The 72,089-nt window shown below is 38.0% G+C and overlaps 1 protein-coding gene across 1 annotated transcript; it reads right to left on the reverse strand.

Annotated features, from left to right (window-relative positions):
• Window positions 1-21,239: 21,239 nt before the first annotated feature.
• LOC149258307 (uncharacterized) lies at window positions 21,240-21,839 on the reverse strand. The gene has a single exon (XM_089410040.1). It carries the CDS (start codon window positions 21,837-21,839, stop codon window positions 21,240-21,242), a length of 600 nt encoding a protein of 199 aa, XP_089266166.1.
• Window positions 21,840-72,089: the final 50,250 nt, after the last annotated feature.

The raw sequence follows: 72,089 nt of genomic DNA on the forward strand, positions 1-72,089 counted from the left end.
AAAGAAAATGATTGATTTTTGTCACAAGTATTATATAACACTTGGTCATTCGACAACTTAATATCCTCAAGGGAATGGACTTGCAGAATCTTCCAATAAAAGTATAATAAATATTATCAAAAAACTATTGGAAGATAATAAGAAAACTTGGAACAAGAAATTAACCAATGCTTTGTGGGCGGATAGGCTTACTACTAAGAAGTCCATTGGAACTAGTCCCTATGAGCTAGTGTATGGAATGGAGGCAGTTTTCCCCTCATCTTTAGGAGTTCCAGTCATGAAGTTACTTCAGGAAGCCCAAGTGGAACCAAATGATATACAGAGGAGAATTAACCAGACTATCCATTTACAACAAACTAGGGAGGAAGTATACAACAGAGCCCAAGTACTGCAAGAAAAACTTAAGAAAATCTTTGACAAAAGGACCAAAGCAGAAGACTTTTATCTGGGAGACAAAGTGTTGAAATGGGATTCCAGAAGAGAGGACAAAGGGAAACATGGGAAGTTTGACTTCCTGTGGAAAGGGCCATACATTATATATGCCTTTAGAGGAAATAATGCATATTTTCTTAAAGAATTGAATGGTGCAGAGATTGAAGGAGGACCAGTCAATGGTCGAATGTTAAAGCACTACATTGACCCAATTTACTAACTTTACAAGTTCAGTTGTACATACTGTATCCTTCATAATGTTCAGTTTTGATTGGATGGTAAAAGTTTTGAAGTTGAAGCTCGAAGAGAAGGCCCTAAGCTTCAGAAATATTACTGTCATACATACCAATAAAGCAGCAGGGAAAAGGAAATTGCAGAGTAAAATCACAGTCTTTTAGAAGGCCATTGATCTATTGTTCTTGACTTTCCACCAGGAAAAGCCATCCCCAAGTGGAGCCACTATTATGTTCCTATACCAATAAGTGTCATATATCATGATTGACTTGTTGTAGCTCTAAAATATGTACATACCTTTGCTTGTTGCAAATGTTTCCCATATTTGTAAAAAATCAAAAAATTAAAAAATGTAAAGAGGGTATGTCCTAAAAGAAAAATCAAAGGGCAAAAATAATAAATAAAAGGTCAAAAAATGAAAGAAAATGAACTCCAAGAAAGGAAAAAGACCATGAAAGTGTGCAAGTCCAAATGCCACTGCTATTTCACTTTTTGTATAAAGATTGTGTGCAACTTGTTACTTATGCCACAATCCATGGTAACCAAATAGTTTAATCTTGGTTATTCCATGTCTATAGATATAGAGAATAAAATCTAACCAAACTGTTTAATCTTGGCAGATAAGTAGATAGATAGAGTGAATAAAAGGAGCTCAACAGTTTAACCTGAGCCCTTGGATGCAATAAGGTTAGACTTAGATAAATTTCCATTGTAAAAGAAAAAGAAAAGTTTGATAAGGGTTTTCCAGTTTAAGTGCACCCTAATAAAGGAAGTAAAAATGGTAGGATGTGTAGGTGGGTAAGTAGATGATTGGTTGTAGAATTATGTATGATGAATGGTTAAGTTAAAAGCTCAAATCTTTTGCTTTCATCACTTTGACAAATTATGGATGACAATGAAGACATTTACACTAGAGACAAAAGTCAAACTAATTAACCTCCTCACTCATTTTTCCCTAAATTTTACTAATTTCCCATAAGTACTAAAGGCACCAACAACTTGAAAGTTAAAGGGTCTCAGAGCATTTCTCTGACTTCTGGAGGGACTGGACCCTCGGCCCAATAACTTGCAAGGCCTAAGTGCTAAAGCCCGTTCATCAAAATTCACTCCTTCCATAAATCACTCATCTCCTTCAAATGCTTTTCCTAAGTAAAATCACTATTTTACTTAGGAAAAATAAAGGTTCTTTATAAAAACCCCCCAAACACATTTTAGCCTAAGTTATAATGTTGGATGATGAATATATTTTCGGAGACATTTACTTAGCGCATTTTTTCCATAAATCATATTAACTCCTAATTTTTGTTATTATTTAACTCCCAAAACATTTTTACCCTTTCCCGTATTATTAATAAAACCCCATAATAAATAAATATCCTACCCCATGGTTTGCAAAATAAACCATAATAAAAGTTAATTGAGTCGGATTAATTAATCGAACCGCGATTAGTTAAGAACCAAACCCCCGTCGTGTTAAAGAGGGATTAATTAATCACTTGGATTAGTTAAAAGCCTCTTCGCCAATCATATCACCCCCGATGCAATTAAAGTCATTTTAATTATAATCGGGCCCCTCCATTAACTCCCCGCCACTTCCCGCTGCCAACTATCGTCCGATCGACCTCCCCACATCCAACGGTTCTAACCCATATAGCAAAGACCTTTGCGCTGAATGTTAACCACGTGATAGGAGTGGTTTTGACTTTCCACCGGTGCTACATGTCACTTGATCTATGGCATCGCGTGACCCTTCACCAAAACCACCAACTTCCGAAAGGCAGTCCGATGAAAACCATTATCGCCTCCACTAAACAACAAAGTGTCCCATCAATCAGTTTCCGCCAAGTGTCATTTTCATTCACCAGCCAAAAATCATTGACTTTGTGCATAAAAACAAAAATGTTCATTGTTTTCCCTTTTTTCCCAAGAAAGTGATTTCTGCCTTCCATGCACGCACAGAGTACGTCCAGTCTAGCAACTAACTTCCAACCGTCAACCGCCATCAGTTGCTGAAACTCTAGACCACTATGGACTACTGTGCACACCCATCAGAACATCCACTATAGCCATTTGTCCCAACGATCAACAAAAAACAGGTATTTACCACATTTCCTTCTCAGAAACCCTGTTTTTATATTGAAGCCTCCACCAAATTGCTCCAAATTCAAGTAATTTAGTAATAATTAAGTTGTTTCTTAGCCCCAAAGCTTTCCCAAACACCTGTTTCATTTGAATTCCTTGAAAACCCCAAATTTCTTCTTGAATACACAAGAACTAAGGATGGAAACTCCTGACGCCCTGAATGTTGCACCAATCACTACTCCCCACAGGGATTTGGACCACCTTCCCTTGGCCGATAAAGATTTTCAAATTAAGGACCTGAATTTTGATGAAACCCCTTTGAAGCTATACTACAGGTATCGAGACAATTATCTGAACAATGCTGATAAAATAGGTCTTTGGGAGTCCAACCTCCCCAAATATCAGTTCCCCATTGTCCATATCTTCCCAGACATTGTCCACCAATGCCATGCAAATTACAACCCCAATCTGAGAGCTATAATGTCCCCTAACCAGGAAGTTCTTTTCACCATTACAGCTGAATCTATAAACAAAATGTTGCAATTATAGCCTGGCCAGAACCTCACTCCCCTTTCAGTTGTTGAGTTGCTTGATAAATCTTCAAGGTTGTCTAGTGTTGAAATCAACCAAGTCAGTCAAACTTTCATTGAAGAGCAATACAAATCAAAAGACCCCCCTCCTTACATGACAAGTGCCTTTACCAGTCTGGGCAGGGATATTGTCACCATGTTTGCTTGCATTATGTGTTTCACCACTAGTGAGTATGTAGATGAAATGACCTTTGCCTACATGACTATTTTTACCCCAGGCCAACTTCCTGCATGCAAATATGACTATGCTGCATTCATTGCTGACAAAATGCATGACCAGTTCATGATACTAGAGAATGATAGGGTATTCAAATATTCTTCAATCCTGTATCACCTTTTCCTTTACTAACAAGCTGACAAATTCCCTTTCTCTGTACAAAAGCTTGACAATAGAGGAAACCCTAGGTCAGTCATCTTCTGGACTTCCATTTTTCATTATTCTCATTCTTCTCCTTATTCTTATACATATTTTATTGATTAGTTTGTCCATCCTATAAATACTATGTTGATAGGAAGTTCCCCTCCTAGAATTAGTGATGATATTAAGAGAATTCTTCAGTAATTCAAACATTACAAGATTGGGGATTGGTACTTGTACCAGAACCATACCGAGATCAAGATTTATGGGTGTGAGCTGCCTCCCTTCAAACTGCCTAAATATGTCCCCATGAGATTATTTGCCTTGGAGTACTACAGGAAAATGATCAATTCTAATCAAATCCATTTTATGAAAGCCAAGAAGAAAGCTCAATTAAGCATAAAGGATCACTTAGGCCCATTTGTTTGCAGCAACAGAAAAGCAGGAAAAGAGGCAGAAGAAATCCTTGAGAGAATGCATATGAAAAAGAGTTTTATTTGGCCTTATGATCCTCACAGCTTCATCTGTGAAAGATGACAAAATCACTAGCTATCCCCCTACTTCCATCATAGAATTCCAGAGATAGAACAATATGCAAATCAAAATGAGTAGGTGGAGGGAACACTTATAGAAAAAGATAGTGAACAAGTTGAGGTAGAAAATGTCATGAAATATTTGGAAAAAAGACTTGATCTTGATTCCTTTGAATAGGTGCCTGCAGAATCTTCACAGAGACCAACACAGGAGCCGAGTGCACAGTCATTAGGACAACTAGAGACTTCAAAACTGAGGAAAGATTCAGGGTCACAGAGCATTTATGAGGAATTGAACCAAACTGAAACAAACATGGGCAATTCTCCAGTATTGCAGACTCCTCTCAATGAGGAACGAAATCAAAAAAGAAGCAGAAGTGAGGCTAGTCCCTCAACAGTGCCATTGGACCAGGTATATGTTAAAAGGACAAGATTGAATCCTTTGTCTGAGCAGGAATATGAAGAAACAAGAAGTGACACAGTACAGACTACAGTAGTAGGAGAGACACCATCTGCCTCCCAAACTTAGGCATTAAGCAGGCAACCAAGTGTGGAAGTGTCATCATTCAGAGCAGTTTCAGAGCAAAGCCAAGATTTGAAGGAAAGGTACAAAGAGATCAAGACTAGGAATGAGCAGCTCAAAGCTCAAACCTATGCCAAATATATGAAAATGGCTCCCACAAATCAGACAAGGTTGATGTCAGCTTTTGACATCAAAGAGGGAAAAATGTAGATGAGCTTCTTGAAGCCAACAATACAACAACCAAAGTCCATGGCTGATTTGAAAACAAATTTTGAAGTTCTTGCTAAAGATATCCACCCAATTGATCAAATTGAGCTCCACAAGAAAATGGGTGAGATGGTCTATTCCACTTTAACCAATAAAGCCATCATTTCACATCAGTTGCAAAATTCTTTGAGCAATACTACAACACAATTATAGTTAGAAAAAGCCTCTACTCAGGCTAAGGACACTAGAATAAAGTCATTAGAAGACCTAGTGATTGAGTTGGGTCATAATTCCAAAGATGTTAAGGCAGCTGAGAGTTTGATAAAGAAGAAGAACGAAGACATTGCTGCCCTCAAGAAACAACTCAAACTTCCTCCCATCATACATCCACAAACTGCAGAGGTCATTGAAAAACAAAATGAGGAGGAACTTATGGACTTGGTCCTTAAGTTAAATGAATAGCTGAAAGAAACAGAGCAAGAGTTGGAAAAAGCTTTGCAGTCTAAACAAGGTGAGTCGACCACCATGCCTCATACTGTAGTGCCCATAGTTTCTATAGCAGTTCCATCTACTATTGCAGCAGCTTTGGCACCCAACATTCCCCTAACAACAACTCTTCCAGTAACAGCAGGTACTTTTGAAGCAACAACAACTTCAACAAAGCAAACAGAGGACTTAATCAAGTCCATGGAAGAAATGAAAATCCAAGCAACTGAGACACAGAAATTAAAAGAAATGGTCACTAGCTTGGAGCATAATTATGAGATATCACAGATAAACTACACTGAAGAAGAGAGAAAGAACATAAGGATGACTGATAGAATAAAAACATTAGAGAAGGACCTAACATTTGAAAGACCCTTAAAATATATCAAAGAGATTTTATGGACCAATATCATTAATTCCATTAATGATATTTGGTCTTCTATTCAGATCATCTTTGAATAGATTGATTTAATGAAACTAGCTATAGAGGCTATACAAAAAACCAAAGAAGAATTGGGGGAGAAACCTGAAGAGGCAATCCAATTAATCAATTTCTTGAATAGCCAAAGCAGGGAAGAACTGGAACAAAAGGATATAGAAGACCGGACTGGTACCATCCTTGAAATCAAGAGAGTTCTGACCAAAAAGAACTTGATGCTTAACCTGGAAAGAAGATGTCAAAGTATCCAAGAAGACATTGATGAGTTTATGATAAAATATAACATTCTGAGAGAGAAAGGACTTCCAAACTTATTGGTCATAAGAAACAAGCTAATGAAACATGAAGACTACATTGACATACTGCACCAACAGGCCAGAAATCAAGCCAACTCTTCAACAGTGAAAGCACTACCCATAGGAAAAGTGCTCTATGATGGCTTAGAAAACCTTTTCTATATTGAGCATGAAGTGAAACACTTGTTCACAACTCAACCCAATTTTCCAAAGCACACTGTGGCTGATGAAATATAAAGAAAATTGATCAGGATAAGATACCCAATGAAGAATGGTGGACTAATATGCTCGTAATCCTGTAAGTTACCATCGTAAATCTGAGGTAAAAGAAAATATTCACTAAGGTAAAGTTTGGTAAACATGTAAAGAGTATCAGTAAATAGGTAAAGAGTATTAGTAGGGAAAAGTAAACAAGGATCCAACACATAATTACCAAAGCAACAGCAAGAGGCAAATTCGAGCTTCAACCTCCAACTTTTCCATGAATAAAGTGTTGGCATTATGTTTCAGGAATGGCTATATATGTTACAGATGTTGTACTTGATGGCAACTCCCATGGCAAGGCTCTCTTTTTATTGAAAATAAAGAAGGACGCAGGAAATCAGTTCAAAAGATGCGTACCCGCAGGTACATCATGCAGAAGCTGCGTCCAGAGACGCAGGCCAGCCGTTCAGGAGGTGCGTCCACCCAGTGCACACATTTTAAGGCAGATAAAAGCACACATGGGGGTTTCTTGTGTTTTACTCTTGGTATCTAGCCGACGGTATTGTGTTACTATGGTGTCGGCTCGTGGTATTGTTCCATGATTTGAGGAGGAGATTGCCTATATAAAGCAAAGGAAATCATTTGGTTTGAGTATGTCTTTGGTTGAATATCTTATAAGGCTAGATCTGGTCTAGATCTAAAAAGGCGAATCTTCTGAAAGACTGAGATCTCTTTGGCGCATGATCAGATCTGTAGATCTGACTGTTTGGGTTACTCTTGAAGTCTTGAAATCATCTATGCCCGGAGGTACGCAGGTGCAGTAAGGGTTCAGGTGCGTCGGGACACAGGCGCAGAAGGGTTCAGGTGCGCCGGGACGCAGGCGCAGAAGGGTTCAGGTGCGTCCGGGACACAGTGCAGTAACAGGAGGTCTGCGTGGGGACGCAGAGCGACTAAGGTTCAGGGGCGTCCCTGGAGCAAAAGGACGCGGCGCGATAGCATTTCTGGGTGCGTCTCTGCAGTAAAGTACGCGGCGCGATAGTGTTTCTGGGTGCGTCCCTGCAGCAACAGGACGCAGTGCAGTTCAAGGAACAGTGCGTGGGCACGCAGCGCAGCAGAAGGATCTCTGCGTGTGGACGCAGGGAAGCAGAAGGTGAACTGCGTCTAGTCGCAGGTCACTGAAGGGAAAACTGCGTCTCTGTCTTAAGATGTTCTGTTGATTGAATTTCTTTGTTGATAAGGTGTTCTGGGTTAGTTCTATTATTACTGATCCGATAACTGTAGTGAACTGTAACTGTTATGTACTTGATGATCATTTGATGCTTTATGAAAAGAAGTAGGGGGTTGTAGCTCCCTTTCAGGAGAAGACTGGAAAACGAGAGAGAGAGTTGTAGCTCTCTGCAGGTTGCAGCCTGCGTACTGGTAAAGGACTGCACCAGTACAAAATCATTGTAAAAGGAGTTTCTAATTTGAAAGAAGATAGAGACATATTGCAGCAGGTGGTTTTCACCCACATTGGGTTTCCACCTTACATCTTGTGTTCTTTGGTGTGACTATCTATTTTCTTTGTTCATGCTCATTATTTTATGGTACTGACATGCAAAAAAAAATAATTCAAAGATCAAAAAGGAAGATCTATTAAATTGCTAGATAATACTGATTCACCCCCCCTCTCAGTATTATTTCCAACAATTGGTATCAGAGCAGGTCCTTCAGAGAAGCTTGATCGCTTGAAGGTAGATCGTTCATCATGAGCAACTATGAGAGAGAAGCATCAATCAGGCCACCGGTTTTTGATGGGACAAACTTCAATTATTGGAAGGTAAGAGTTACTGCATATCTTCAATCTCTTGGTACAGAAGTTTGGGACATTGTAGAAACAGGCTACGCTTTTCCTTCAGCTACTCCTACAGATCCAGCAGAGAAAAAGAAGTATGAAACAAATGCAAAAGCAGTCAGTACTCTGTTAGGATGTATATCCCAAACGGAATTCATGAAGGTAATGCACTACAAATCTGCAAAAGAGATATGGGACAAAATTGTCACAAGCTATGAAGGAGATGAACAGGTAAAGCGTGCTAAACTTCAAACTCTCAGGATTCAGTATGAGACTCTCAAGATGTATAATGATGAAAGTGTGGCTAACTATTTTCTTCGGGTAGATGAGATTGTTAATTGTATGAAAAATTTGGGTGAAGAAATAAGAGAGGCTATAGTGGTTGAAAAGGTTCTAAGATCATTGTCCCCCAAGTTTGAATCTAAAGTATCTGCTATAGAAGAAAAGGAAAATCTACGAATTCTTACTATGTCTCAGCTACATGGAATTCTAACTGCTTATGAAATGAGAAAGGGAGGTCCTTCAGATAGAAGAGAAGCTGCTTTCAAGGCATCAGGCAAAGGAGATTATTATGAAGCAAGCCACGTCCCAGAAGAAGAGGAAGAAGAATCAAATTTTGTCAGAAATCTTCAAAGGGGTTCTGGAAGGTTCAGAGGTAAGTTACCTTTTAAATGCTTTGCTTGTGGAAGAGTAGGTCATTATGCTGCAAAATGCCCTTATAAGGATAAAGGAAAGGAACCTGCTAGATGGAACAAGAAACAGAACGCAAATAAGAAAAGCTACTACACTCATGAAGATAGTGATGGTCTATCAAACAGTGATGAAGATGAACAAGGTAATGAATATAAGTTGTTAATGGCATTTGAAGATGATGATTATATGGATGCTGTAGATGTGGATAACCTTTATGATGAAATTACTAGACTCAAGAGATGTATAGAAGAAAAGAACATGATCATTGATACTCTACAATTTCAAATTGATGAAAAGGAAAAACATCTTGAAAAATTAGAAGGTGAAATTGTTGGTCTTAGAAAAGAGATTGAGAAAACAAAAGCTATTAATCTCAAGTTTGTCAAAGGATCTGAAACTTTGGATGAGATTATCAATGTGCAGCGATCTCCTCTAAACAAGACAGGTCTGGGCTATAATGGAGAAACTTCTCAAGCATCCACCTCAAAAAGTTATCTTGATGCAGCAAGAAGAAATGAGCAAAAGCAAAATGAAGATCATCAGGTAAAGCAGGGACGAATTACAAACAGAAACTATCAGGGGCAATCCATCTTAAGGGTGAACAAAAGCTACAACCAGCCACAGGTAAACTCTTCTCAATTTGGTTCAAGAATGGATTACAATAGAAATTACAATCATTTGGCCGGTAGATTTGATAACCGCAAAAGTTTCTTCAATGGACAATGCTTTTCTTGCCATAACTTTGGTCACAAAGCAGCTCAATGTGTTGCATATAAAACAATCATGACTAGGGAAGCTCAAAAACGAAGAAGTATGATAGGGATTACAAAAAGGACCTATAACAACTTTTCGGTTCTTGAAAATGAAGTTGAATGTTCTATTTGCAATAACTTTGGTCATGAAGATTCTGAATGTAGGAGCAGGTTCCAGCAGAAAAAGGAACAAGCCTCAAGCACAAAAACATGGAGAATAAAGGAACCTCAAACAGAAAGATGTGGGATAACATTTTATGCAGAGGGACAGGAAAATCTATGGTACATTGACAGTGGATGTTCGAAGCATATGACAGGTGATAAAGAAAAACTTGAATCTTATTCTGCTCTAGAAAAGGGAAAGAAAGTCTCTTTTAGAAATGATACTCCTGCAACTATAAAAGGAAAAGGCATTGCTCAGTTAAAAGAAAAGGTCAAGGCTGGAAATGTTTTGTATGTTGATGGATTGAAGCATAATCTTCTAAGTGTCAGTCAGATGTGTGATCAAAGAATCGAGGTTATATTCAGATCAAATGGATGTCTTGTTCGTGATCTTGATACAGGTAAAACAGTGCTCAAAGGCAAAAGAACTCCAAATAATCTGTACATATTTGAAGAAGGACAACAACAATGCTATCTAAGCAAGGATGAAGAGCACTGGTTATGGCATCGAAGGTTGGGACATCTAAGCTTCTCACAGATAAGGAAAGCATGCAAATATCAGGCAGTTCGCGATCTTCCAGATATTAAAATTCCTGACAACACCATATGCAAATCATGTCAGTTTGGAAAACAAACCAGAACTAACTTTCCAGAGAAAGAAGGATCAGCTAGCATGCCTCTTGAGCTAGTACATACAGATACATGCGGTCCCTTCAGAAAAAGGACACCTCGAGGAGAAGAATACTTGATATTATTCATTGACGATTTCTCCAGGTTTGTCTGGTTAGGACTTATGAAGCACAAAGATGAAGCATTCGAAAAATTCAAATCCTTCAAAGCCTTGGTTGAAAATGAATCAGGTCACAAAATTAAGTGCCTCAGATCCGACAGAGGTGGGGAATTTACTTCAAATGAATTTTTCGATTTCTGTGATGAACATGGGATAAGGAGAGAATTCTCTACAGCTAGAACTCCTCAGCAAAATGGAGTTGTGGAAAGAATGAACAGAACAATCCAACAAATGGCTCGTGCTATGCTTGATGAATCAGGAACTCCCGCAACTTTCTGGGGTGAAGCTGCACATGCTGCGGTTGTTATTCTCAACAAAACAAATATCCGGGTGAACAGCACTCAAACTCCTCATGAGCTTTGGAGTGGTAGGACTCCTTCGGTAAAGCACTTCAAAATCTTTGGGAGCAAATGCTATATCAAGAATACTGATGAGCAGCTTGGCAAACTTGAACCTAGGGCAGATGAAGGCATTCTTCTTGGTTACTCTCCATATAGCAAAGCATACAAGTGCTACAATAAAAGACTTAGCAGAATTGTTGACAGTATTGATGTAGTGGTTGATGAGAAGGGATACATTCCTAGGGAAGTACATCATGAAGACATAGAAGAAGATAAAGGCTACCCTCAAAGACAGAATGATGAAGAAGAAGAACCTCAAGCAGAACCTCAAGAAGAACCAGAGGAGCAGACAAGAATAGAAGAGAAAACCCCATCCAGATATGTTCAGAAGAATCATCCAGAATCTCAGATTGTAGGGCAGAAAGAAGCAGGTGTACAAACAAGAAGAACAGTTGCAGAAGCCTCAAGCTATTTGGCATTACTCTCCTCTACTGAACCACAAAATGTGAAAGAAGCATGCAAAGATGAATGTTGGGTGAAAGCAATGGATGAAGAACTTGAGCAAATCGAAAAGAACAACACTTGGGAGCTGGTTCCTAGACCAAAGGATAAGAATGTAATCAGAACAAAATGGGTCTTCAAAAATAAATTGAATGAAAATGGAGAAGTAATTAGAAACAAAGCCAGACTTGTTTGTAAAGGGTATGCGCAGCAAGAAGGAATAGACTTTGAAGAAACCTTTGCTCCTGTTGCAAGACTTGAGGCCATCCGAATGTTCCTTGCTCTCTCAAGTTTTCAAAACTTCAAAGTATTTCAAATGGACGTGAAATCAGCCTTTCTGAATGGAGACTTGGAAGAAGAAGTGTACATTGAACAGCCAGATGGGTTCATTCTTGGAAATGATCCAAATCTTGTATGCAGATTGAAAAAGGCTCTCTATGGTCTCAAACAAGCTCCAAGGGCTTGGTACTACCGTTTGGACAAATATCTTCATCAACAAGGTTTTTCAAAAGGTTCAGCAGATAGCAATCTTTATATAAAAGCTGAAAATGACAAATTGCTAATACTTGTTGTGTATGTAGATGACATTATTTTTGGCAGCAATGAAGAAGCTATGAGTCAAAGCTTTGCCTCAGTCATGCAGAAAGAATTTGAAATGTCCTTGCTAGGAGAACTGACATATTTCCTTGGTTTGCAAATCCAACAAAAAGAAGGAGGAATCTTTTTATCTCAAACCAAGTATCTCAAACAGATTTTGAAGAAATATGGCATGGAAGATGCAAAACCAGTATGTACACCCATGGTCACAGGATGTAGTCTCAGTGCAAATGATGAATCTGCAGCAGTACATCAACCAACCTACAGATCTATGATTGGAAGTTTACTATATTTGATAGGTACCCGACCGGACATCATGCATGCAGTTGGAATAGTTGGAAGATTTCAGGCAAATCCGAAGGAGACTCATCTTCAGGCAGTGAAGAGAATTTTCAAATATCTTCAAGGGACTCAAAATTATGGCTTATGGTATCCTAGAGATACGGATCTTACACTTCATGCTTATACAGATGCAGATTGGGCCGGAAGCGTGGATGACAGGAAGAGCACAAGTGGTGGTGCGTTCTTTATGGGTTCCAGACTGGTATCTTGGTTCAGCAAGAAACAGAGTTCAATTGCCTTGTCTACAGCTGAAGCGGAATATGTTGCTGCTGCATCTTGTTGCACTCAACTTCTTTGGATGATGCAGACTTTGCAGGATTTTCAAATCACTTGTACACCACCTATCCCCATCTTATGTGATAACACAAGTGCAATCAACATCTCAAAGAATCCGGTTATGCATTCAAAAACCAAGCACATACCAATCAAGTATCATTTTCTCTGGGAACAAGTGCTTGAACAGAAGGTCAAGTTGGAGTATGTTCCTTCTAAGGAACAAGTTGCTGATATTCTCACCAAACCATTGCCCAGGGACACTTTTGAATACCTCAGGCAAAAGCTGGGGGTTGTTGATGCATCATCTTATTGTTGAATCTTTTCTGATTGATGGCATATAATGCATATAATGCATTGTTGGCATTATGGAGGATGGTCAGAAGGAGATCTTGGAAATAACTGCAATATGTCTCTATCTCTTTCATGGTGGATTATGGTTCTGTGTTGCAGATCTGGTTCCTTTTTCAGGGGGAGCATGAGCTTAGGGGGAGCATACCCCTTTGCCCTTGATGTCAAAGGGGGAGAATGAAGCAAAGTTTGTGAGGTTGCCATCAAGTCCAAAGGGGGAGATTGTTGGCATTATGTTTCAGGAATGGCTATATATGTTACAGATGTTGTACTTGATGGCAACTCCCATGGTAAGGCTCTCTTTTTATTGAAAATAAAGAAGGACGCAGGAAATCAGTTCAAAAGATGCGTACCCGCAGGTACATCATGCAGAAGCTGCGTCCAGAGACGCAGGCCAGCCGTTCAGGAGGTGCGTCCACCCAGTGCACACATTTTAAGGCAGATAAAAGCACACGTGGGGGTTTCTTGTGTTTTACTCTTGGTATCTAGCCGACGGTATTGTGTTACTATGGTGTCGGCTCGTGGTATTGTTCCATGTTTTGAGGAGGAGCTTGCCTATATAAAGCAAAGGAAATCATTTGGTTTGAGTATGTCTTTGGTTGAATATCTTATAAGGCTAGATCTGGTCTAGATCTAAAAAGGCGAATCTTCTGAAAGACTGAGATCTCTTTGGCGCATGATCAGATCTGTAGATCTGACTGTTTGGGTTACTCTTGAAGTCTTGAAATCATCTATGCCCGGAGGTACGCAGGTGCAGTAAGGGTTCAGGTGCGTCGGGACGCAGGCGCAGAAGGGTTCAGGTGCGTCGGGACGCAGGCGCAGAAGGGTTTAGGTGCGTCTGGGACACAGTGCAGTAACAGGAGGTCTGCGTGGGGACGCAGAGCGACTAAGGTTCAGGGGCGTCCCTGGAGCAAAAGGACGCGGCGCGATAGCATTTCTGGGTGCGTCTCTGCAGTAAAGTACGCGGCACGATAGTGTTTCTGGGTGCGTCCCTGCAGCAACAGGACGCACTGCAGTTCAAGGAACAGTGCGTGGGCACGCAGCGCAGCAGAAGGATCTCTGCGTGTGGATGCAGGGAAGCAGAAGGTGAACTACGTCTAGTCGCAGGTCACTGAAGGGAAAACTGCGTCTTTGTCTTAAGATGTTCTGTTGATTGAATTTCTCTGTTGATAAGTTGTTCTGGGTTAGTTCTGTTATTACTGATCTGATAACTGTAGTGGACTGTAACTGTTATGTACTTGATGATCATTTGATGCTTTATGAAAAGAAGTAGGGGGTTGTAGCTCCCTTTCAGGAGAAGACTGGAAAACGAGAGAGAGAGTTGTAGCTCTCTGCAGGTTGCAGCCTGCGTACTGGTAAAGGACTGCACCAGTACAAAATCATTGTAAAAGGAGTTTCTAATTTGAAAGAAGATAGAGACATATTGCAGCAGGTGGTTTTCACCCACATTGGGTTTCCACCTTACATCTTGTGTTCTTTGGTGTGACTATCTATTTTCTTTGTTCATGCTCATTATTTTATGGTACTGACATGCAAAAAAAAAAAATTCAAAGATCAAAAAGGAAGATCTATTAAATTGCTAGATAATACTGATTCACCCCCCCTCTCAGTATTATTTCCAACATAAAGGGACAACAACAATCGGTTTTACATCTGTCTCTATATTTTTGTAAAAGATATTTTGTAGTTCCTAGAATAAATCTCATCTAGTTATGACATATTTTGATGTAATTTTTGTATAAATACTTCTCCATTCGAAGTATTGAGGGTGGATTCTATAACATCTCTGTAAGTCTATGCTGTTAAGTTAAGAAAGTAGTTGTAATCAAATCTGGATTTTTGCTGGAAAAGGAATGAAAGTTGAGGACATTTCATCAGATTCTCGTGTAGTATAATTGCAAATAGGTATTCTGTCCTTGTGATTTTATGTGTTTTCGATATGTTTCAATGTTTCATGCATCTGAAATCTAAATGGTAAAATAGTCAAAGTATATTATAATTAGCTTTATTGCTCTTGCTATCAACAATCTACCCTTGACATGTTTTCTTCTAAACTATTTTGATAAAGGAATTCTTAGTTGCTCCTCTATCCTTGTACTTTTTCTCTAATAAGTCCCTAGTATAGTATTCTTAATTGCCTTATGCTAGTTGACCTATCTTCCTTTCCTCTTTCTAATCCTAACTTGAGGATTCTTGATTGCCCTCTTGTTTTGAGTAGAAAAATCATCCATTCAAGCCCCAAAGTTTGTTTTTACTCTGTTATCCTGGCTGTTGAACTGATATCTCAGCAATTTGACTTAATTCAGTGAACTATCCCTATTTTACTCCATATACCAATGGCCTGAAGCCTAATTTGTCCATTTGTTTCAAAATTCCACCACTCTCAAACAAAACAACCTTGAACATTTATAACTAGCCTAAAATCTTTTCAAACAAAGCTAAATCATAAAGAGAGAGCTCTCTCTGAGTACAGATTGGCTAGATTTTGTACTTAAAAGATTGGTTTGTGGTTACCTTAGATCCTTTCCTTTCTCCAATAACTTCAAAGGAAAATCTGAGTGATAATAGATAGCATGAGGGCAAATCTGCAAATAAATGGCAATGGTTGAGTATGGAATAAGTGTGCGATTGTTATAGGCAATCTATATGAGATTTTGAGGCTAGGTTGAGTTTTAACTAATTCATCCATTATTTCTTGTTATGGAAGTTGAATAATGGTAATAAAAAGAGGAAAACAATAACAACATAACTATAATAAGATTTATATTACGCTTATTTAATAATTATTTATAATAGGAAGATATATTTTGTAACATCCAATTATTTATTAGAAACCAACTTAACATTTGATTTTTTTATTAAATTTTCATTATCAAATGAAATTATATATATATATATATATATATATATATATATATATATATATATATATAATTTAGAAAAATAATTTTTACATTTGTGACTCTAAAATACCACCATTAAAGCACCTTTCCTATTGAGAGGTCATGAATCCTATTATCTCAACACTTTCGGGATCAAACTTTGTGGTTGTGCCAACAAGAAGTGATCCCTTCAGGCAGATTTGTTTGGTACAAATATTTTGTGGACGTAGCAATCACCAATCTTATCTTAGGGGCTCGTGAACCACATACCAAAAAAAACCTTCCAATATGTTTATAATGTTCATGAGATTAGAACCACAAATTATCTCAACAAAAGAAATATGTTTAAATTTATTACATATAATAACCTCCTCATGTCAATATTCATTAGAAATTCATTGACAAACATGTCATTCCCTTGTGACATCTTTAATATTTATTCAAAGTATTTAAGGAGAATTGATATTTTTATTAGATTTGTTTTTAATAACTAAAGTTCCATATTTTTATTTTTTACCATGGCGAATAGGTAACTTGTCGGAGTAATCTTGGCGAGGCCCAAGATCAAACCTAACAACTGCCACTATACCACCAAGAGTATATCCAATAGCTTAGCAAGAGCCTACTCCTTGAACCTTATCACAATGGATTAAATATGTCCCGTTGTAAGATATAAAATCTAGTGGAGGGGATAACATCCCCTCCAGAAGGAGACTAGAGTTCCATAATTAATTGAAACAATAATCAATGTGTCAAGTTAAAAGTTATTCATGATCATGAGGACTCATGATACCTTGTGAGGATAGAAAGGGCAACGAAGGGCCATTGCATAACAACTCAGATAGAGTAAATAGTGAAAAGGAGATATTATTGATAATAAAATCAACAAAATCAACCAAATTCATAATTTTCCTTGTTGATACCAAAACCCTAACATAGCTCAAAAAGTTTTTAAAATATTTTTTAATTTTCTTTTAACATTGATAGAATTAAGATGTCAACCTCTCGAATCAAAAGTTAAAAATTAGATTTTAAAATTAAATAAAAATGAAAATTATAATAAATTTTATTAATAAATAAAATTAAATATCATTGAAAAATCCTATTATTGATTGAGTGGAGAGGCTCATTCTACAACCCAATGTGAAGGAGATGTATAAGTATGTTTGTGCTCAATTTGGAATTGACACATGTCCCGTGCTCAACTTGGAATTGACACGTGTTCTTCCTAAAATAAAAATAAAATATTCTCTAAACACATATTGTTTATTTGCACTCTAAAAATAAGTTTGCACTCTAAAAAAATACTGAATAAGAATGCGTTTTAAACACTGAAAAAACACTCATTGTTTAAATAAGAATACAATTTAAACACCTAAAGAGACACTCATTGTTTATTTTCGCTCTAAAATAAGTTTGCACCTAAAGATATTTGATCCCTATCGGCTCATGTTAGATCTGTGCTTAAGACGGATCTATAATGGTTTTATGCAAAGACAAGTAATTTAATCATATTCTTGCCACTTATTTTGTTTTTTCCCCTTGGAAAAGTCGTAATTTTCATTAGTGAAAGAAAATTACATTTTGTAGATGCAAAAGCATATGCTGTATGTGAGACATAAAGCCTAGCAAGTATGAGGTGTCAAAAATGGTGTACTCCATGCAGGGAGACACTGTACTTCATCAATAGTTCGGTAAAAATACTCTACGCAGAGAGTATTATATGACAGTCATTATGCAAGTCTGAATACTTATAAACATTAAAAATATTTACATAAACAAAAATAAGCAGGCTCCATCTGAGCCAGTTAATCTGTAAGGTCCATAAAAGGTCTATGATAGTGTTGATAATGTGCACCATCCCTCTGTTCCTGGATCATCCAAGTCCCGACAGGCCTGTGTGCTGCTTCCTTGGATAATAAATCGACAGCTGTGTTGCATTCCCTATATATATGGTGACAAACAAAAGTGTCAAAAAGAGTGATGAGTCGATGAGTCTCATCCAAAATATGTCTCAAAGTATATGCAGAGAAATTAACAGTTTTATTAATCCAATTGCAAACAAGTTTTGAGTCCCCAAACAATTGAAGATTCCTGCATTGTTTTTCCAGGGCATATTGAATGACATATTTGGCTGTGATAAGTTCAACAAAGTTATTTGTGCCCCTCCCCAGGCCCATTTGTATATGAAAATGATGAGATCCAGAAAGGTGTAGAATGGCTCCTCCCCCACAACCATTTTCCTGAGCTGAGCCATCAAAGTATGCCCATGGCAGTGAGTGATTTATGCTTTTAGGGGTGATGTGCCTAGGAGTGGTGTTTGCTTCTTCCTCAGGAATGTTCTGATAATCTGACAGAATGCGAGCCGTAATAGAGGGCCAATGGGGGGCAATGTTCTGAAAGATGAATCGGTTGTGGGCTATCCAAATAGTCCAACAGATGAGGAGTGGTAGATTTCTGGCTTTTGTCAGAGTGGCAACAGTCCACCAAGTGTCCTAGGCATCCTTCATGGTCAGACCCTGCCATTGACATAGTGAGGGCAAGTTCAAAAGAATGGAATTCCAGAGCTCCTTTGTAGCCGGGCATGTGAGAAAGAGATGGTTAATATCCTCGTTGCTATTCATGCACAGGCAGCACCAAAAGGGTCCATGTAGAGCTCTTTTGATTAAGTTGTTGCCTGTGGGGATCTTATTCTTCAATATAGCCCACATGAGTAGCCGAGTCTTGGGGGGCGCCTTTAAATTCCACATGCTTCTCCACCAGTTTTCATATACTAGTGGTCTATGGGTATCAATTATGACTAGATAACCTTCTTTGGGGGAATATCTCTCGTGCTTTGCAGGTGCCCAGATTAGCTCATCTTCTCCTTCCACAATTTTGATATGAGCTTCGGTAAGAGCTTCTGTATATTCCACCCAGTGATGAATCCAGGGTTGTGGTATGTGTAGCTCTCCGCCAGATTTCCAAGCTTGCTGTGTAAAAGTGGAGTTCTCTTTGTCCGCAATATGGCTTATATGGGTAATACCCCTATTAGTGAGGTGGTCCTTAAGCTCAGCAGTCAGCCTGTGTGTATTTCCACAGCCGATCCAGGGGTCTACCCCTATTCTTATTGATGTGCTTGATTGTATTCTCCATGTGAGTCCTCCGCGGATGATGGACATCGATTTTAGTACAAATTTCCAGATGATTGATATGCCAACTTTGTTCCCCTGTGTTTGTCGAAGCCAGTCCATCAGGCTTATGGGAGCAATGTATTTTGAAATTGCAACCTTGGTCCACAAGCTGTTGGAGGTGATTAGCTGCCATCCAAGCTTGGCTGCCAAAGCAGTAGAAAAGTCATCCAACCCTTTTATGCCCCATCCACCCCACTTCTTTGGGAGAGCAAGTGCCTCCCATTTGGCCCATGCAAATATTCTCCCCGACTGACTTCCTTTCCATAGAAACCTACAAGATAGATTTTGTATTCTGGATAGTATACCTCTGGGTATCCAAGCCAGAGACATCCAGTACACCGGTGTGGCTTCCAGAACAATTTTGATGAGTACCAATCTACCTGCTTTGGACAGGTACTTATGGTACCAGATGTTGAGTCTCTTTTCCATCTTGGTTATCAGCCAAATCCAATCTGCTATCTTGTAGCCGTGGGGCTTTAGTCTATATCCCAGATACCTTAGACCATCTTCCATGTGTAGTAGAGTATAAGGGAATATGTGCAAGGCAAATTGAGTCTCATGGAGAGAGAACCCAGTGGCTGTTATGGTAGACTTGGAGGCATTTGTAACCATTCCTGTGGCCACTTGAAATAATGTAAAAATTTTATGCATTGAGGTTAGGTCCCCGATGCTCCCATTGAGGAAAATCAGTACATCATCCACAAAGAGCAGGTGTGTCAGGATGCATATGTCAGTAATCTTGATACCTTTGAGCCTTCCCCTGCTATGTTCCTCTTTTATAAGTCTGTTGAGCCCCTCCATAATGAGTAAAAAGAGTAAAGGGGAGAGAGGACAACCCTGCCTGAGTCCTCTTTTGGAGTGAAAAAAGGGCGATGCCGCCCCATTTACAAGGACACTGAAGGTGACATTAGTTATACAACACATAATCCATTTTACAAACTCATAAGGGAAACCTAAATGTGTTAGAAGCATTCTTATGTAGAGCTAGCTTACTTTGTCAAATGCTTTTGAGAGATCTACCTTTAGAATCATACCTTTCATTTTCTTCGTCTGGATAGAATGCAATACTTCTTGTGCAGTCCCAACAACCTCATGGATCTGTTGATCTTGCAGGAATGCAAATTGTTCAGATGAAATATGGGTGGACAGGATTGGTCGAAGGTGGTTGGCTATGATTTTGGCTATGATTTTGTATATGCAGTTGCACAAGGAAATGGGGCGAAAGTTGTAGGGTTTTCTGATTTGGGGATGAGTGCTATGAAGGTGGAGTTGAAGGCATCATACATCTTCCCATTGATCTAACAATCTTCTATAACTTTTAGAAGATCTTCTCCAAGAGTGTCGAAGAAATCCAAGTAGAATTCTACTGACCATCCATCCAGTCTGAGGCTCTTGTCTCACTTGAACCATTTTAATGTGGCCTCGAGTTCCCCCAATGTGACCTCCCTGATCAGGTCCAAAGCATCTTCCTGATCTACGAATCTGGGGAACAGTTGTGTTGTGTGCATGACTTCAGCTAGAGTAGCATTTGGGGGTGCCTTATATATTTGCTTGAAGTGAGATGAGGCCAAGGCTACTAAGTTTAGGAAGGTATTTACAGTGTGTCCCTACTCATTTGTTAGCTTCCAGATGGTGTTGATGGCTTTACGCCCATTCGCAAACTTGTGATAAAATTTCGTATTATCATCCCCTTCGGTCAGCTAGATAGCTTTGCTTCTTAATCGCCAACTTTCTTCTCGATCTTTTAGAATTTTGCTTCTCCTGGATAGAAGGGCAGTAATCCTATCCTTATGCTCTTGAGAGGAGTAGATCCCTTCATGTTCATTTTCGGAAGCCACTATCTCTTCTTCTGTTGCTTTTAGGATTAGGTCTTCCTGTACTCTCTTATTGTGTGCCCAGATTTTTGATATACTCTTTAGTTCCCTCAGATTGTGTGCAAATCCTTCGACAATGTTCCCATTAGCAGTAGGGGGATGGGCCTTCCAGTATTCAGACACCAGTCGAGTGTATTCAGCATCCCGTAGCCAGGAGGAGTTGAATTTGAAGGGGGCTCTTGGTTTATTCATTCCTCCTCTTATTTCAATGTATATCGGTCGGTGATTTGATAGGCCCCCAGATCCAACCCATTGTCGGTATCTTAGTCCCATATTCAACAAACGCTCCTTTATGAGGAAGCGATCAAGCTTCTGGCAAGGCTGTCCGATCCAGTTCTGTTGTTCCTCCAGGTAGACTGAATTTTGGCTGAAGGGATATCAATAAGGTTGTGGTCCTCCAGATTATTCTCAAAAAATGCAGATAGAGGGTCAATCTGGGCATGTTGTCCCCAAGATTCCGTGAAACCAATGGAGAAATTTAGATCCCCTCCAAGGATTATATTGTCCTGTTGTAGAATATCAGAGTTTAGCAAACGATTCCAAAATTCTGCTCGATTTTGGCAGGGTCCATATACATTAATGATCCTGATCTCAGTCCCAAGTTCAGGTGAGTATATGTCCACCCCCATGTGCCCAAAGCTCCCCCAAATATTACAAATTTTTATAGAGCGGGAATTAATACCTAGGGCCATTCCCCCTGATCGACCATTAACATCAAGAGCTTGTACAGTCCATCCAGGGAGCCATGATTCGAGCAAGTGGGTGACAACATTAGCAAGGCCCAAAGTTTCTTGAAGGAAAAGGACATCGATCTGTTCAGAGTTCAAAAGTCTACGAAGAGCTAGTTTTTTCCCAGGGCTAGCTAACCCTCGATAGTTGAAGGATATCATCTTCATGGAGGGGGGGCATCCAGGGTATTCAATGCTCTAAGTGCCCGTTCGATAGAGTGTTGTCTTCCTGCTGCTATCTCCTCCCCAGCCCACAAAATAGCTTTAGACAAGGAGGAAGGTCGACCTCAAGGCTACTTCGGGGGGGGCGGGTGTCCAGTCCAATGCCCATGGCATCAGGGGCTTGTGATCGTAATCGGGATCAGAGAGGGTATCTGTGCGATGAGAGTTCGAGATCAAAGGCATAGGGTTTAGCAAGGGCCTTCTTCGGAAAGGAAGGCGGGGTACTTGAGAGAGTGGGGGGAGGGGGATGAAGGGAGCATGTCAGGGTAATGGGAGATGATGAAAAGGAAGCAGAGGCCTGAGAATTAATTGAAGTAAAAGCCAAACAATCAGATGAGGAAGAAAGATGAACTGAGGAGGAGATAGAATCTAACATACCCGAGGAGTGCACAGCCCCAGCAACTGCTCTTGCCCTGGTCAGAGGAGGAGAGGGGGCCGATATGGTGCTTTCCCTCGCTTCTTCGCGACCTCTTTTGTAGGTGCTTTCCTTGCTGCAACCGGAACAGTGTGGGTCTCAGCATCATCAGACAAGGGAGGATTCTCCTGGGCTTGAGGATCCTTAGAGGGTATGGCTTTATCTTTCTCCCCTACTCGTGCCTTGCCATTCAGAGGGCAATCCTTAAATAGATGTCCTACCTTGTGGCATCTTCTGCAATGGAAGGGTACCCCTTTGTAATCCAGGATCTGCAGCTGGGAGAAGGTTTTCCATTGTAAGGTAATGTGCTCCTGTAGACCCCCTCTGGTGTCTAGGTGCACCAATATCCTTGCGTATGCCATTATACCTGTGGATAGATATGATCTGTCGTGCTCCAGGTAGGTGCCCAAGGAATTCCCGATGCGCCGAAAGATGTCCTTGGACCAAAATTGTAGAGGAAGACCTGGTAGACGGACCTAGATTGGCCCAACTCCTATTTGTTCTCGTTCCGGGTCGAAGAGGGGGTTCCATCTGCGCAGGAGGACTGGGGCTTGTTCAAAATGCCAGAATGAAGACAGGACCTAGTTCGTGTGCTCGGCTCTAGAAAAATGCAGAGCGAACCAACCTCTAACAAATGTTTGGACGAAGGGTAAATCGGCCAGGTGTTGTCCCCAAACCTCCAATGTCCATAGCTTCAATCGTGCCACTGTATAACTCCTTCCCCGAATCCTTCCAACCAGGACTCGGTCCGCTGTATCCATTGAGTCTCCCCACTGAATATCCTCTCCAAGTCGAATAATGACGTCCTCGGTCTTGGATTTGAAGCACTTGTGTTTCTTGCTCGGACGATGACCCGCTTCTATGGCATCCTACTGGCCCTTGCTCAGGGAAGGGTTTGCTTGAGGGTGCTCAGGGGCTGGAGGTAGTTCGAAGGGGAAGGCATCCGAGAGAGGAGGAATGTCAGTGTAGCTGCCAGATAGGGGAGCAGATGAAGGAGGTGCTTGTGAAGGCTCTTGTTCAGAGTTCGAGGGGATATCGGGGAGAGGGTTATGGGAACCGGTTGATGGGAGGAGGAGGATAACCCGAGGAAACAACCTCAAGATTAGGGTTAATACAACCGGTTGCAAAATTGAGTGAGGATGACGATGGGGGTGCGATGGAGATAGCCATCTAGGATGGGAGGGGCTCAGGTAAAGTCACTGTCGAACAAGAGGGCCCCGAGATTGAGGGTAGGGTAGCTATGGTGTCTGACAAGTCGCAACAGTAGGGTAGCAGACCTTCCGAGGTCGCATGTGGAGTCACCTAGAACGAGACACCTTCCAACGGGTCCTCCGAGTAGTCTACCATATCCAAATCCATAGGTGCTCCTGAAGCAAACTTGCTCGCTGCCTCCGAAAAATGAGAATAACTGTCGCAACGTACCAAGGGCAGATAGGGAAGGCAGGGAAAAACATAGAACAGACTCACGGAGTTGAGGAAATGAAGCTGTTAATGAGGATAATAGTGAAGGAAGTCGGTGACTGATACGGGAGCAGGTAGCCGGGTCAGGTTGACAGCAGCAGGCGAGCTGGATCCGGCATGTATATAGTAAAAACCCTAACCCTTTTCGTGCAGGTGCCAGAGTTCCATCGCGACCCAAGATTTTTCTTCCTATTATTCACCACTTATTTTGTTTTATTTATATTGACATCTTCTTTTATATATATTCTCCCCATTTTTTTATTATTTTCGATAAAGATTATAATCTAGTCATGTCTTTACCACTTCTTTATTGACTTATACATTTATGCTCATATCTTCCCATCTTTTCAACCCACTTATATATTTTCTCTAATTACATTTTTATTAATTTTATGGATTTTTTTATTATTAACTTTTCAAAATTATCATTTATTAATACATATTCTTTATTCTTGCATCATTTCATCTCATTATATATATACAGCTTACAATTTATATTAATTTTCTTTATCACCTTTTAGAATTTATACCATTTATTATAAAAATGTAAAATTTATTTATACCTGTTCCTTATTTTTACATCTTTTCATCTATAAACATATATTCTTCCATTTATATTTATATTAATTTTCATATACATTTATATTCTTTATTCATGTGAAAATTCATGTGATTTATGTTATTAGGAGATTTTGAAATTCCTTGGTGGATGTGGACTAATCAATCTTTAATCAAATTGATTTATATCTAGAAATTTCTATTTAAATATTCAAAATCACTTGAAAATATAGATTGACTCTAAATTCCAAAATTGTAATTTATAAAACAATTGTTGGTGGATGTGGGATAATTGATACTCAATAAAATCAGTGCTCCATGAGGACGTGTTCCCTAGTGTCACGCCCATGAGCTGAGCATGTGCGATAAGCAATGGAGGGGTGGAAAACTTCGGTTAAATGTGACGAGACGAGTTGTGACAACGAGCGGGTGTGTTCGGTTAAACGCGCCCCAGCAAGCATGCGATGAGCTACTTGGAGGGTGGAAAAACCAAAAATCGGAAATTCTACTAAGTATGGAAAGGCGTGTGCAATGAGTTTATAAGGTGTTGAAAAACCAATGAGTTGGTGGGCCGACGTAAGGAGTGGTGAGTTGGGTGAACCAACGTGACTCTTGGTATTTACTTGGCAACTTATATGGTCAGCATGGGTAGGCCAACCTACCTTACCTCTTGAAGGACGCATATATATTGGAGGGAAAGTTGGAGGGATAAGGCATCAAGCAATCCAAGCAAGTTCAAACATAAAGAGGACGAGCAAAGGAGAAAGCAAATAAGGAGAGGTGAAGGTGCAAGCAGACCGAAGGCTGAAGCACTAAGCTGAGACAAGAAAGGCGAAAAACCAAGTTGCAGGTTTCAACATATTTTAGGGTACGGACGAGCTGCAGGGGGGCGACCCTGCTTGCAGGCGAGTTGGCCTGGGCATGTCTGTCCGACAAGCTGCAGTGGTGAATTGTGGGGCGAGCTGTGAAAGGGTGAGACGGGTGCATTGCGGAAGGGCGGACTGCAACGGGTGAGTTAGACAAGCGGACTGCGGATAGGCGGTCGGGTGAATTGCGGAAGGGCGGACTGATGAGGGCACTCTGACCCGCGGACGAGCTGGGCACTCTACTCTCGGATGAGATGCCGACAGTGCAGGTGCTCCTACACGGTGAATGCGACCCGCATGGGCGCTCTTGCCCAATAGGCTGGACGGTACGACGGTGGATGCGAGTTGGACAGTAAAGTGAACGGGCGTGGAGGATTGGTGACACGACGCGAGGGTGCTCCTACCTAGCGACACGATGAGGTGGGCGACTTGCAGGTGGGGCGCCTATGCCCGAACGTGCTACATGGTTGAATGAGCAAGGCACTGCTGAACGGAAGGGCGACTCGGGGTGGGCGACTCTGAACGGACAAGACGAATCGCTGTTTTTGACAGTTTGTCAAGGTGAACTTGGGTTCTTGGCAAAGACAGGTTTTGTAAAGATACTTGTAAAATTGTATATTTATTATCATTTGGGCAGACTCTAATATGGGAGTTTCCCCTCCCACTAAAAAAAGATTTATCCGCTCTGCATATTTATATGATGATGATGATGAATGTTATTTCCACTTTGTAAAATGATGAATGCTTAGTAGATTGTAGAAAAATAACTAAGTGTTGAATGTTAGGCGTAGTCCATACTCATTAGTATTGGTGAAAAGAAATTAGGTAGCGGTGTCGCACCGACCTATGTGTGGTTGAAAGATCACCGCTAGGATAGGGGCGTGACAAGTGGTACCAGAGCATTTGGAAAACGAGTTGAAGCTGATCCCACTGCACTTCATGACAAGTGGTATCAAAGGCATTTGGAAAATGAGTTGAAGCTGATCCCACTGCACTTCGTGACAAGTGGTATTAGAGGATTTGAATTGGGAGGAGAAACAGGTTTCTCTTGGTGAACAAGTGGTATCGTGACTTTCCGCAAAGCCTTGGAAAGTTTGATAGGGGCAAGAAAAGGGCCAAGTTGAACGATAAGGAAGTGTATGGTCTTTACTGGATCACAAAGAAAGCTGATGGCTGATCAAGCGGAAGAACCTCAAGTTATGACGGGGGAATCTAGCAGGGATGTCGAACCAGTTCTTATGGATAGAGTTGTGAATAGGATTGAGGAATTGGTTTCTGATATAGCTTTGGTGAAGGCTGAATATGCCGAACATCGAGATATGGAAACAAGGTTGCAGGTAGAGCACACGAAGTTGAAGGAAGATTTTGAAGACCTCAAAATCCGATACGAGTATACAGAATGGATGTATGTGCAAACGAAAAAAGAAGTCAAAGAGATTGGAGCTACGAGAGATCAAGGTTTGTCAGAAATCTTGAAGTTGTAGAAGGATCTTGATGATGCTCGAAATGAAATAGTTGTTTTGAAGAAAGAAGTTGGGCAAGGTTCCATTGGAGGAGTTGCCCATGTGAAAGTCAAAGAACCTGATTCTTAATATGGGATGAGAAGTGCGAAAGCTCTTGGTAATTTCTTATGGGATATGGAGCAATACTTGGAGAATTTGGGAATGTCTGATGATGAGGCAAAAGTGAAGGTAGCTGCTCAATTCTTGACGAAAGATGCTAAGATGTGGTGGCGAAGAAAGATGGACCAGATTGCCAGTGGTGATGCTGCGGAAATCACTTCGTGGGATGAGATGAAGAAATATTTGCAGGCTCATTTTAGCCCACAAGATGAGACTTGGGATGCAAGGACAAAGATAAAATATATGAAGCAAACAGGGAGTCTACAAGCATATCAACAAGAGTTCTCAAGTGCGATCTTGGAGTTACCTGATATGGCGGAGAAAGACAAGGTGTTCAATTTCATTATAGGATTGAAACCTTGGGCACGCAATGAGGTGAAGAGGAAAAAGGTCAAGGCACTAGAGGAAGCATTTGCAATGGTTGATCACTTGGTAGAACATTATGATGAAGGAACCAAAGAACGAAAGAAGAAGACTGATAAGCCAAAAGAGAAAACTATGAAAGAAGAGCCTTCAAGATCGAATGACAAGTCGAAGACGAAGAAGCCTCTTAAGTATTGGATTTGTGAAGAACCACATATGGTGAAGAACTGTCCTTCAAGACTGAAAGTGGTAGCAATAGCACAAACTAATACAAAGAAGAAGAAAGAAGAAACTTCCGTTGGAGTTATGTAGATTTTGGGAGCTGCAGTGGCTACGGAAGTAATCTCACGAAGAGATCCCAAAAGGAACAAGTTGGAATATGTGGAGATGAAGATTGGGAAGGGCACTGTTCTCACGATGGTGGATAGTGGTGCAACTCATAACTTCATGAGTGAAGATATTGTGAGGAAGACTGGGCTGAAATTTATACCGGTCCAAGCACAGTTGAAAGCAGCGAATTCTCCACCTGATTCTGTGATTGGTATAGCTGAGAAGGTTGATGTGAGCATAGGTGAATTGGCTGGGAAAGTCGATCTCACAATTGTGCGGATAGATGACTATGAAGCTATACTGGGCATGGAATTTATGAAATAATTTGAAGCTATGAGAGTTCCACAGATGAAGAAGTTGTAATTTACAATGGGCGTGAAGAGGAACCCATTCGTATACCAAACATAGGGACTATGATAGCCGAATGTAAGTTGACAACGATGAATGTTGAGGAGGTCAAGGGAGATGAAAAAGTCTATACGAGGTTGTCTTGCATGGAGGAAAAACTTATGGAGCAGTCACAGGTGATTGGAGCATTGTCTGATAGTATCTTGGATCTATCAAGCAAACTAGAGACAATGGAGAAAGATGATGATGCTAGACCTGATAACTAGACGGAAAGTCGGGAAGCATACCTGTAGAGATTAGAGGTGGAAGATCCTAATAGATGGGTTGAGCTGATATGTGAGGAAGAGGGAGAGCCTTAGGCCTCCACTTCCTCCCTCCTTAGACTAACATGGGATGAGGCTCATTGTTAGTTGCTCGTGGCATTGAGTCTCCAACATTTTGAGCATACATCTGGGGTGAGATGGACACGATTGGAAACAGTGTGCAGAGATGAGTCATGGTGATGTAGGAACATGTGTTCTTATGGAGGCGATGTATGGTTGGATTACCTACCCAACTAGTCACCAAAATGAGGGGTACTAGCACATGATTTTCTTGCAGAGTTTGACATATTGATAGCACAAGGTAGGTTAGCAGTGGACACATATGGATACCCATACATATATATGGATTTTCAGTCTTAGCGATGGTGGTTACTGGGATGGTGTTGTCGAGGACGACAATCGTTTGAAGTGAGGGAGTATGTCACGCCCACGAGTTGAGCATGTGCAACGAGCGACAGAGGGGTGGCAAACTTCGATTAAAGGCGACGAGACGAGTTGCGACAATGAGCGCGTGCGTTCGATCAAACGCGCCCCAATGAGCATGCGGCGATGGTTTGTGATGACGAGTTGCGACGAGCTACTTGGAGGGTCGAAAAACTGAAAATCAGAAAATTGACTAAGTATGGAAAGGCGTGTGTGACGAGTTTATAAGGTGTCGAAAAACTGACGAGTCAGTGGGCCAACGTGAGGAGTGGCGAGTTGGGTGAACCAACGCAACTCTTGGTATTTACTTGGCGATTTGTATGGTCGGCCTGGGTAGGCCGACCCACCTTACCTCTTGAAGGACGCATATATATTGGAGGGAAAGTTGGAGGGATAAGGCATCAAGCAATCCAAGCAAGTTCAAACATAAAGAGGACAAGAAAAGGAGAGCGAATAAGGAGAGGCGAAGGTGCAAGCAGACCGAGGGCCGAAGCATTAAGCCGAAACAAGAAAGGCAAAAAACCAAGTTGCAGGTTTCAACGAATTTCTGGGTGCAGACGAGCCGCAGGTGGGCGACCTTGTAGGAGGGCGAGTTGGCCTAGGCACGTCTGTCCGACGAGCTGCAATGGTGAACTGCGGGGTGAGCTGTGGAAGGGCGAGTCGCGTGCACTACGGAAGGGCGGACTGCGACAGGTGAGTCGGACGAGTGGACTACGGACAAGCGGACAAATGGTCGGGTGAACTACGGAAAGGCTAACCGACGAGGGTGCTTTGACTCGCAGATGAGCTGGACGACGCGGAGGTGGGTACTCTGCCTGCAGACGAGCTGGACAACACGGAGGTGGGTACTCTGCCTGCAGACGAGCTGTCGACAGTACATGCGCTCCTACATGATGAACGTGACCTGCATGGGCGCTCTTGCCCAATAGGCTGAACGGTGCGATGGTGGACGTGAGTTGGATAGTAAAGTGAATGAGCGTAGAGGATTGGTGACACGACGCGAGGGTGCTCCTGCCCAACGACAAGCTGAGGCGGGCGATCCGCAGGTGGGGTGCTTCTACCTGAACACGCTGCACGGTTGAACGAGCAAGGGTGCTGCTGAACGAAAGGGCGACTTGGGGTGGGCGACTCTGAACGGATAGACCGAATTGCTGTTTTTGACAATTTTTCAAGGTGAACTTGGGGTTCTTGGCAAAGACTGGTTTTGTAAAGATACTTGTAAAATTGTATATTTATTATCATTTGGGCATACTCTAATTTGGGAGTTGCCCCTCCCATTAAAACAAGATTTATCCGCTGTGCATATTTGTATGATGATAATGATGAATGCTATTTTCAATGTGTAAAATGATGAATGCTTAGTAGATTGCAGAAAAATAACTAAGTGTTGAATGTTAGGTGTAGCCCGTACTCATTAGTATTGGTGAAAATAAATTGGGTAGCGGTGTCACACCTGCCTATGTGCGGTTGAAAGATCACCGCCAGGATAGGGGCGTGACACCTAGGATGGAGTGCACGCACCTCGTGCTTCCCATGCACCTAGTATGAGGGATGTCTGGGAACGTTTCTCAACACCCCAAAACATAGGGGGGAACATTTCCCTAGCATGAGGCATGTATTTCCCCAAAAGTGGTGCATCTAGGCATCCCCTTAGAAAGGGCTTGTTTTTCCCCCTTAATTTTTGAAAACAATGATTTATGAGTAGGGAAGCTTAATATTCATCCTGAGGCCCCTACTAAGGCCATTTAATTAATAGTAATGTTAAATTCTTAAAATAAAAGTGACATTCTCTTTTATGTTCATTTTCATCCTTTTACTTAACTTTTTAACATTACCATGAAATGACTCAGGTTGTTTGAAAATGGTTATGACCTCATTGGATTTCATATAGAGAAAGAAAATTTTTAGATATCACTCAAAACCTAGCTGACTTAACATTTTTTCAGGATTTCAAGATTCGGGGGATTGCAAGGTTTCCATTGGATTTTGAAATGTATGAGGATATGGAATTTGTATTTAATCAAGAACACCAAGCCCTATATGTATGACTCTTTGATTGATCACTCTTTACTAATACTAGTACTAGTACTAATTAGATTTTGGAATGATGAATTTTAATTTTAAATAGTTTTAGAATCTAAAATGATGAATTTAATTATGTAGAGAGTCCAATATAATCGTGATTAATGTAAGAAAGTTTGTAAACATTTTTACATGTTGGCTTAATATGTTAATATGTCTCAATTTATAATACGTAAAGGATTGGTAAACATTTACATGTTGGTTAAAAGTAATATAGAGAGAGATAAAGTAATAAAAATAATAAAATTCAATTTGTTATATTGTAATTTTGCTTTTATTAATAAAATTACGAATAACATTTAGATAAAAAATTAAATCATAAGATACAAATTACATTAAAATATATAACATGTAATTAGCAACAATAAGTTAAGATCCATTTTACCTTATAAAAATAGAATAATGATCATGTCACCATATTTAATTTTAATTAATAAGCACATAAAAACTTTAATACTTACAATATAACAATATGTTTAACCATGGATATTCACATTCACTTTGCCATAGATATTAATAACTTATAAATAGGCTTTGTTACAATACCATGATTCATCAATACACCATGCCCAATAACCATCTCTCGTTTCACAATCAAAATATTTTATTTGAATTTTATTTTATAACATATTTTCGATTAAACCTAAAAGAAAAAAGATTATAATTTCTTTTGAGATATATCTACTACTCTATCACATTAAAATATATAAGATATAAATAGCAGCTATAAATTAAAATCTATTTTACCATATAAATTAAAATAATAATTTTGTAATCATATTTAAATTTCACTAATAAGCACATAAAAAGAAGACTTACAATATAACAAGATTTTTAATCATAAATATTCACCACCACTTTACCATGGATATTATCAACCATACCATACTATGGGCGAATAGGATGGCTCATCAATAACACATGTCCAAAAACCATTTCTCATTTCACAATCAAAATAATACTTATAATATAACAAGATTATTAACCATGAATACTCACCCCACTTTACCATGTGTATTATTAACCATACCATACCATGGACCAATACCATCGCTCATTAGTACCACATGTTCAAAAACCACATCTCATTTCACAGTCAAAATATTTTATAATTTTTATTTTTTTAATTTAATTATATTACATTTTTGGGTCAAGAGACACTGAGGCACTCTCCATCTGAGTATGGAAGAGATGTTGTAATGTCATGTTATATTATGTTATCTAAACATTTTGACACAGTCAAATTACATAAAAATAAAAATGAAAATAAAGTACAAAATTATTAATTAAAAGATTTTGGCTTAGTGAAATTACATAAAAATAAAATTTAGCTAAAAAAATAAAATTAATAAATAAGCCAACCTAGATCCATCTTAACTTAGGATCTATCAAGCTTTTAGATGGATCAAATCTCCTGAGGTGCAAACCTTTCTTCAAGTTTTGCACCCAGAAAAAAGGTTTGCACTTTTAGAGATTTGATCCTTCTAGGCACTTGATAGATCTCAGATGGATCTAGGTTGGTTTTTAAATCTTAAAAAAAGTAGTTAAAAAAATAAAATAAATAAATAAACCAGTCTAGATCCATCTTAACTTAGGATCCATCAAGCTCTGAGAGGAATCAAATCTCTTCAGGTGCAAACCTTTCTTCAAGTTTTGCACTCAAAAAATAGGTTTGCACTTGAAGAAATTTGATCCTTCTAGGGACTTGATAGATCCGAAGTTCAAATGGATCTATGCTGGTTTTTAATCAATGTAGATTTAGAATGGTGAATAATAAATGATGAATAAGGATCAATGTATTTCATTATTGAATATGGTAATCTATAAACAAATAATATATGTATAAGTGAAAATAATGAATATGGATTAATTTATTTCATTACTCAATTCAATTATGTATGAATTAATATATTTATGTTTTCATTATTGAATATGAATTTGAAATATATACTCCAACTTCTTGCTATCCCTTTAATTTTTTTTGAAATTTAATAACACTCACTCCCATACATTTATGTAAATTTCCTCACACCTACATCCCATTTTAAAATCTTGATAAAACATAAAATAAAATTAATTGGAAACCAAAACAACCACAATCGAAATATTCAAAATCAAAGTCTAAAAATTACTTAGAATCGCAAAACAAATCTTACAATTTCAACCATTTCTTTCGAAATTAAGAAACAAAACACAAACCTGAAATAATCTGTTTGCCTTTCCACTTTCATTATTGTCGTACACTTGTTATATTCACTCCACTTTCACCATCTCTCCACTTTGTCTGTCGATTTAATATTCAATTTCAACCATTTACTTTCAAAATTAAAAAAACAAAAAACAAACGTGAAATAATCCATTTGATGCCCACATTCATGCTTTCCACCTCCATTTCACTATCCCGAGATCAGTGATCAAATTTGAAGGGCAGGTCTTAATTTCATTTAGAAGGGCACATATTCAGGTCGCACTTCTATAATGAAAAGCATAAAAAAAAAGAGCAATTCAATTGACAACAGTAAATTATTTTCAAATTTCTTTTTATTTTTTCACAGGAGAATGGTGGAACAACAACCCCATGGATGTTGTGTATAAGGCAGGTTTGATATGAACCGCAACTAATATATGGGATGCATTTACCATTAATGGATAAACAGGAGACCTATATTCTTGCTTGAGTTCAGATAAGGATTAGTTTTGTAGGAAATTTTTGTGACGAGAACGTTCAAGCCAATATACGAGTAGCTCAATCAAATTTAAGTTTATTGCATGAATGAAAAAATTCCGTAAAATTCTAAACAGGTTTAGGATTCAACAAAAGAGTGTACAAAGGTGTATATGTTTTTGGTATCTCCTTTTTTAATATGAAAACATACTAGGAATTGGGAATCCGCAAACAAATCAAATCCAGTATGTTAGGAATCCTGTTGAATGCGCTCCTCTCCAAGCATAAATCGTGCTTAAACCTTGCTTGGCAGGCGTTTGTTGAATGATGAATCTATGCTCCTCTCCAGCTTAAATCGTCGTCAAAACTTGCTTTGGGTAGCGTTCAGGCACAACCCAGTGAAATTACAGACCTAATACATGGCCCATATTGACATCTAGTCGCTTTCAATTGAAACTACCAAATATAATGGTATCAAAGGGTAATTGTGAGATAATAATTAATAAGAACTTCCATCATATGCACAATTAGAAAAAACAACTCAAAAAGAAACTGTTGTTTTTGAAATGGGAGCAACTCAGAAACTACCATATGTAATGGTATCCGAAAGTAATTGTGACATAATAATTAATAAGAACTTGCATCATATGCACAATTAGAAAAAACAACTCAAAAGGAAACTGTTGTTTTTGAAATGGGATTTAAGTTTTAACATGAAAAGAAATTTACAAATTCAACATTCCTAAAATTCTAATTTCAGAAAAAATGAAATTTAAAAAAAGGTTGACAACTTGACAGCACTTCTTAAAAAATTTTAAGATATTATTCCATTTTTTTTTTTAAATGACAAAAATCAAATTTTAATTTTTTTTTGACTAGTAAAATTTTCTCCCTACTTCTCTGACGTGCCAGAGACCCTTTGAAGGGCTCTGATGTGTTCAATTTTGATCCCTGCCCGAGATGCCCACATTCATGCTTTCTACTTTCATTATTGTCGTTTGCTATATTCACTCGTTCACTTCCGTATTCAATTTCAACCATTTACTTTCAAAACTAAAAAAGCAAACCTGAAATAATCAGTTTGCTTTCACTGACATGCCCATATTCTTGCTTTCCACTTTCATTGTTGTCGTCCACTTGTTATAATCACATTCATTTTCACCATCTCTGCAGTTTGTATGTCGACTTAATATTCCCGTGGGACAGAAGGCACGTGGAGTAAACTTTCTGGTGGGTCGTCATTTGAAGCCTAGAAACTTCTGTCATAATATTTACAGAGACAGATTTAGATCAAGTGTGGAGGATTACAGTTGGGAACTTCTTGGAATGTATTTTGAATTGGGTGTATGCCAGGATTGGGAGGCAGCGGATACATGATGCAATTGTTGATTATCAAGTTTGTTGGCTGGTTGAGATGGCTGTTTAGCGTCATTTCAGTACAACTTGCCTGCAAGGAAACAGTAACAGATTCCGTTAATTTATCTGCTGATGTAGCAATAACCTGCATATGAAATCTAGCAGTTTTTACGGCAATGTCGTTTGAACTGCGTGTATTCAACGATTAGCAGGGAACCCAATTCATCATGCAGGTATTGATTTCAAAGTTGGTTGCTGGTTGCGTTGGCTATTTGCTTCTGTATTAGGGTAGATCCCATCGTCAAACAAAGCCTAGTCTGATAGAGCCTGTTATGCCTTGTGGAATGATGGTTTTGGAGATAGTGTGCATTGTATCATGGATAACAGGAACTCTGGGTATGGAGGGTTTTGGAAGATGGGTATATGGCGTGATGGGTGTTATGGAATGCAAGACATGGTGCATGGACAAAGTTGCTAACCAGATCTAAAGATAACGAAGCTAGAGGAGTGAAAATGCTGGCTTTGGGTGGCCTGGCAAAGTACACTCACATGGCTATGAACGGGCAACGGTTCAGAGAAAGATTAGAATACACCTCTGCGTCCTTAATACTAAATAATGCGAAGGTTCACAGAAGCATTAATCAACATTGTACTAACTGGCTGGTCCACAGTGGATGCTTTTTTCTAGCTTTATTTGGATAAAAGATGGGCAATAACAGTTTATGTTTTGGACAGTAAAGGAAGTGGGTTTGATGCCTATGCGTTTCTAACCAGATCTCTGGTGAATTTAAATGCTCTGGAGCCTAGAAGTACATTTTGGTTGTAGCCCTAAAATCTTAATTGTCTATAGGAAGTTATGTCAGCTTGCTTTACTAGATTAGTTTCTCTGTGATTATTGTATTTAAAGGAGGCATTGACAAATGGTTAATGATATGCACTCGATGCCACCCTCTAAACCTAGAGTTGTAGTGATAATGGAAGTCACTGATTTGGTTTGGGCATGGACTGTTTCCATTTGCATCCGGTAAGTTTTCATTGTCTAATCACAGGGAGTAAGACCAAGAGGAACAATAAGCGAACGACTTTCACTGTTTCAGCATGTAATATAAGGCTGGAGTTTGAAATTTGAATGGGATATAAAGTAAATTTTATATCATTTCTTCCGTGCATATTTTCTTGATTCATATAATCAGTCAGTGACTGCCCATTTTCATTTGAATGTGAGATCAGGTTTATCAAATGCACCAATAAACATTTGACATCATCTTAGTTAAAGTAAACACGCTAATGCATAGATCTCCAAGTCATCACTAGGTTATGTAGTCATGAATCAAATTATGCAGAAAGTTTTTTCCTCAAATTGACATAGATATAATCAGAAATCATTTAGATATAGAGGTCATTGTTGTAATAAATAGGGTTCTCCTTATACCTGTTACAAATTTAAATATTTTGCTAAATACATGATTAAAATTTGATAAATATGCTGATCCGCGACTCTATTATGCTAAGTTAGCCTGCAGGACATATCTGCCTGCAGTAACTGAGAATAGGAGTAAAACATGAAAAAAAAGAAAAAACAGCAAAAGGAAATTCTCAAATTTTTCTACTCATATTGTTATCTTAATCAAAATATTTGTTATTTCTTCCTTCTGAAGGAGCTCTTTATCACACCTTTATGATCAATATGAACCACATATTTTCTTATATCCTCAAATACCACAGCAAGCTAATGTATTTGGATTTTATTACGTTTATGCTTATAATTATTTATAATATGGTCTAACTGCTTCCTTACATGATCCAGAAATCAATTTTATAATACAACTATCGAATCTTAGACTGAACCTTAACACAATTAATTATAATGGTGTTTCACAGATTTGTGATTGATCTTCTCTGTTATTGAATTCAAACGGACTCTTACCACAGTAATTGTAGTTATGTTACAGAGATCTGTAATTGGCCTCCTTTGCTATTGATTTAAATCCTGTGTTTTCTGGGGATGATATATGCAGATAGTTCTTCTATATAATAGTTCTGTATTAGAAAACCCAATTACGGGCAATACAAAAAAAGCCGTAAATGCATACACACCAATGATTATACACATACAGTTTTGACTGGAGAACACTCTAGGGTATATGATATACTAATTTTTTAAATACAAAGGGATTGTATAATCAATTCTTTCGTCTTCTGTTTCGTGTTCTAACAGGTTACACAGTGACAGTATAATCAGTTTGCTACTTTGTCTTTTGTTCCTTGTTTTTACAAAATATAAATATATGAACTCCTTGTTTATGTTCAAACCAATTATTTTCCCCAGTTGTCTCGAGTATATTTTCTGAACAAAACAAAGGTCCTGTTTCTCTCATTATCAATCTTTTGTCCCTGTTTTCTTCTGGAAACGCCCATGTTCGTTTTCTGATAACCGTCTCCCTTTTTCATTGTTCAATTCATTGGCTAATTTGCTCACATTCATTGATCCCCAATAATTTATTAAGCAGGACAAAACCAAACTCAGAGTAATCACAGATCTGACTCTTAATATTCGGTGAATCCAATATATGGAAAGTTATACTAATTATACAGGCTGATCACAGACAGCTCAAATATAGCCCATACACAGTTGACTTAGAAAATCAGCAAAGTGCAGAAGCTAGACTCTACTTATAGGAGTGGGACACTATGCTACAGCATCCCTTGCTGCCATCACGTAAACATTACGCTTAATAATCATATTTTACATGGGAAATCTGATGATTTCCGACAGCAGGTCAAAGACAACCTTACTACATACTCAGGTTCCCAACTAACAAATAAAGTACACTATTACATTCTCAAGGCAAAGGGGGCCCTGTTACCCCCACAAACTCACACCCCATGTGAAAGTCCCTACAGTGGTGCTAAGAGAGTAAGCACAGTTGGAAACAAACTCACAACCCTTGTGAAAGTCCCTACAATGGTGCTAAGAGAGTAAGCACACTAGGAAACGTACCAGTGTCACCTCAGTGCAATCTCCCTTTCTCTTTAGATTAGTTCCTTGAAGCTACAGTGGGCATCCCAACCTGTGAAATGAACTCGTTAAGTATTTTGTTATACGCACTAAACAATTCACTTCACCAACACACACCTCAATATAAGTTAGATAGACCAATGCCGACCAAGTGATAAAATACCTTAAGATTATTCAGTGAATAGTTAGGGCATCAATCATCGCCTACTAATGAGGGTTAGGAGCTAATTAATAAGTGTTGAAACCTGTTATATGATCTGCTAGAACAAAAATACAAATCGGCACAATGATTTCACTCTTTAACCTAAAGAAAATATACCTTTTAACCATACAATAGGAAAGATGTTATTGCAAAAATCAATGACAAATGATATTCAAAGATTACCTCTTGATTATGTACTGTAAATTGGACAAGTTTGCTGCTGTCTAAACTTTTCAGAATCTGATTTATGACAACAAAATACAGAATGCAGATTTTGGATGAGGAGAGCTACCTCCTGAGTGCCTAAAAACACATATAATGTTGAATCTTGGATGCCTTGACTAGGGAAATGATAAATCTATGTAAAAACAGCCCAACAATGGTTAAATACAAGCTCGAATGATTCGGAAATCTGAAATTAGCACAAACTTGTATGAGAGGAGTGCGAATTCTCTTCAGGTTTTACCCTTTATTTTTTTTTAATTGAAGTATAAGCAATGTAAATCACTTAAAATTTCACCACTAGAATGTGTTAGATAATCTTTAATAACAATTCAACAATGAAATATGATCTAGGGTAGGGTTAGAATACACCTTGATGGAGTAAAACCTAGTTTAAGGGTTTCACCAAATTTGATTTGATTTGGTGTAATTAATTTTCAGATTTAGTAAAATCCTTAAATCAGCCGACAAGATGTTAGATAAAAGCTTTACGTACAAATCTATGGGGCTATTTTGCCCAATTAGGGTTAAAATCAACAAATTGCCATAAACACTTGGACAAAAATATCTAGATGAAAATAATCCGCGAACATTGCTGTAGACGATAAATAAGTATTCTTTTTGACGTTTATTTTGTTTGTACTTTTATATTTTGTAAGACATAAAAGAAAAAGATAAAGGGTTTTTAGGGGTTTTTTGGTTGCTTATTAGGAGTAAGCTTAAATGCCATATTTCCACTTAGGGTTTATGGAGTCAATTAAGATAATCTGCCAAAGTTGGTTTTTTATGCTTATGGATTAGAGTGACAGATTAGGGTACAAAGAAATCAAATAAGCTATGCAAAAGACACTCTAGAAGGGTTTTCTCAAGGGAATAGCCTTCACCAACAAAATCAACAATGAAATGGAAAAGAATGTAACTATGACCCTTGTCAAGGAGCACAAAGTTAAACAAAACCAGAGAGAAAACACTTACCACACCAAGGAGAATGCGTGAATAATAAACCATAGATGTCTTCCTTCCAAGTAACAAAATGTTTCTGCTCAATGGATTGATTTTGATAGCTAGTAGAAGTCTTGAATCATCCATAACAATATCTTCAATGAAAAATGAAATAACCAAGATAGAGAGATTTCAAGGGTGTTGACACCAAAACACCAAATAAAGATCTTCTATTGATGGCTTCAAAAATGTTCTCCAACAATTCACAAAAATTTGGAATGAGAGGAGGACTGTTATTTATCAATATGTCTCAAAACTTCTAATTCTTTGTTATTTAATTTTACCTTGAGGAATAAAAAAAGGTGACTTTTCATCCATGCAACTTAAAGACGAAGTTAAACATAACAATATGATGCTTTTACATGCACACAACCCTCATAAGAGAGGTGATGAATCTTTCAAAGTGGGTGGAAGTCTCCAAAATATGCCTCAAATAAAGGTCCACAACCATACCTTAGGTCAAGGCAGTTCCATGAAGCATCAAAATGATTTTCCGGGTCCAAAACCTGAGTCAAAATCTCCAACAAGCAAAATGACGTCAAACTTAGAAGATGACCAATTTGCCTTAGGAGTGCGATGTGTGCAATGTTCCATTTGTAATGTGCTTGGGATGCTTCATTTAGGTGCGAGTATTGTTCCTTTGTCCACTTTACTCCAATGTCTAGCTAGAATATGTCTTGTTACCGCAAAATCTAGCAGGCCCTAAGTAGGGAAACCCTATAGGACAAAGAGTTAGACTAAGTGCTAACACTGAGACAATGGCCCACTATCACCACAGCCAAGGTCCCCTGCTCTTTACAGACTTTCATTGATGGGATGAGTCCCAGTAAGAGAACAATCACCTTTGATAGATATTCTAGGGTTTGAGATGTAAGGTGATGCGAGAGGACCTCTCAAGGAATGCTCAATGGTTGCAATATAACGTTTTGAAGGCACTTTGCACTCTATGAGAGACCTAATAATGGATTGTGCAAGACATAGGGTTATGTGAATAATCATGGATGATGGCACTCCCGAGATCAACACAACAAGGAGAAAGGGCTTCTTATGATGTACTTCACCAAGTATTAAGTGCATACAACCTTCAAAAAAGTCCCTAAGTTGAGGAAAAGCTAGCTAGGGTTTACCTCGTAGGGCTATACCTAGGGCTTGAAATTTTTTGGGTGAAAACTAAGTGGATGCCCATCAAACTTGGAGGTCTTATAGCCAAGACACAAGACTTGATGTTTAGGCTCTTAGTTTTCCACAAAACTTCTCCCTAAGCAATTCACTCTAAGCCCTAGTTGGCCATCCTACCTTAAGAGGACCGAATTTTCGGTGAGAGAATCTATGGAGAAGAAGAAGGTTTGACCACCTAGGACTTAGACTAGTGCCTTGTCCTTTGGGCATATGGAGTCTTAGGATGTTTAATATGAACTAAATCGTTTCTAAGGAGGCTTAAAAATAATGCCCTAGGTACCAATTTTAAGCATTTACCCACTTCAAGGAATAATGGAATTCATGGAGAGTTCAAAGATTTTCCTCCACTAGGAACATTTATTACATGCCATTTATTGAAGAACATCTGCAATACACTACTAGAAAGCCTTTCAAAATTAATTTTCACTAATTAGGGCATAATTAGCACATTCTAGAGATATTGATTCCATACATTAAACAAATTCAAGCGAAAATTTCCATCAACATTAAGCACTTACAAGATGACATGCGATATATCCATCCAAAACTCAAGAAGTAGCTCCAAAGAAGAAGTGTGACTTAATTCCATACATCGAAATGCATCCACAAGAGTCTCCAATAGCTAAAGAAACAAGTGCAAAAAAATCTCAAGAGAATGAATCCAAGTGTCATGATGATGAGAAGCTCAAATGAGCTCTCATCTATTTATACATGATCTCTCAAGTCTAATATTAGCCTAGAAGCCCCTCTTAGTTGTCAAATGGAGGGAAAAACTAATTGTGGTTACAAGCCAACCACATAGCCAATGAAACATCATAAAGATAAACTCATAAGAGGGCCGAAATGTTGACGTCATCACTGCGTGGGCTTCTTGGAGGGATGTGTTGAGCTCTCTGTGCGCCAAAATGAGTCAAGAGGGATCCATAAATGATCTACTAGTGGTTGTTGTTGGAATTGTAACTAGGTTTGATCTTCATATATGTCATTGTCATTGTATCAATATGTATTTTATGTAAAAACGAAAGAAGAAAATATTATTATTATTTTTTACTATCAAAGCATGTTTTTCATGCTTTGTATTGGTTAAAAATAAAATTTAAAAAACCATCTTCTTCATGACCCTTGCAAAAGAAATAAATTCGGAAATTTTCAATTGTCATTGATCTCACCAAGTTGCCAAGTCAGCCCTCCCAACAGACAAGTTGGCCTACCCAAAAGACGTGACCCTTTGCATGAAGAAACAACTGTAAATTGGCACCTATCCTCTGCCATTTGGCAAGCAATTCAATGCTCATCTGAGGAAGAGAAAACTCACGTCTGTGGCATGAAATCTGAGGCACATTCTTCTGAAAATAGAGCGAGCTTTCTGAGGTACCTACTTCTGTGAAGTGTGAGCTAATTGAAGGTAAAAAGTTCTATAAAATACGAGCTGATTGAAGAACCAGATCTCTGTATATGCGAACAGATTGAAGGACCAGCATTCTCTATTATGTGAGCTAAAGAAATGCTATTCTCTGTGATGTGATGTGAGCCGACGGAAGGCTAGTCTCTGTTTATGATGCGAGCTACAGGAAGGAAAATATCTTTGTTTCATGCGAGCTATATGAAGGCATATCTTTGTGTATAATACGAGTTGCAGTAAGCAGTTTGGAGGGCTAACTTGGCATTTGGAACCTTCGTTAGTTTTACTTGGATTTCTCCTAATGATGAAGAATTTATAAGGAGGGTTTTTCCCTGTGGTTTTGCCTTGGCTTAATATTTTTTTTTAGTGTTTCTTGTATTTTGTAGATTGCATTCGTATAATTTCTTGATGACGTAATGAATGAAGTAATGAATAAATGAAAAACATATAAGCAAATAGTCACAAATAATTTATCATGTCTAACCATTCTCTTACATTAGAATTTCAACATGGTATTAAATCTCGGAAAAAATTGCAAAACGGTGGCATTCGAAGTTTCCTGTGTATGAGATCTGAGTTATCTCAAATAAAGCCAAATCTGTGATTCTAAAGGTCCACCAGTGGATATCCTTATGATGAATCCTATGAAAATAGATTCAAATGGCTCAAGTACGATAGAAGCTAGATTGAAGAACTATAAAGAAATGATTACATCACTCAAGAAGACGAAGGTACTAAATCCTTATGGAACTATGGCATAATGCGTACCTGTGACTTTATACCCCTGCAACTTGAACCAAGTCCTGTGTCATTTCTCTGAGGTTCATGCGAGCCATCTATGGCAATTAATATATGTAAAAAATTGCAAAACTTTATCGTAAGATCTCACGACATCAAAGATCAAATACTTGTGGGATTACATGAGTTAAAGAACTGTAATATATATCTTTGAAAGATACTATGGTTCAAACAAATATGAAGTCTGTACCATATCGTGGCTCATCTTTGTTTAAGTGACATTCGAATTTGACAGGTCAGAAGAAGGCATCTGAACTACTTGATAATCCGAGCCACTGCAGAAACAAGTTTTACTCCTTTGTAGAGAGGTCCGAGTTACCTCAAATTTAAAAAAATAATTCTCAAATAATTCTCAATGTTCCGACTATCCGAGGCATGGGAATTTTCTGAAGTTTGAGTAAGAAAAATTTAAGAGAAAAAGAAAAAAAGAAATTATTTTAACGTCCACGAGGCTAAAGATACCCTATGGGACAGATTGCTTCTTCATCTGCTTGATGTGTTAAGTGTTTTTTTTGTGAAGCTTCAAAATAAATGCTCCCAGCTTCTTGACAAATCCCTTGCTAAATAGATTATCCCAAGAGCTAGCTGTCAGTATATCTACATAACTTTCCCTATTGTCTTTGAAGACCTCACATTCTAAAATGAAATGTTTTTCTGTTTCCACTTTTCCAGAAGAACAAAAAATGCATACTCTTTCCTCCCACACTTCCTTTTGGCCTTTTTCAGCACCCTGTTTCACAACGGAGTTGATAAGAATTAGTCTTTAACTGAGCAATAAGAATTTTGGCTCTCCAAAAGATATTGGCCTCTATGTATGCTTTTGGTTGATGACTACGAGTGGGATTAAAGACTTCAATATAGTAATTTTTCTTTCTTCATAGCTCATTATCCCAAGTACGCTTGTGGAACTTTTCCATAACAAAAGTTTTTATCTCTTTGTTGTTTATGGGACAGGCATTCAAGCAAATACCCCATTTACTAAACCATTTGTTATTTTGCTATATCCAAGTTTTTTTGCTCTTGCGCAATCTATCATTAAAGACAACCTTAAGCCATCTACCTTCTTCTATTTGCTCAATTTTTTTAAATACTTTATGACTCGCACCATAGAAATTGCTTCAATAGGAGCAGTCCCCGTTTCACTTAACAATATATCATAAGGCACTGCACTTTTAATCTTAAATTTGTTTGTAATCAAACGCTTCTGAATTTTCTCAATTTGTCTCCATTGCATGTCAAATGTATCGCTGGCCCATAGTTCACAACCATAGAGAATCACTGGAATCACTGGATGCCTAAAAAGAGTTTGAGTGGTTTTCCAGTCCTATAACTCTGCCTCTCTACACCTATTTTAAAAAGCATAAAATGTATTCCAACCCCCCCAAGTTATTTTCTTTCTACAACCATTCCAACTTAGATTTTTGTTGAAGTCAATTCTGAGGTATTTGTAATCCGCAACTTCTTCCAGAATGTTGCCTTCAAAGTAGAACTTATGTTGGCTATGTTTTCTTTTCTTAGAGAAGACCACTACTTTCGTTTTGTTGACATTGACTTGCATCCCCACACTTCTACAAAAATGCTCAAGGGATAGTAAGTGCACTTGCAAACCAAGAGCCGATTTAGCAATCAGAATAAGGTCATATGTATACAAAAGATGCCTTATAACAAACTTGCCCAAATAGATACCATCACCCCATTGCGAATTTAACCACTCCTCAAGCTTGTCGATATATAAACCAAAAAGGGTAGAGACAATGGGCAACCTTACTTGACCCCGGTATTGCTTCTAAAACTTTCAGAAATTCCTGTTGAAGTTCTAATTTTGACTTTCACCTCTTCGTATAGCCTATGCGCAACTGCTCTCAAATGTTTAGGAACCCCAAGTTCCTTCATTCTGTGCCAAAGCTTATCCTTAGGAACCGAGTCAAACACTTTTCTGGAATCAACAAAGCAACAGAATACTTCTTCCTTTTTCTCCCAAACTTTTTCAATGATGTGCCTTAAAGTTATACAATGATCAACTGTGGAATGTTTAGGTCTAAAACCTGCTTGCCCTTTAGCACGCTTATCTCTGTCTTCTGCCCACTTGCTAATTTTGTTCTCTAGCATGCTTCCAAATAGCTTTGCAAACAAAGGGTTTATCATGATGGTCCTATAATTGGAGGGATTATTGGCATCACCGCTCTTGAAAAGAGGTATTGTTAGACTAGTTGTCCAATCTGTGGGGAGCCCTTGTTGTATGATGTTGTTGAAGATTTTTGTAATGTGAGGTGCAAGAATCTCTGAGCCCCACTTTAGATATTCTGCTTGGAGTTTAGCTAAGTCTTTTGCTTTTCCAACACCCAACTTCTTGATACTCATCTCTACCTCTTTTACCGTGAAGAGTTCAGTATCAGTGTTGACCAAGGGGGGAGAGTCAACCTTGGGACCTTGCTCATAGAGTTGTCTTGCATAGTCAAACCAATTAGAAGTTGTAATATTATTTACAATTTGTATCTTTTTCGGTTGGAAATCCTTCCAAAATAATCTGGGATTATTTTTCCTAAGGAAGATTAGTTCTTCCCTCCTTGAAACCATGAAATCGGCTTTTTTCTTGCTTAATAACTGCTTGTAAGCTTTGAGCTTAATGTTATCCTTGTTTGACTCTTTCCACATTCTCCTTGCCTTTTTGCGTTCCTTGTCAAACCAAGCATTAACTGGAAAGTAATTTGTTTCAGGGTTCTTAATTTTTTCTCTTTTGCACTTTGCAAGTGCGCATTGAATTAAATGTGTTAATTCATGACTATGAAGGCTGTGAATTGTAATTTTCTCCTTCTAGAAGAATCTCTCTAGCGTCATTTTGAAGGTATTACAATTTTTGGGGGGCAAAAGAATTCTGCCCTGTGGGAGATTTTGTTGGACATGCTGAATTTTTTACTCTAATTATTTCTTTCCAATCCAAGAGAAACATAAATAAATTGGTTTGTGATCTGATTTCAAGTCCCACCGCTGATCTCCAATCAAAACTTCCTCCATTTTCTCACACAAACCATGCGAGCAAATTACATAATCTACTACACTTGTTCCATTGTAAGTATTGCAAGTGAAATTACTAGACTTTGCCCATCTAGTCAAGCCATTACAAATGACTAAATCAAAGGCCCCACATAGAGTAAGCAATTGTTTACCAAAGAGATTGCAGCCCTTGTACTCTGAAATTCTTTCCCACTGATGTTTACTTTCTTCTGTAAGCCAAATAGGGTCACAATCATCTTTACAACAAAGAATGCTAGCTTGCTCACTTGTAGTCCTAGCATTGAAATCACCCACTATACGGACTTCACCTAGCTACGAATATGTTGCAATATCCACTTTTAAGGCTGCAAATGGATCTTTGAGGTCAAGCCCTCTATTTTTGTCGATTTTTGAAACCTGCGGCGCAAAATAACATGTTGCAATTCTGATGTGGTTTCCATTTTCTAATATTTTAAACCAAATGAATTTCTTATTTGAGTCTTCTTTTTCTAACTGAATGAGACGACCTTCTTTCTCCCTTACTAAAACCATGATACCCTCAAGCCCTTTTCCATTCCCTGCTACTTTGTTCCACACTGCCATCTTCCAATATCCCTCAAACAAAGGTGTCTTGCACCCTTCATGCTCATGTGTTTCTATGAGGCAATTTATGTCTCTATCTTCTGCAATAGGCCATAACCCAGGTCCTCGTCTCCATGGGTAACCTCTGTAGTTCCAACAAACTAATCTTAAGGAAACCTGGGTATGAATTGATTGCTATTTATTTTGACATGCAAGACTCACATTTGAGTCTTTGTCCCTGCTTTCCCATACCGACCTTGCTTTCTGATTTTCTGATGAAGAGTTTGTTGCCTCTTCTTTATTACCATCTTGCTGCTCTGTTTTGGAAGGAGGTCCAAATCATGCTATCACAGCTTTGCCTTTATAAATCCATGCTCTCTTGCCTTCATCTCTTGCTGCCCTAACCTTAAAATTTCCTTGCTTCTTTCCTCATGTTGTTTTACAGCTAAATCTTATTCTAGGAAAAAACGAGAACCCCTCAAGAGATGTTTTTTGCTTAGAATGATATATTTATCACGCAAGCTAGACATAATGAATTTTATGGGCCTGACTCTCTCTACGTTAAACTTACCCACCCCCCATGCTTGGCATATTTGTCCTTGCCATAGCAACTTGTCTTTCAAGAACTCTCTTGCAAGGTCAAGAGTACATTCATTTTTCCCATAGTCTTTCACCCATTTAATAATTATGTTTGCTGCCCTATTTTGTCTTTCCTTGTATTCACTATCTTGCATGTTGTCAACCTGAATATTTGTTTCTCCTTCCTTATTAACAGAATTGCTAATAACTTGAGCCCAAGTTTTGGAAACTTTGGTGGAATCTCCTTTCGTTTCTTTTCTTACGTTTTCTTCATGGTTGTTTATTTGGGCAATCATTTTCCCTTTATCTTGGGATGATTTCACATTCATCACCTCTATACTTTCCATTACATATTTCTTTATGTTTTGCACATCCGCCTTCATCCGTTGTCATTCTGTCTTCCCCATCAAGAGAGCTTCATGTAGCAATGCCACTTGTTTTTTTAAAACTTTATTGCTTTCTGTTAAAGCCTTGTTCTTAGATGTTACTATATGAATTTTATGATCTCTTTCCTGCCCTTTAGCTTCTAAAACCTCCAACCTTTGTTTTGCATTTAACAATTGTTTCACATAAAGATCAGATGACCAGGTGAGAGGTGTGGATGTGGGACTATATAAAGCAGAATCATCAATGACTTTTCCTCTGGACTTCTTGTTGCCACGTGCTTGTAGAGGAGACTTGTTTGGGTGTTTTTTGTGAAAGGCTCGAATACTTTTCTTTTTAGACCGTTTTTCCTTGTTTGCTCCCATTTTAGACGGGCTATTCTTCATTTTAAAATGCCCCGATATTGTTTGGCATTGACCCAAACCCACTTCCCAGCTTTGGCGGATGAGACAATTTTCACTTGTACTAAATCATTTGTCTCCACATGTTCTGAAATTTCTTGTTCTTTTGTCATTTTTGAATGCATTTGTTGCTTCTTGTTCGTTGTTCGATACTTCCGTTGCATAAAAGCTCCTTGCTCTCACACTGCTCATTATTCACTGTTCGCTGCTCCCACTACTGACCACACTGCTCTACTCATACCACTCAAACTTTTAGCCGTCAAATCGTTACAAATTTAGCTTACCTTTTTTCTAACCCCCACACTCAACTGCGCTATTCGCTCCTCTTCCAAAATTGTGATTTCTCTTTAGCTGCTTCAAAAAATTTCTGTCCAAAATCCGCTGTGGCTGCTCCTTTGTCTAGACGGAAGTTTTGTGTTAATGTAAAAAAGCCCAAATTCGAAACATGATCAGCTATATCATTCTCACTTCACACCAACAATGGAAACACCAACAGAAACAACCAAAACAAACAAACGAAAGGAGGAGCCGAGAAATATTTGAACCACTCTGCCCTCCTATCCCATGGAGCCTGCGACTAATCTTGCCAAGGCCGAAGGCCACGATGTGGCTGGACTTCACAAGCAGGTAGCTGGTTATCTGAAGCCTTTAATCGAGTTCATCAATGACAAAGAAAACAAGAAGAATACCACATAAATCCATCGCCTCGAAAAGAGGTATGTTCCCAACTTCGAAGGATAAGCTTGAAAAGAACATGTATGACATCTGAATTCTTCCAAACCTCTAAGTCAAAGTCAAAATCTACTTAGCCATAATCCTTGTGATAAACCGAAGGTCTGTAATTAATATCTGAAATGACAGTTTTGCATCTCGACATTGTATAAACACAAGTTTCCTTAACAGGTCCAAGATATCTCATGGAACATTATTCGAAGTATGACACGAAGTATGTCTTCTCACAAAATAAAAGCACCAGATCCGAAGTCCAAAGTTTGTATCTCTAAGCACATATCACTTGTTTATGTGATTTATACCAATGTTGCACGATTCGTATGCGTATAAGAATCATTTGGCTATTGATTCGGTTACTTATATAAGAATCAGGAACAAGTCGTATAAGACTTTGACAAAATCCATAAAAATTAAATTAAATTAAAAAAGTAAAAATAAAAATAAAAATTGAAATTTACTGCTAGTGACGAGTCTTATATAGGTCTGTATGAGTTTGATATGAGTCGTAAGCGAGTCAATGATTCAACATGAGTCTTATGTGAGTCAACATAAGTAGGGGTCTTATGTGCGGGTTCTATGAGAGTGACTCGTTTCATCATATGACTTGTCAAGACTTATGAGTCTTGAAGGGTCTTATAAGGGTTGTGCTTCACTGAGCTATATCATTGGTTCATGTAAGGCACTTTGAAAATTATGCTACTATCTATGGATAAAATTAAGGTCTATGCTACCTTCTATTATAATTAAAGAAGTCACTCCTGAAGCAGCTCGCGTAGCATTATTGTGGCAGAGGAAGATGACTTGAGCTACCACGATGAGAAGTCCAAGTCTATTGTGAACATATCTCTTTGAAGTAGCCCAAAGATATCTCTGAGGACCAAAGATTTGTGCTCCAATTCGATAGCCATAGGTTTGAGGTATCTTTGTTGAAGGAAGGTGATATTTCTTGTTGCAATAGGACCAGATCTTTGTGATAAAAATACTGTAAGGATGGACAAGTAAGGTTGAAGAGGAATGTATGTCTTTTGTTCATTTCAAAGTTCATTTGCAACTAATGACCTGTCAATTACATTGCATAAAATGTCGAGTCCTATAGGTCATGGAGAACTCTCATCTAGAAATTAACATGTAGAATAATCTTATGTATTATAAAAGATCTGCATAAATATATTAGAAATCATAACATAATATGATAGCTTTCAGATCCCGTCCTTGCTTATGAAATGTAGGTTTTTTATCAAGGAATGAAATGAACTTCATGTATAGAAGGCTCGTTAATAAAATTTCTAGGGTTTGCAACTTGCAAATATAAGAGTTGGCAGGTTTTGGAGATTCTATGAAGTATCTAGGGTTTGTAAACCCTAGCAATGATTTGAATAAGAAAACCCTAAGAAAAAAAACCCTAGAACTAATCATTTCTACTGTAAGAAGAAACCCTAGTTCTTGGTAATGAAATAAATGACATCATGATGATGTGAGGACCAGGTTGATCCAAGATTAAGAGGGAGTTGACTTTTCTAAAAAATAAGTACTCTACATATCCTTAATCACTACTATTGCTATTGTTTTTGTACTTTGCTTAACTATGCTAGTTCTTTCATAAGTCTCATAATACAACTTGCATGTCAATAATAAGAACTTCCTAAGCTTTGACAACAGATGAAAGATTATGGCAAAGCACAAATACTTTCCTAGAAGACATAAATGAAGAATAAGAAAGTAGTTTCAAGGTTGCATTAAAGAAGTCAACACTTAGCATTAGATGGCAACATGAAAGCTAGACTTGAGAAGGTCCTCCTAATAAAAGGGAAGGAGTTCACTTATCTCCGTTGGGAAGAGGGAGTTGTAAAATCTTTGATGGATACATTACTACTTAAGTTGATTGGATTTGTAATGTATTCGATTCAAGGACACATCAGTTCAGTTGATAGTGATGATGATGGATATAGTAGGTTCTGATTAGAAGTTGATATGATTTCTTGGAAGAGTATGAAGCAGAATTTTGTTGCACTACGAAGGCAGAAAATGTGGCAGTTGGTACAATTCGTTGTGAAGTAGTTTGGTTTCGTAAAATGTTTGATGGACTATTCCACGATCTGCTAAATTTTATCGTGATACTCTACAAAGATTGTCAAGAACTTGTTTTTTCCATAGAAGATGCAAGTGTTTGATGATTTGAGAGTATAGTGTAGATATGCGCTGAGAAGCTACAAGCAAGATCTCCATGGATGAACAGGTAGCTGATGTTCTTAAACAAGCTTGGGCTTGTAGTTATCTCCTCCCAGGATTGAGAGGGAGTGCGGATGGACATCGTGTTCTCCATGTGTGATGTACTATAGCCATGACTAAAAACCATAAGTCTAGTACATGAACCCATGTAGGGAGAATGGTGGATTGGATAAGCATCAGGGATTGACATTATTGAGATTTGTACTGTGACTAGGATTAACAGCTCTAAGAGTCAAGTACATTGATCTAGTATAAGAATGATCCAGAGGACCAACATTTCCTTGTGTCAAGTATTGTGACAATGGATAAGGAAAGGGTTACGTGAGTGTGAAAAATCCTACACTTTGAAGGAACCCCTACTGCAACAAATCTGAATCTACTTCACCTACTTGATTCTTAAATTTGCATTCATCAAGTTATTCTTCTGAATACTGATGCAAATTACTTCTGTAGCCTACACTAATTATATATTTCAACTCATGAAATATAAAACAGAACAAAGAACAAGATACATAAGACACTTACTTTTGGACACAATAGTCCCTAGAAAAACCCAATGCGGGAAAACTGGTGCAACAGCTCTGAGGGTTTATTATTATGCAGGAGAAATATATGAAATATACATGCACAGATTGATGAAATTGTGCCCATATAGGTAGTATACTCATCCGAGTAGTTGGCGCAAAGCAGAGAGGGTGAGTAGTTACAGGAGTAGGACTTCGCTCAAGAGATTGAATGAGTACTTGAGCAGATGGATACAGAGATGGAGTAGCCAGAGTTAGAGCAAGACATCGACCTCATGCCTTACCACCAAGAGGTCGACCCACCGGCTTCATCGGATCTAGAAGCAAAGCAGTTCCCAAGCAACCAAGGAGATAATGAGATCCTTAGAGACAGTGCGGAAGAAGAGATGCACAACATATCATTCGACGAGTCATAGCATAGAGTTGTGCAATCGCGTAGAGTGTCTACTTCGGATGACCACACATCTCCTGCGCAGTTTGAGGAACTAGTGATCGTATCTGACGTACGCAAGCGTCCAACAACATTGACCGATGCTACCAGAGCATATGTTGAAGCCACTAGCTCGAGTGTTCGCTTCTTGATAACAGAGAACGAGTGAATGGCTAAGGAGTTGCAGATGGCCAAGCAGGGAGGAGAACTGGTTAGAGCATCCACCTGAGCAGAGTTGAAGAAGGAGATACTGGATGAAATGTCGTCCCTTGAGACAATCATGTGGACATTGTATTCCAGATTTGGTACCGTGCATAAGGTAGTAGTCCATCTAAATGGTTGGTAGTAACGTTGTGCTAGGAGAGCACGTATCTTGTCGAAATTGCATGCTGCTGTCGATTACATGCAAACATGGATAATGATATACAAGGGAGCCCCATTACACTTTCCCGAGATGATGAAGCCCAAGGCGGTTGAGATGAATGCACGCATCCGGAGTCAGATCTGGAACTATGAAGAACTCCCACAACTCATCACTTGTTTGCAGGCTTCCCATGCACAGGTATTCAGAAGCATGGATTTTGTTGTGCGCGCACATGCGATCCCATCTATTAGGACACTCATTGAGGCAAAGACAAAGGCACAAGTCTGACTGGAGCTAAACTCATACTTTGACAAGTTGATGCGCATAGCCACCAGCGCAGACTTGGCAATCAATGCAGACATTATGCATTAGTATGTCGTTGGTACGGGTGCACTCAAGACAATGATGTGCATGTTATCAGATGAGTTGGATAGAGGAGCCAAAGCGGTGTACTCAGATGCAATAGAGGCAAGAGTTCGTTTCCAAAAAGACGTCACCATAGAGTACACGAACACCATCACGGACTACCGAGCTTGGCATCAGTTCGCCATCGTCGACCATCATGAGGATGTCGAAGAGTTGGTCTTCCCACAATTGTCTGAATCATAGTGATGTCTTGCAAGGCCTTGCTTAAGCCTATTTTGTCTCACAAGGGTACATGTGCAGATTGTATGTAATGTCTTGTCAAGTGGAAGTTCAAGTGTCGATAGCTGAATATAACAATCATAGAGTAGTCGAAGAGTCATGAGGTAGATGAACAATCACAAAGGGGAATGTCAAGGGTCACCCCACCCTTTGCTATAGACAGTACCTCATAACTCATTGTAGACCCTTTTGGTCAGCCAAGCTTCCGATAGGAGTATCTTAGAGAAAGCTCAGAGAGTATTGTAATGAGCCTTGGCTTCTCCACAGTGCAGAGCTAGTACATCTCTTTGGAGGAGCAGACGAAAGTGACTGTAACGTTCCGCTACCGGGACTAGTGGTTGGTCATGGTTGTACTGTATGATTAGAACTTTCACTTCTTAATATAATAGAGCCAACACGTTTCATACATATGTTGTTATTGTCTTTCAACTATTTCAGTTATATGTATTGAGGATTCTCGGGTTTTAGCCAAAATTGATCACTTCCATCATAGGAAGTTCAGAGAGGCGTTAGAAATTGAGAAGCATGGTAACAATCTGAATAGGGATGAATGTTGGAAAATTAATAGCAACTGGATCCCTGCTCTCCATTCCTAGTTTTTATTTATCCTTGAGATTTCTCCGTTTATCTAGATTTTGATTTTTCCCTCGGATCATATATATATATATATATTATTTTTGATCATTCTTAATTTTCACTAATTTAATATTATTATTTATTTAATTTAAGTTTTACATTTGCTTATTTTTCTATTATTATTATTATTTTTAAGTACAATTCTTAATTCTTGATCTCTTATGCTTATTTTTATTCAAAAATTATGATTTATTTATTTATATTTTTTAAATATTATTATTTATTAAAATTTGTTTATTTGTTGTTGTTGTTTTTTTTTTTTTTTTTAATTTATTTATATATATATATATATATATTTGAAAATTTGTGATTCTTAATTATTCATTCTTAATGCTTATTTATTTATTTTATAATTCATTATTATTAATCTATTTAATTTAATTTAATTTATTTATTTATTTTTTTAAGGATGTTTTAAACGTTTGTAACTTCTTTGACTTTATAACGTTTAATTTTTATTTAAATCAATTTTTATTTTTGACTTTCTAACGGACAAATTTATATTTTGAAGCATCTCCACCTATATATATGGTTAATGTTAGATTATATGCTCCACCTTTGCCCTGATGATGAACCACAGTGGAGGGTTCGAAATGTTGGCTCCAATAAATTATTTGAAGTGATTTCTCTGGAAAAATTTCTCTCTAAACATTATGGATCACAGAAGTCTAAGATCGGAAATAGATTGGTTACTCTAATGATATATGTATCTGTTTGCTTACGCATGCATGTATGGACTCTTTCTGTATAAGTATGTATGAATCTTACTGAGATGTGTTATTGGTTTAACCATCACTTTGATTGTTAGCTTACTTTCTTTCCAGTTTGTGATGCATCTTTGCTCGTGTGTTTCCTTCCAAGCCGCATTCTCTCATAGGTTTCCAAGGGGCGTACTCACCTCACTTTCCGTGTGTTAGAACCGTTCATGCACCTTCCTTGGCTTGCTGCGCATGTCACACCCTTACTACCAACAGGGACATCTTACTTGCCTTTGCGCGTAACCGCGGTCAAGGCGATACCGTACGACCCATTGCTGGGACTCCTACACCAAACGATCTGAGGTCTAGTTGGGACTTCTTATTGGGGATATCCCCTTGACATGTTGGCAGGTCCAGTACTGTCAACACTCTGATATATGCTAACTCCAATCACATCGGCTTTCCCTTTTTCAACTCTGTTCAACTAATAACATATCACATCCCTTTGTCTCTGTCCAAATATATACACTCAGATTACTCTAGGTAGGGGACACACACTCCAATCATTCCACCATTGATCAAGTACAAGTCTGAAGGTTATGCTATGCTACAACCTCACATATATCAATCAACCATAAATCTCTAAACTTAATTGCATTGTATTCTTAAGGCCATGTATATTTTGTAACTCTCCAATCACTCTCTTACCAAAATCTAGATCGATCCAAATGATTATATCTTCTTTATGCCTATCACGTTGTTGTTCTTTGAAATATCACTCTACAAGAAATGTGCACGTCCTTTAGATTGGACCTCTGCAAATCAAAGCTATCACAACACTCTGTCTATGCACTCATGCCCTCACATTATTCAACTCCAAATTTTCCCTCTAACCATCAAACTATCTCATCCTACATAATCAAACCTTTGATATGGCATGCACACTATATCATATTCATTTCATTGCACCTATTCAACTATTGTACAATACACATATTCTCTCACTCACTAGCTATGCATTCAATGCACACTAACTCTTATTCACTCCTCAACTGTGCATTGATTTTGATCTCTCATGCACATAATAGATAAAACTCATGAAAAGTAACATTGACATCGAACCATACATGGAGATATGTAGAAATCGACGGCCAAAATATCAAACAATTAGATCAACACTCATTAACTTGATCCGCTAGCAACACAACTAAGTAAATCAATGTATTTACACCAAGGAGACCAAATCAAACCACTCAACTCTCATGACCAGATCAATGAATTCAATTCATTCCACAATGTGTAGACTAAATCAACTAATTCAATACATTCCACAACTTGTAGATGACTAGACCAATGGTTGTCTCACTCATTGATTGTGTGTGTACTATCATATATGCATTAAACACAATCCATTCATTGGTGAACGAATCACAATTATTAATTTGGACTATATCAACCACCAAGGTTAATTACTTGACCAAATCATATTTTTTATATCAACTTTGATGATTAATTCGAATAGAAGCAAAGTGCCAAATATTTCACCACATTGACACAAATATGTTGTAGTCCGGATCAACAAATTGAAAATAAACATATCAATTGTTTTGACCAAATCGAAGTGGATAAACAAGCATTGTGTTCACACATTATTCAAGAGAAGAGACCAGATCAACCATTAACTCTAGGACTAAATCAATCTTTATATCTAGGATGAAATCAAACAATCGATGATATTAATTATATTCCACTATGTAATGGAGACCTGATCGATCCACACCAATTAAAAAAATCAAGTTTTAATGTGTTCCACTTCTTTTATTTTTTCTTCATTACTCAAAACACCCAATTGCACCTTGGCCGGATTCAGCCGACCAACATGTGGACTTCATTGTTTGTCAAGGGAACCATCAAAATCTCAATACATTCAAACCTCTTCCTTGCACTTCATGTGTATATTGGTGAAGAGATGCACACATTTAGACATACTCACAGAAGGGTGCTCCCATAAATTTATTGCACCAAGTGGAGTGCGTTTATATTGTAGTTCTTTCTATGCATACCTCACTATTTCATTAAACATTGGTCCTTTTGAACCATATCAAAATGAAATTAATTACCATATGTCCTTCAATCACTTTTGGACCTAATCAAATTAGATTTAAATTTGCATACTTGTGCACAGGGTCAGCAGAGAGCTTGCAAACAAAGATCAAAGCTTCACTTCAAGTGTCAAATTGAAACACAGAAGAACAAAGTGATTACATTCATAACCGACTCATAACACCTTCCAAGCACATGATCAAGTGATACATTAGAACTGCTATCAAAGTTGTAGTAAGAAGATGATAAAACCTCCCTTTTTTCTCAAATATCTCCCCTTTAGCTCATACATAATTTTCAATTATCTCGAACACTAAAGGAATAAAATGCACAATTTCTTTTACAGGTTCCATCTGACTCATTTGGCTGCTCTTGAAGCATTTCTATTCAATGAAGGTCATATATCTACTCCCCATGAGTAGATTATCTTCATGCGTGCTATTAGCTAAAATATTAGATACATGATTTCCTTCTTCAAGGTCTTTTGGAGATCTACTAGTGCTTGTCCTTGTTCATCTTTTATTATCCAAATTCTTTTCCATTTCCTTGGAAGGATGCTTTTACACTCTGTACCAAATGTAGCCATATAATGATATTTCTTTTTAGGCTTCTTATCCTTCATGGACTGTGTTGCTTCTTTTGATTGCTAAACCTAAAAATGAGATCTAAACATTACATATCTATATTCTAATGCTTTGTGGCCATAATTGCACATTTATAACATTTTATGTGACCAAGAAAAGGAGGAAAGGACTCATGTCATTTATTCACAAATGATTTATTCTTCCCAACAAAAGTACTCAAACTTATTTTTACAAAAGATCTACAATCGGTACCCTTAGGGCCAAAAGTATTTCATGAGTAACAAAAGCCACAAAAAGGATTTGTATACTTGAAAACATTTTGCATTTGAGTTCTATGATCTCGAGAATGAATCAATCTTGATAAACCTTTTGCACTTCTTGTCTTTTGTTGTTGTCCTTGTTTTTGGGTTTTACTATAGTTGTCTCAACTTCTAGTTCTTCACATTGTTTCTTTGTCTCCTTTAGCTAATTTCCCACTCCCTCTTTAACTCTCCTTTCCTCCTTCAATTGGGTTTTCAAATTAGATATTTCTTCCTCAAAATAATACTCCCTTTCACCAAGTATTTGAAGGAATTTTTTCAAATTTTGTTTTCTAATGATAACTTTTCTATTTCGGCCAATGTTGCACTAAAATTTGCTTGATCTTCAAATGATATCTCCTTTTGACAGTGAATTAATTTGAGATTGGGAGAGAAGATCTCTTATGGATGATCATTTTCCTTTCTAGGGGCCTATTTCTTCTTCTTCTTTTTCTTGTCCTTTTCTCCACCATTTCTATTTATTTATTCTTCATGGAGGGCTTACAACCCGTTCCAAATCTCCTTTGTAGTTTTGATATCCATGACCTTTTCAAGGTATAGATTATGAATATTTTCATAAATTTCTAACCTGGACTATCCATCCCATTGTTGAGCTTGTTTTGAAGTATGTTTTTCGTCATAACCATATTTCACCACTTTCTAAACTTCATATCCATGAGAAAATATTTCTAATTTCACCTTCTCTCTCTATTCTTGAAAATTTGTGGCATTGAGTAGTGGAGCAACTTGATAACCCATGAGTCACCTAGATTTACCTTCAAATGATTAAGCTGGAATAGAAGGAAGCTACTTTGATACCAATTGTTGAAATTAGATCACTACTGATGGGGTGGGGGTTGTTGAATCAATAGTGATAAAAATATATGAACTTAAAATATTTTCACTAATTAATTAATCAAACATCACATAACATATCGTTAGTAGATATGATCATATAAACCACACTAAACAATCAACATAGATATCATATCAAGCATACACATAGGACACAAAGATATATGGTGGAAACCCTCAAGGGGGAGAAAACCACCTTGTTATTGTTGTGCTACTTCTCTTTCTTTTATTATCAATCAATTTGTTTTACAAATGCTAGCCCCAACTAGTTAAGAGCCACTACTCCTCTACAATAGTTTATTGGCCACCACCGACTAGGAAGGCCCAAAACCCTATCAAAAATTTGCTGGCCACTACCAGAAAGGAGACATTGCTCCTATCTTTGAAAGCCACCACTTGTTGGAGGTCCCAGCCTCCTCAAACTCTCAAGGTCACACTTTCATACATTTTCATATTGGGCCCCAAAGCAAACAACCGAACTTTGCAACACATAAAATAAAACAACTCTCTCTACTATACAATTTGAGTCTCTCCAATTGTTTATCACTGCTATAGATATAAAAACAACTTCATTATGCACTATACCTAACACCATCTACAACATTAGCATACTACATTTATACTAATTCTTCATCATCAATATGGAACAAAGTAACACATTAATTACATTCCACTTTCCTTGATGACCATTTCTAATAGGACCAAATCAACTTAATTAATGCCCTTACTCCTTTCTTTTGGTGATTATCAAATACGACCAAATCAAATCAATTATGCATTTGCTCCTTAATTTTGGTGATCAAATCAAGGATTGATTTCGTTCTACTACTCTTGATAATTAAACCATAAACTATTTAAAAGTTGACATCAATGCCAACTAAACAATATTTTTGCCAACACCAAGCACGTGTGCTAGAAATTCTTCTTTGGCCAATAACCTACATAAGTGAAAAGATCATTGTTCTGTGGGCCTTTCTTAACTCGTATAGATACCAACACCTTATTTTTATACCAATGTAAGTTTTTGTAGTCTACAATAAAGGAGATTAGTTACTTTCTTGTCAGATTGGTTAATTATAATTTTTCTTTGAGTTTGCAATCTAGAGTTTGAATTTTACATTGTGGTGATTTAGCTAGTACTCATGCTTTTATTTCACAATAGTTTGAATCTTGTTTTCAAGTTGCCTCTTTAGTCAAAATCATATTAGTCATAGTTATGGATTGAAGTCATAGAGTAAATATAAGATTAGTTCTTCACATATAATTATGCGCTTCTAAGTTTAAGGACTACCAGATTGACAAATTTATTTCCGAATTTATGAAAATAATTTAGACCAAAATTTTGCCATCACTATTGGGGAAGTGCATGTTGGACATAGTGTTATCATTGATGAAATCGAGTGTCATTGATGTCAAGGGTTAGTTCAAAGGAAGTAGTTGTATCATTGATGTCAAAAAGATAAATCGAAGGAAGCAGTATGAGTAGTAGTATCATTGATGTCAAAAAATCAAAAGAAGCATTATGATAGTTCGATGTCTTGACAAGATCACATCAAACGATCTCAAATTGGCTTGAATTTTATTGAGTTTTTATTAAATTTATGATGCTTAAATGACTCTATGGATGGTATAGTTGGACATTTCTCTCCCAGATCTTTCCAATGGTATATCATAGTTGGTCAAACTCGTCCCAGATAAGAAGATATGGTACTTTGAAGTTGGCAATATCAAAAGAGGAAAAACACCAAATTTGTAATTGAAAACACCAAATTGTTAAATATAATGCATCTTTGGATCAAATCCATCACTTTGAGGGAAAATCAATGGTGGATGGCATGTAAAGATGTGCATTGGTTAACCAGGTAAACATTCGAGCAACTCTAGGAAGATATGGCCGTTAATAAGCACATGAACATTAGATGAAGCTTTACGTTGTGGAGTTTAATGAAGGTTGTGCCCCTCCACGTTGGAACAATGCGACAATGACATGTGGAAGGTGTTAATTAGACCCCATGTTTGGATGCCACATGGAACCCCTAGCATAAGTGATTGTGATGCGGCACCCCTGGCATGGACATTAAGGTGGCAGATTTGGATTGGACATATGATTTATAGTAACACATGGTGGCTCAAGACTGGCTCAAAGATGATGACATGTAAAACGATGATGATGTGGTAGCTTGACATTATGCCATGTGGCATGTTGAAATGACATTTTTTATTGATTGATGAGGGAAAATTTTGGTGACTTGTGGCATCACTCAAAAAGAGCCACATAGTGTTTGTGACATCATGATGATGTCAACACGAAGGTGACCATTGATCCCTAGGTCTAGGTCCCATGGTATGGCCTTATGAAGGTTGGCCCCTTAACAAATTAAGACCCCTACTCATGCATAAATATAGGTGACATGGCATAAGGTTCAATGAAACCTAGAGGAGTGTGGAATAAAGTGTGAAGTATTTTCCTTCATGGTTTAGTTGAGACAATTGTGGTTGAAGGTTTGAGACTGTCCGCAGTATGGTTCTCTATAGCTTGTGAAAGGTTTATGAATTGGTATGATTGACAATGTTTGACATGGCATCTCTGTGGTTTGATTGGATCCTTATGAGACATTTTTAATGTGGCTCTCTATAGTTCGTGGAAGGTTTATGAATTAGTCTAATCAATAGTGTTTGATGTGGCCTCTCTGTGGTTTGATTGAATCCTCATGAGACATATTTGACGTGGCTATCTACAGTTTGTGGAAGCATTATGACTTAGTTTGATTGGTAGTGTTTGAAATGACATCTCTATGATTTGATTGGATCCTCGTGAGAAATTTTTGAGATGTCTCTCTACGGTTTGTGGAAGATTTATGGCTTGGTAAGATTGACAGTGTTTGATGTGGCTCCTTGTAGTTTATGAAAGATCTATGGTGTGGTTCCCTGATTAGTAGTGCACTTGACTTGGCTTCTTGTGATTGGATTGATGCCTCATGATTTTATTAGTCCAAATAATATAACCCGAAGTATGACTTGGTTGGCTCAACCCTCCAAGGTATGCATTATTTCCTGTTGAGAAGGTAAATCCCCTTTGCAGACATAGGCGATCCCTCTATCCCAATGAGTGGGTCTAGCAACAAAATAAACAAACTAACATACACTTTCCTAGCTTATGTTTGACAAATGCAAAGAGAAGGAGAAACCTACCTCGCTCTAATGCTAATCACTCAATCCTTTGGAGATGAATTTGAATATTTCACTCCAGGCCTTGCTCCTTACTTGTTCTTCACATCTGAGTACCTGCAAGGAATATCAAAGAGCTATGCAAGATACAAGAGCATATATGGCATACATCAAACATAAACTACTTAATAGATTAAGGAGTATTAAGCTAAAAGCATAAAAATTTACAAAATTATGGAAAGTGAACATCATATGTATATATTAATAAGCTAAAAATGGAAGAATACAAGCTATGCCTTGATGTTGGAGACCTCCTTTTGGTGGATGTACAATTCCAAGAAAAGACTCTTCAAGCACTCCTTCTCCAAGCTAGAATGGGTAGCATGTAAGCATAATCTCAGCATAGGCATGCAACAATAAATGACCAACCATTTGGGGATGGAAGGGAGTGAATTTATAGGAAGGGAGAGGGAGTTGTGGATCCACAAAATATGGAGGAAGGTGCACATCTCAAGGGGAAATCCCATGATGATAAGATCAAGAGGTCCAAATGGGAGAGCTCGACCATATCAACAACAACCAATATCCAACTCGTTGTTCTCGAAGGTTCTAGTGCATGAAGCTTCTCCTCCAATTTGGGAAAACTTGCCAGAAGAGGTTTAGTGTGGGTTTTCATATCAAAACCCGCATTGGCAATGCTAGTGTATAACTGTGCAACTTTCCATCAGCACAGGCAGGCAGTGGAGAAAAACACGTTGATGCTAAAATTTAGGTTTTTAGTTAACCTTCTTCAGAATGGATTCAGGGCAGTTTTCCTTTGATTCTTCAGGGAGATTTTGGTCTGTATATCATGATGGATATGCTGCACAATTGTCAATGTTTTGGCACTTCAAGATATGGAACAAGAAGTGAACAAGAGGTATGGCAAAATATTGTGTAACAGATGCCCCCTAAAGCATGAAGGTTGAACATGGAGCAATGGCTGAGATGATTTATAAGTCAGTGCAAGGATGAGAAAAGCACCATCAGGAGACCCTAAAATCAAGCATATACATATACATATACATATACATAATATACATATACATATACATATACATATATATATGACATCTTTTATGATCATGCCTATTGATACATGAATAGGCACCTAATAATACATGAATCTGCGGTATGGACACAACCATCCGAATAAAAAGGATCATGAATATGGATCCATGGTATGGTTGCAACCATCCATCCAGAGGAAACATGTGTACAATCATGAATAAATCATAACTCCACGCAACTTGGATTTTATCAAATAGAATCCAGGGTCTTACGCTCCGTCTTAGCCTGATCAATGTACAAATTCTAACATGTGAATAGATGTGTTGAAGTCAAACATGATAAAAAACCACCTGATTACCGATCAATGATGTAAACCATTAACAAGTATGAGAGAAACCACCAATAATGACAATGGTTGTCAAGTTACAATCAGCACAATCCACGAATGTGAATAATGAAGCTGAATTCGAACACCTAGGGAATCATTCGATCGAAGGTAAATTATGTAAACCTATTGTGGAATGCGAAGAAATTTCCATTGAGACATGCAAGCCCTAAGGTAATGGTAGGGAGTTTCTTGATCATCTTCCCAGATAATGAGCTGAAGTCGATAGGAAGTGATCTGTCATAGGAGGGCCATAAGGAATCCCACATCATTGACATGAAACAAAACGATGTAGTAGAGTAGATAAGTGTGATCCAAGATTGTGGAAGAAAGTTAGATAATGTATGAGCGATAAAGAATTGCAGATAGGGCTTCTCTTGAACATATCGATGACACGACTCTGGAGTTTGGCATCATTTGACTCAACATAGGATCAGAGGTCATGATGACGAAGCAGTATAATCAGATGAGAGGAAAAATGGATTTCCCAAACCCAGGAAGGCAAGTGATCAAGTGAGGATGTCCCAAACCTGACACGAGAAACAGATGAGTGTCATGTTCAAGAGCAACATGCTGCCTTTACAAAATACAAGAGATGATTGCTTTCACTTTTTCCCCCACCATTTCTGGCGAGTACCCCATATATTTTTTATCACAAGCTTGAAGGGGATAACATATGCTTTCCATATAAGTTCATCCTTTAGATGAATCCATCCTAGTAAGTTTTACGAGCCCTAGGAAGGAGAAACTCGGTCTCATCATGGTGACAAGTCCTGCGTCGTTTATGTTTTACGAGTCTGACGAAGGTGAAACTCAACATATTTTTCATGTTTAGAGAGTTTGAAAAAAGAAGTGAAAAATAAAACTCTAAAGGTCCCTTTTCGTAAATCGTCTCTTGAACCCAAAAAGGTAGAAAACAATATCCAAGAGAACCTCTTAGCCATGTTCAGCTAAGGTATTCCTTTTTCGTACAATAGTCCATCTCAATCCAGAAATAGGTTAAACTTACACTGAGTAGACATCATTTAATTTACTTTAACGATTTTGAAACGACAAGTACTCAGAAATCTTTTTGTTTTTCGAGAGACAAAAAAGAGATTAAAGATGACTCTAGGGGGTTGCTTTTTCGTTTATTTTTGCCGAGTTCAAAAAAGTGATAAAATAAAACTCATTGAATCAGTTAAGATAAATCACCGTCACCAATAATATATGACTTATCGCTGCACAAGGAAACACACATTACTAATTTCGAGGAAAAATATTAAAAATGAGTGAAATATGCCCTAATTTGGTAAAAATATTATTTAAAACTTATAAATAGGGAAAAAAGTAAATCATTTTTACCATTTACCAATTTTCAATTGTGAGAGCATGTTTACCTCATTTACCTCGTTTTTCAAGCAAGGAGCATGATCAATCTGGGATGCCATTCGCCGAGCCTTTTGTTGCAGGTAAGAGATATGTCCCTGCCCTTCATTTGGGTAGTCACTTCACACATTTTCATCCATAGGGTAGGCTGCAAGGAGGACTTGCAAAAATTTCACATCATGGGTGACCAAGGCGGGTTTCACCCATCAGACTCACACTGCTCACCATGTGGCCAATTAAGTCCTCGCACTGGCAGTGTGAAAAAATTCATAAATAGACGTGCTAGCACAAGGTAAATTTTTGAAATCCTACATTTAAAAAAGTTTATCTTTGATTTTGCCTCCATGGAAGCTCATGAAATGTTGGGTTATTGATTTTCCACAGGATAATCAATCCAAAATGGTGATTGAATGGAAAGAAAGGGTACATGAAGCTTAAGACCATCAGTGTTATGAAACCAGCTCAAGAAAAGATAGAAAAGATAGATCAACACCTTAGAATTCAGCCTCTTCGAGGGGGCAACCTCCTTTACATTACATAAATGAACAATTCTTGGATGATACAAATGAAAATACCTCCTTTCTATATATAGGAGTCTAAGGGGTTATAACATAATCAGAGCCGACATAACAATAATAATGTAAGAGCACAATAATAACAATAGTGGGCTTCTATGGGGCACAATAGTAACAATATGGGCAATACATGGGTACATCAATATAATAAGTGGGTTATACTAATAAAAATAAGGGGTTACACTAGTAGTATAGGGGCCTAACATGCCCCTCTCCTTCAAAAAGCGTTGTCCTCAACGCTTGAGTAGTTCTTGATGCTTTTGTATAAAATTCTTGTCCTCCCATGTGGAATATTCAGCAGGTAAGTTCTTCCACTTGATGAGATACTTTGAAATTGATCGATTTCGTAGCTGTCGGGTTCTTGTTTCTGTGACTGCTCCAGGTTCCAATATGATTTTTCCTTCCTCTTCAATTTCTGGCAATATTGCTTGAATTGGGATCTTTTGCAACTTTTGAATAAGTGGCCCTACTTCTTCGTCCTTCTTCCATTCATCCCTTGCTTCGTTTATCCAATCTGGTTGGATAATATAAATAGCACAAAACAATGCTTCCACATCCTCATCCTTAAAGAGTCTTCCCATTCGGTAAGGTCACCATTTTTTAAGTGCATGTAGTATTTCCAATGTTTCCTTCTCATAAATAGCTTGCTTGAGATGTAGCAGTAAAAATACCCAATCACCTACATCAAAACATTTTTCACTACGATGTTGATCTACCTGTTGTTTCATTTGATTTTGCACCGAAGTGGCATTATCCTTTAAAAGTTGGAGAACTTGCTGTTGATGCTCGATGTGATATTGATCTGCTTGAACCTTTTTCTTCTTGATATGTCCTTCTATCTTTTGAGGAGTGGTAATTTCTTCCAGTCCTTTACAAGATATGGTCGGATTCATTTCTTCTTTCTCTGTGGTGGTGTCCTGGCGTATATCCTCTTCTTTTGATGTTTCTTGATCCTTTTCTTCCTCCTCTTCATATTCTATGTAAAATAATTTCTTCTCAGCACACCGATGACCTTTAGTGCATTTGCTATCACAATTGTAACAAAGCCCTTTTTCTCTTTTTTCTTCCAATTGTTGTGGTGTAACCCTTGTAGGTTGTGGAAGGCTGGGAGAAACAACACTTCCATCTTTATAGTTGTGAGGGTTATGCTTCCTGGTTTCCATAATTTTGCTTTCCATTATGTCACAAAGCCCTTTTACTCTTTCCAATTGTTGTGGTGTTGCTATAAAGAAGGTGTTGCTCTTTGTATCTTCATAATGTGCTATCATTTCCTCCATGAAAATTGACCACGTAACAAGTTTTTTACGAGAACAAAGCCCTTCATACCATAAAAATTGATCTGGTTCTAAATATAAAGTTGCCATACGTACCTTTTGTGTGTTTTGCACATTATTGAGATCAAAGAATTGCTCCATCTGTAATATCCATGTGGCGGGATCCTTGCCATCAAACTTCCTCATATCGATTTTTGGAACATGGTGAGTCTTTGATCCAGCATTAGCGTCTATGGTATCATGATTAACATTTCTTTTGTTCTCATCATGAGTTTCCTTTACTACCTTTTCACCATTAGTGACCCTTTCTTGTAGCAACTTCTTCAATTCTTCCATATCTGTCTTCAAATCTGCCATGTCTCTCTTCAAATCTATCTTCGAATCATCCATCTTAGCTTCCATGCCCTTTATCTTAGATTCCACGCCACTTATCTTAGCTTCTGTTAGCTTTTGTGAGCGTGACATTTGTTGCACTTGTTCTTGTAATTTTGATATATCATGTAGCATTTCTTCTTCTTCTTCATGAGTCATGCTAGAGCTTTCAGGTTCCTTACTAGGTGTTTGCATTTTCTTTCCTTGGGGCATCCGTTACCGATAATAATGCTTTACTATGCCCTTTGAATTTCGTTAAACCAAGCTTACACAAAAGTTTAAAAAAAAACTACACACCTTTTTTCACTTTATATAAGCCTGATATTGAATCTGATGTATCTCTGTAATTTCGGATCATCCAGTTCTGAAATTGCTACCTACAGTAGCCTTCTGCGTCCTCTTTCCAATGCCACAAGTCTGAGCCAAATTGGATTCTCCAAGGAAGAGTTATGTGAAATCTCCCACAGTGACTTGCTTTTAGACTGGTTCAGCAGAGCGAACTTGTACGACATGCCACGAGTCACTGTTTCAACCTTTGAATCTGAAACACACATACAAGAAACTACAGTCCGTCCTCTTTCTGTACCTTTTTACGAAATTTCAATTCGATCCTCAGAGAGAGAGTTATGACGATTTTCCCCAGGTCACCTGTTTTGAATGTAATTCAGGAGTCTGCAAAAAGTCCAACTTCCTCAGATCATATCTCTGAAAATGTCGCGCGAAAAGCTCTGAAATTTGGACCCAAGGTTCAGCGCCAATTCTTCTCAATTGGGTTTTTTTTTGCGACTTCTGAAACATCACAAAAAAAAAGTTATAGCGAAAATGCCACAATGACCTGTTTGGAGCAGCGAAACCCTAGAATCCAAAGCTCTGATACCAAATGTTATGAAACTAGCTCACAAAAAGATAGAAAAGATAGATCAACGCCTTAGAATTCAGCCTCTTCAAGGGGGCAACCTCCTTTACATTACATAAATGAACAATTCTTGGATGATACAAATGAAAATACCTCCTTTCTATATATAGGAGTCTAAGGGGTTATAACATAATCAGAGCCGACATAACAATAATAATGTAAGAGCACAATAATAACAATAGTGGGCTTCTATGGGGCACAATAGTAACAATATGGGCACTACATGGGTACATCAATATAATAAGTGGGTTATACTAATGTAGGGGCCTACTACTAGTGTAGGGGCCTACTACTAGTGTAGAGGCCTAACAATCAGGCTATGCATGATCAAGATTGTGTTGATGCCCTATGGGCATGTGGATCGCTCAAGTGCTTCATGATTTCTGGGATCAGATCACAACCCAAGTTATTGCAACACCTGATCAGTTGATGGGATGTAGATCGCCAACTATTCATGTTCGGGGATCAAGAGCTCGAAATAGAGGTCGCTGACATTTATTTCATCACCGGGCTATTTAGAAAGGGACAACGGGTGTATTTGTCTGGATCACACACTAGAGGAGAGAGCACGTATACGCTCATTGTGAGGCATTGTCTGGAGGCCAAGAAGAACCACAGTGGGAAAATTGACATAAAGACCATTACCAATCTCCCACTACAAACAATCCTGAACACCATGGCCTGAGTAGCTGTAGATCAAGCGTTACATGAGGCTACAAATTCTCATTTCTTGTATGCAATTGAGTGTCTGAATCCCACGATTTTCAATTGGATTAAAGGTTTGTTGGTGTGCATGAAGCATTGAATTACCAGGTGCAAGTCAGGGAATCTGAAACAATTTGGTTTCAGATCTATCTTGGTGACATTAATCTTGGAAAGTGTGCCATTGTTTCGTTATTAGTGGTTGGAAGTGAATACACCAGTGCCCAGAGATCCACGATTACTCAGGTGGGGAGAGTTGATGCCTCGACATGGAGGAGGCCAAAAGATGTCATTCAGTTTGACATTTTTTAGATGACCACATCATCAACTAATCATGGTAGATGATTGGGTGTATGTAGGCACGAATTTCCGAGGAGATCTAGATCTTCCACTTCCTCCAGGGGCATAGTGAAAAGATTCAGGTAAAAACTATTTATGAAGTTTTTATTTTTTTTATATGTGTATTGAGATTTGACTTATGATGTTTTGTAGATGTGGAACCAGAGAGACCTCCAGGGGTTTCTCCAATAGCCAGGCGAGTGGTACGCCAGATTGAGGAGGTTCCTTATGAGGAGGGATCATATCCTATCATTGAGGTAGAGAGTAACCTGGAAGTTTTAACCATAGGCATTCAAGAGTATGCCTCGATCGATGAGGTGCCATTATGCTACTAGAGGCACATTGTAGGGTTTTTCTGCTAGACTGCGTCGGTTGTTGGGTTGAGTCATTAGGGTTGTTTCGTGCTATCATGAGCACCATGTGGGCGAATAACCAACTCTAGTTTACTTTCTGCACTGATGCAAGCTTATAAAGCCATGTGTCTTAGAGCACAGATTTTGTTATTTTGATGTAGCAAACTCTTTTGCAAACACTTGATATATATATATATATATATATATATATATATATATATATATATATATATATATATATATATATATATATATATATATATATATATATATATATATATATATATATATATATATATATATATATATAGATATATATATATATATATATATATATATATATATATATATATATATATATATATATATATACATGTTTTTCTGTTTACCATGTCTGATATGTGATGCTTTATGATTTACAAGTTTCACAAATGTCTATCTAACACATAGTTAGCCAATGCATCTGTTAATGTGTTCATGCGTCTCAGAATGTGATGATAAGTAATAAAATTAAATTCTTGTTCCAATAGATGAACTCACAAATACATTCTCAAAATTTGAGGGTTTCTAACTGAATATTGTCCATTAAGTTGTAGTACAATGAGTTGTGAATCAAGTTTTACGATTAACTCTCTAATGCCAAGAGCAATAGCTTCTGACAAAAGCTCGATGACCACACTATATTCGGAAATGTTATTAGTCATACGACCTAAAAATATACCTTGTAAATTCACTAACTCACCATTAGGGTCATAGATTGCCCAAGCAACGAAAGATAGATTCTGTGTACTATGACAAGCACCATCAACAAAACTGACGTAACGGTTGGATGACATCTACAAACCAAGTAGAGCACGAGGTAAGAAGAAGAAAACGTTTGCAAAAGAAAACTAACACACCAAAATCACACTGCACACTAATGAAAACACACTAATGTACATAAGTATTTACACAGATAATCACGCATAATACTTCTTTAGGTAAAGCCCATTGTTTCAGGGCTCAGCCAAAGAATTTCCTTCATAGTCCACTAACTCATAGGCACCTTTTTGTAAAAACTCGTTTGACAATGTAAGGCCCATGCCACATTGGTTCAAATTTCCTAGCTCCCAATTTGTCATTGGATTGATCATAAAGCAAGACCAAGTCACCCTCAACAAAAATGCGAGGAGAAACAGTTCTATCATATTGAGCCTTAACTCCTTTCTTCTGAGATTCAATTACTAACGTTTCAAAGAAACGAGTTTCATCAAGACTTTCTTAGGAAAGTAAATGTTCCTCTTCAGGTGAGGTATAAGGGAGTAATTTGACGACCAATTTCAGTGAAAGAATTTCACACTCAATTGGAAGAGTTTTCTCTAGACCATACACTAACTGAAAGGGTGTGAATCCAGTGGCAGTATTAGCTGCGGTTCGGTAAGCCCAAAGAGATGAAAATAACATAAGATGCCAATTTGATTTATGCATCCCAATGGTGTGTTGAAGCATAGTAACCAAGACTTTGTTAACTTCCTCAACCTGGCCATTGGTCTGTGGATAATAAGGAGTTGAGTTGTCGTGACACAAACCCAACCAATCAATGAGCTCTGCAATCATGTAATTTCAGAAATGAGATCCATGATCAGTAATGATGGCTTGAGGGATACCAAATTGAGCTATGACATGGTTGAAAAGAAATTGAGCAGCAGTTTTACCGTCAACATCATGTGTGGGCATCACCTCGACCCATTTAGTGAAATAATCAACGATGACGATGATATAACCATGCCCCCTAGTTGAGCGAGGGTTACATGTCATGAAATAAATACCCCATTTAGCAAAGGGGACGACAGTAATAACTGGGTGTAGGGTTGTATGTGGGGTGTGCTGTTTACAGTTGTAAATCTAGCAGCGTGACATTTTTGGACTGCTAAAATGCAATATTTAAAGATCAAAGGCCAGAAATAATTGACACGAAGGATTTTCTGAGAAGTAGCATACCCTGACATGTGACCACCACAGGCCCCAGAGTCGTAGTTATTTATCACTCCCTCAACTTCTTCGAGTGTCAAACATCTATTAAGGATAGAATCGACACCAACATGGTACAAAGTATCGCCAATGATTTGATATGGTTGGGACTGATGTCGAATGCGACGACGTTCAGAATTGGACAACTCTGATAAAAAATTTTGGGTTTGGAGATAGATAATAATATCCCCATATGATGGATCAAGAGTGTTGATGAGAAAGAGAGTCTCATCAGGAATGAGCTCATCAAAAGCCGTAGATGTTGTTGCGGAGGGAAGGTCACAAATTAACTCAGCGAAAACCAATGATTTCTTTGATTTGGCTATAGAAAATTCCAAATCAAACTCCTAAAGGATAACAATCCACTTAGAATATTCCCCCCCAGCAACTGATGAATCAGGATGTAGGTCTTGGGGTTGCAATCGGAAATCACAATATTTTTCTGTAAGAGAATATTGTGTCAAAAGCATTGAACAACGTGAACAACTGCTAAAGCAAGTTTCTCGACATGGGAATATTGAATTTTGATATCGATAAGATTCTGACTTAAGTAGTAGATCACATATTCATTTCCATCATCATCATCTTGCACCAATACCATGGCAATAGTACTATCGGCTGTGACCAACTATAAGAAGTAATCACGAAGATAGTTGGGGGGATGTAGTAAAGGATCACTAATGAGAGTGTTCTTTAATGCATCGAAATATTTTTGAGAAATTTCATCCTAAATAAAATGGGATCCCCTTTTTTAGCAAATGATATATCCCTTGGCAAGTTCAACATAATTGGGTACAAAACGATGAAGGAAAATAGATTTCCCTTGCAATCTCCGAAACTGATGTAAAGATGATGAAGGGGGTAAATTCACAATGGCCTCAACTTTGAGGGGGTCAATTTGGATGCCTTTCTTAGATACCACAAACCCTAAGAGATGATCATATTTAATGAAAAAGAAACACTTATGCAATGAAGAAAAAATGATCGTAGGTGGTCAGGGTGATCATGACACTTAGCAGAATGAGCCGGTAAGTTGTCAAGATACATTTTAACGATGTGTTTGATGTAATTAAAATCATAAGGAATCACTCATTGGAAGGTAGCGCCAAAATTTTTCACACCAAAAGGGAATTTCTTGTAGGCAAAGGTTCCTCGTGGATAAATAAAAGTAGTTTTATGATGATTGATAGGGAGAATGTTAATCTGGTTGTAGCCAGAAAAAATGTCCATAAAAAAATTCTCACTCTTGGCACATTCATCAATAATTTGATCGATAAAAGGATTTGGATAACTTTCTTTCAAGCACGCTCGATTGATATCACGGTAATCAACACAAACATGAATATTCCCTTCTTTTTTAGTCACAGGGACAATGTTCGAAACCCAACCTATCAATGGAATGGGGTAAATTAAACCAGCCTTTACAAGTTTTTCAAACTCTCCCTTTATAGCAGTGACCTTTTTAGGGTGCACTGGACGTAGTCGCTAACGAACAGGCATAACATTTGGATAGGTAGGAATTTCGTGCACAACTATACTCAGATCTATGCCAGGTTTTTCTTCATATGACTAGGCACAAACATTATGAAATTCCTTAAAAAGGGTAGTGTAAATCTTAATCTCATATGGAGAACAAGAAACCCCGACATGGATGTTCTAAAAAATTCCTAGTTTAACATAAATTTTAATAGCCATCATAGTAGTAATGTTCCCCATGTTTCCCTCACACAAAAATTCATGCACCAAAATGGGTGTTTGAAGTGGATGTGTGAGTGTATGGGAAATAAAGGTATCTAAACACAATGAAATCTCTCTAAGACTTGGGAGAAGTTAGGAACGATGATGAGCATCATTCTAGGGAGTTTCCTCACGATACATAACCTCGATGATACTCTTGTCAGTGGGAAATGTCTCGTTCAAGGGGGATCCAAAGAATCCCAAGAACCAAGCGAAGGGGACTTTGAATATGTGTCTAGATGCATAATAAGAGGAGCATGAATTTT

The sequence above is a fragment of the Pinus tabuliformis genome, chromosome 6 (genome assembly GCF_031772625.1).
Source record: "Pinus tabuliformis cultivar Carrire ecotype Pingquan chromosome 6, CPIR1, whole genome shotgun sequence".
NCBI lineage: Eukaryota > Viridiplantae > Streptophyta > Pinopsida > Pinales > Pinaceae > Pinus > Pinus tabuliformis.

Excerpts from the sequence above, each read along its gene's own strand:
- LOC149258307 (XM_089410040.1), bottom strand. The coding sequence starts at position 21,839 with ATGATATCCTTCAACTATCGAGGGTTAGCTAGCCCTGGGAAAAAACTA.